The 72,089-nt window shown below is 46.1% G+C and overlaps 1 protein-coding gene, 1 long non-coding RNA gene and 1 pseudogene across 2 annotated transcripts; 1 reads left to right on the forward strand and 2 right to left on the reverse strand.

The window, feature by feature from the left end:
- The first annotated feature begins 27,813 nt into the window (after window positions 1-27,813).
- On the forward strand, window positions 27,814-28,749 carry LOC103307320 (olfactory receptor 5AR1-like). The gene has a single exon (XM_008178009.2). It carries the CDS (start codon window positions 27,814-27,816, stop codon window positions 28,747-28,749), a length of 936 nt encoding a protein of 311 aa, XP_008176231.2.
- Window positions 28,750-28,942: 193 nt separating this feature from the next.
- On the reverse strand, window positions 28,943-32,397 carry LOC135981080 (olfactory receptor 5AR1-like; annotated as a pseudogene).
- Window positions 32,398-52,627: 20,230 nt separating this feature from the next.
- On the reverse strand, window positions 52,628-57,529 carry LOC135981249 (uncharacterized). Its single transcript, XR_010598191.1, has 2 exons — window positions 56,922-57,529; window positions 52,628-56,844 (listed from the first exon to the last, which is right to left on the reverse strand). It is a non-coding gene; the product is annotated as an uncharacterized LOC135981249 (long non-coding RNA).
- Window positions 57,530-72,089: the final 14,560 nt, after the last annotated feature.

Genomic DNA, 72,089 nt, shown 5'->3' on the forward strand with positions numbered 1-72,089 from the left:
TGGGCTTGTCTTCACTACCGCCCGGATCGGTGGGTAGAAATCGATCTCTCGGGGATCGATTTATCGCGTCTTGTCGGGACGCGACAATCGATCCACGAATTGACACGCGTACTCCACCAGCCCAGGCAGGAGTAAGCGCCGTCGACGGGGGAGCCGCCGTCCTCACAGCGGGGTAAGTCAGATCAGATACATTGAATTCAGCGACACTATCCCCGTAGCTGAATTTGTGTATCTGAAATCGATCGCCCCCCTGTAGTGTAGCCGTAGTCAAATAAGAATGCCATTTTCTGGTTTAGTTTAATCCAGTAAATTAAGAGTGTCCATACCTGGATAGCTCTAGTGCCTTAAATTCACATATTATCTTGCTCAGGAATAACTTCCCAATGCAAACAAGCCCCTGTTCTCACCAACACTGATTTAGAGCTTTACTTTCACCCCTCCATGCAGAGGTGGGACACCAAACAGCAAGGTTTAGCAGTGGGGAAATGAATTTATTTGATGTTTTTCCATCCCGAAGAACCCAATACAATTGGGCAAACATTCTGGTGTAGCTGAATATGCACTTTTCTCTGAAAAAAAGTTTCAGCCAAAGAATTTTGGCCAGCAGTAGTTAGGATACTTTCTACCCTATGGAAATGCCTTACACTTAAACTCTGCTAGGTAGACTTGAGCCAAGGGATAATAGAGTTTAGCCCATTGTGATTAATGGTGAGAGGACATAAATCCACTGAAACACACTCAGACGCAACTTCCTCCGGGATTCAAGAGTTTACCCGCTACCCAACCCCATTCAAGGGGGTTCTTTTTATCTTGCATTAATAAAGTTTCAATGAAAAATATTAGAGCACAATATTGGATCAATCATAGAATCATAGGACTGGAAGGAACCTCAAAAGGTCAGAAGTCCAGTCCCCTGCACTCACGGCAGGACAAAGCACCATCTAGAACATCCCTGACAGGTGTTTGTCTAACCTGCTCTTAAAAATCTCCAATGATGGAGATTCCGCAACCTCCCTAAGCAATTTATTCCGGTGGTTAACCACCAGGACAGTTAGGAAATTTTTCCTAATGTCCAACCTAAACCTCCCTTGCTGCAATTGAAGCCCAGTGCTTTCTACACTGGAAAATACTGATTAGTAATAAATGACATATTGGAATATTGGAATGAAGCATTGGAGTAACAGAGACTTGGTGGGATAACTCACATGACTGGAGTACTGTCATGGATGGATATAAACTGTTCAGGAAGGACAGGCAGGGCAGAAAAGGTGGGGGAGTTGCATTGTATGTAAGAGAGGAGTATGAGGTATGAGAGAGCTCTGGTATGAGTCTGCAGAAAAACCTGAGAGTCTCTGGATTAAGTTTAGAAGTGTGAGCAACAAGGGTGATGTTGTGGTGGGAGTCTGCGATAGACCACCAGACCAGGGGGATGAAGTGGACCAGGCTTTCTTCCGGCAACTAGCAGAAGTTACTAGATCGCAGGCCCTGGTTTTCATGGGAGACTTTAATCACCCTGATATCTGCTAGGAGAGCAATACAGCGGTGCACAGACAATCCAGGAAGTTTTTGGATAGTGTAGGGGACAATTTCCTGGTGCAAGTGCTGGAGGAACCAACTAGGGGCACAGCTCTTCTAGACCTGCTGCTCACAAACAGGGAAGAATTAGTAGGGGAAGCAAAATTGGATGGGAACCTGGGAGGCAGTGACCATGAGATGGTCGAGTTCAGGATCCTGACACAAGGAAGAAACGAGTAGTAGATTTAAGCCTCACATTAGCACTCTATCACCTTTTCATAATTAAAACAGGAGCTATGCTATTTATAATAAGTCAATTAAAACTACAAATTAGGTATAAACTCTGATTAAGTTCAATAAACAGCATTCTTGTTGAAATCAATAAGATTATGTTCACAATGGTTCACTGTATATTAACTGAGGAGATATGAATGAAGAGCAAAGTTAATCAGTGGGAGCTGAATTAAAACTATGGGTGAGAGCCTCATGCCAGCTCTGGCTTCTTGCACAGCCTAAACCTGGAGTTCTTCAGTGGGGAAGCAGAGGCAGCAAGTGAGTTTGGAAAAGCTTCCACCTCAAAAGGAAAGGACCCTAATGAATACTAAGTTAAACATCTCTCTCTCTCTCCCGTGCTCACATGCTGTATCTTATCATCCTGTACAACTACGGCTACAAATGGCTATAATTTACCGTGAGTGAGTGGAGACAGTGGGAGGACCAGCCTGTCCTTCTCAGAAGATATTTCTTTCACAGAGTCATAAAGCAGCTTCATAGAGAATACCCACTGATCTCCACCTCAAGGGCCACAATGAATTGCAGGTCAAACAGCATCAAGAAAGATGGTTCCCTTGGAAGCTAGGTGGGTCCAGATGTTCCTGTTCCTTCTCCGACTTCAAACTAAGAAGAAAACTGAACTATGCAAGAGAGATTTCATTCCATTATCGGTGTGTATCCACCCCGAAACCATGAGACCTTCCATGGGGGCAGAGAATGGTGCACTGGGGAAGCCAGTGCTGCCCATTCCATACTGTACTGTCTTTTTTCTTCTCTCTCCAGGGCTGTTGACTGGGAATATTTCACCAGCACAAAACTTACTCTGGGAAATTTTAAATGAAAATGTTTAATATTCAAATAAATGAAGCACATGTTTAGAAAAAAAAAAAGAAAGAAAAAGCCCTCCATTAAACAAGATTCTCTGAAACCAAGGGGTAATTTTAAACAGACCATGTTCATTTGCACAGCATATGAAATCTTTTAACTCAGTACAGCACAATGGACCAGACACTCCGTTGGTATAAATCACCATAGCTCTGTTGATGCTGATGGATATGTGACAACTGACGCCAGGTGATGATCTATCCTGATATTCCCAAACCCTGGCATGCAGCGTTCAGGATAGTTTAGGCAGTTGGTCCCATTTCACTGCAAGTTATTTTGTGAGAGAAAATGAAAACAACATTTTGGGGTCAAAACCATCAGCACTTTGAGAACAGAAAAAACAATCTTTTCTCTTGGTAGACAGAATAGATTTTGGAGATCTCCCTCAGTATTAGAACTGAAAGAAAAATAGACCACTCACCTTAGTCTTTGCCCCGTCATGTTAAAACTTTTTGCAAGAGAGAGATCTCTCTTTCTTGAACTCAAATGGATTATGTAAGGGGTAATTGGAGGTGGGGTTTATTTGTTCTGCGAAGACAAAGGGACAGAATTCATAAATTCATAGATTCTAGGACTGGAAGGGACCTCGAGAGGTCATCGAGTCCAGTCCCCTGCCCGCATGGCAGGACCAAATACTGTCTAGACCATCCCTGATAGACATTTATCTAACCTACTCTTAAATATCTCCAGAGATGGAGATTCCACAACCTCCCTAGGCAATTTATTCCAGTGTTTAACTACCCTGACGGTTAGGAACTTTTTCCTAATGTCCAACCTAGACCTCCCTTGATGCAGTTTCAACCCATTGCTTCTTGTTCTATCCTTAGAGGCTAAGGTGAACAAATTTTCTCCCTCCTCCTTATGACACCCTTTTAAATACCTGAAAACTGCTATCATGTCCCCTCTCAGTCTTCTCTTTTCCAAACTAAACAAACCCAATTCTTTCAGCCTTCCTTCATAGGTCATGTTCTCAGAGCTCTGAATCTCAGGTCAGGCACAGGCCGCATATGTGTGTCATTAAAATACCAGTTGCGTCTCCCGGCATCAGGAGGTAGTTAGACACCAATAGATGGTCTTCAAATATTGTTCAAGTTCTTAGACATGTTGATGCTTCTCTTTGTCTTTCCCTCTATTTTATGCCGTTCATATATCTGAAAATCCCCCCTAGCAAGAAGCACGTCCAATCACAAATACACTTTGAGGAGCACGGCAAGATTCTGATCACTATGTGCCAGGATTAGAGCTGAGAATACGGTTTCTTTCCGAGCAGCAGGACTAGATGTCTGTCTGTCGCACAGCCAAAGGGCAATGAGCATTCTGCTGCTCAGCGCGGAGAGAGAAGGAAACATTTGAAGCAGCAGCATGAGAGGGTACAGGATTCCAGTAAAAAGTCAGGAAATGCACCTGCACGTGCTCATCCGATTCAGAACTCGATTGGGCGCTGTCAAGGGCCCTCAGCAAAGAGCCTGTCATGACATATGCCATTTAGCTGAGCCCTGGCGGGATCCTTATCAGGCAGGATAATGAGGGTGATGCTGCAGCTGGGAACAGTGAAGATCCTGCCAATGTCCCTAAAGGCCAGGATGTGACCTCAGATTATATCAGGAGGACCAGTCTGGAGAAGATATCAGTTAAAACTGTGGAGAGGGGGATGTGCCTGGCCAGAGACTGGAAATCCAGGTGGTTACTGCAACTCTCTAACCCCTCCCTCCCATTGTTTTCTAGATAAACTGTACTTTCAACACTGAGGATTTTGTAGGTTATGGCCAAATAATTTACTGTCCTGGCTAATATACTGTGCATTGCTATTTGAGAAGCAACAGAGGGTCCTGTGTGTGTGTGTCTGTGGGGTAGTGCAGATACCACAACATTTGCATGGCCTCCTCTACCTTCCCCTCCCCTCCACCAGCCTCTGCTGGGCACAATCCAAAGTGGATACAGAGCACTGGGGGGAAACGTTTCTAAAAAGCCAACTTTGCTGTTTATCCAAGAGTTCAGAGTATGGGCTATACGGCTCATGCTGAAGCCCGTGGTCTTTAGTAAGTTCACAAATAGAAATCAGTGCCCCTCTGTCCATTTCTCCGCAGGCAGGCAGGTGGGGGTGGAGGGGTTCAAACACCGCTTGGATCAATGCTCTCCATCCTAGCTCAGGCTTTGGTTGGTTTCTTTCAATTGCCCCCAGTCCTGGTAGCTTATTCTGGGAAGTTTCTCAGGCAGCATGAATTCTCAATGGCCTTTCAGGAGAACTGGGAGTGCAAACCTGCTAGGACTTCCATAATAGCCAGGTCCCTACCAAATCCGGGGCTCACTTTGTCCAATTTCAAGGCCAGAGGGTTTTAAATTAGTCAATGTCGCCATTTCAATGTTTCACTCTGAAATGTCATGGTATTATAACCATGGGGGTCCCGACCAAAATGGGAGAATGGGGGAGTTCAGAGATTGTTGTAGGGGGGGTCACAGCATTGTCACCCTCACTTCCGTGCTGCCTTCAGACCTGGGCTCCAAGGGCAGCAGCCAGCAACCTTTCTGAAGCAAGAGGAGGTTCCCAGATGTGCAGGTGGGTCCCTGCTCTTGGGAGCACCTCAGCTCCTACCTACTACTTGGGAGCACCTCGGCTCTTATCATTTTTGGGACATCCAGAAAAATGGACACCTGAGCCCCAGAAGGAACTGCAAGGGAATCCCTGAGCCCTAGCTGCAGATGCCGGGCAGAAGCCCCGAGCCGAGGTACCCTGAGAGCCGACAGGAGTGGGGAGGGGCATGAAAGTCCTGAGCCCAGTGCCCCAGCCCTGGCTACAGCCACAGGGGGGCCAGAAGCTCTGAGTCCGGGCACCCAGAGACGTGACTGGAGCAGAAGCTGCCAAGGCCAAAGCCCTGAGCCCAAGGCCGGGCTGATGCAGCGCACTCACTTCTGCATTGCCTCTGCAGGTGCATCTGATATCCCCACGGAGAGGAAATCCTGTCACCAGCCTGGCAGAGAAACAGCTACCGTAGGAGGCCCCTACTGGGTTCTCCTGGCTGGGGGGCTCCCAGCAGGACAAGGAGATCGGATTTCACGGGGCAGGGCTAATTCGATCTAGCCAAGAAAGGCACAACAAGAACCAAGGGCTGTCAGCTGAAGCCAGAGAAATTCAAAGGAGAAGTAAGACACACTTTTTTGACAGTGAGGGAGACTAAGCACTGGAACAAATTACCCAGGGAAAAGGTGGATTCTCTGTTTCCTGGTGTCCTCATATCACAACGTCTCCCGGCAGCAGCAAGTAGTTAGACACATATATATGGTTGTCATTCTGGAAGGTGCCTTTTAGTGAATTACAAGCAATTGGGCTTAATATGGTGCAAAGTGTGTGAAATTTCATGCCCCGTTAAATAGAGGCCACATTAGGAGATTGAATTGTTTCACAACCGATGCCTCTATGAAAAACTCAGTGTGGGGTGAGGAACAGAGGGTCCTGTGGCACCTTTAAGACTAACAGAAGTATTGGGAGCATAAGCTTTCGTGGGTAAGAACCTCACTTCTTCACATGAAAGTTTCATGTGAAGAAGTGAGGTTCTTACCCACGAAAGCTTATGCTCCCAATACTTCTGTTAGTCTTAAAGGTGCCACAGGACCCTCTGTTGCTCTTTACAGATTCAGACTAACACGGCTACCCCTCTGATACTTGACACCTGGTGAGGAACAGACTCTGCTGTTTTACTGGGTAGCCTGCTTGCTCCCCAGAATCAATAATGAGCAAGTGGGGTGATCCGGGGTGCAGCTCAAACATCCAACTGGGCTGGCCAGGGCCAGACATCAGGCCTGCAAGGGAAAGGTGGGTGTGGCAGTGACTTCACAAAGGCCTCCGGCAGGAACTCAGCCTATTGGGCAAAGATGATGAGGCGTCTGTGACCTCACAGATCTCCCTTGACAACAGCCAGGCAGGACAGGGATGCAGGGCAGGGGGAACCTCAGAGACGCCTTGTAGCCTTGCTGCAGCAAGTCTCCATCTCGTGGTCTCTCTCAGAGGACCAAGAGACAGTCGGTGTGGAGGACATTCTGTGCGTTTATTTTTTCATATCTGTGTGGATTTTTTTGAAAGAAATCGTCATCTGTGTAGAAGGTAAGAAAAAATATAGGCTCTAAGTACAAGATAAGGGACTCTATTGTAGCAGATTCAAAGGCGTCACCACCCTCCTAGTGAAAACCTTTTTCCTAATATCCAAGCCTTCCACACTGCAACTTGAGATCAATGATCCTTGTTCTGTCATCTGCCAGCTCTAAGAATTTCATGAGAATCAATCTTTCATTAGGAAAATAATTTAAAAATACAAATACAAAAAACTTTGAGTGAAATCAATCCATCCTGATCTTTAGTGTCTGGGGGGTGGGCCTCGGGGGTCAGACTGAGACCCTCATTGGCTAGTAACACCCAGGATGCCAATAAATAATTACAGTTCTCTTAGCAACCAAACCTCCATAATCCGAGGAACACCTGGGGGCTGTAGGAGACAGAGGGGTGCTGAGAATGTCTAACACATGATTTAAAATACAGAGATGTGTTATTGACTTTGGTTGGGGGACAAGTAGCAAATCCATTGGGATTCTTGCCCCAAACAACAATCACTGATTGTCTTTCAGAACACAAGGGCCCTAACACGCCTGATGTGCTCAAATCTCTCTCCTGCTAGGACTTAGAGAATTTTCTCCATCCCCATGGTACAGAGGGAAAGAAAAAAGAAGTGACCTCTCTTTGGTCACACATCAAGGTCATGCCAGAGCTAGAAAGAGAAGCATAAGAAAAAAGTTGTATCAAAATGTTTTGCATTTAAAACTAACTGATTTCTTAAACAAAGGAACTTTGATGTGTGGTTAGTGAACTGAAATGATACATTCTTGTATCCACGTGTTTCTAGATTGATGAACCAGTAGATCTATCCCCTCACACCTAGTTTTTATCCATAGATTGAGGGAGGAAAACAAGTTTGCCTGTTTTGTGAATTCCCAATGGCTTTCTTGAATTTCAACAAACTGGTCGATTGAACTGAACTATTTGAATAAACTGAAATGAAAACAATATTTTCTGCACCTTTCAAGGAAGCTCCTGCTGTCCAAAGTTGAATTAGCATTTCAGCTAACTTTGCTTCCAGGGCCTTAGCTATCACATCAGTGGTGCGACTGTCTGAGAAACTTGGCAGTGAACATATTCCACTTAATGTTATTTTTTCTCTTCTATTTAAATTATTTAAAAGATTGTCATGAATTTTGCCCTTATCAAAGGTTGTCAATTTCAGATTTAATTATGACAGTGAGAGAGTCTAGCTACTAGAACAAATTACCCAGGGGAGAAGTGGCGTTTCTGTTTCCTGGTGTCCTACCATCATAACTAGTTAGGAAGGGGCCTTTTAGAGAATTACAAGCAATTGGGCTCAGTAGGGTGCTAAGAGTATGAAATTTCATAGCCCGTAAAATAGAGGCCACCTTAGGAGATCTAATTGTTTCATAACTGATGCCTCTATGAAAAACTCAGTGTGGGGTGAGGAACAGACTCTGCTGTTTTACTGGGTAGCCTGCTTGCTCCCCAGAATCAATAATGACCAAGTGGGGTGATCCGGGGTGCAGCTCAAACATCCAACTGGGCTGGCTAGGGGCAGACATCAGGCCTGCAAGGGAAAGGTGGGTGTGGCAGTGACTTCACAAAGGCCTTTGGCAGGAACTCAGCCTATTGGGCAAAGATGATGAGGCGTCTGTGACCTCACAGAGCTGCCTTGACAACAGCCAGGCAGGACAGGAATGCAGGGCAGGGGGAACCTCGGAGACGTCCTGTAGCCTTGCTGCAGCAAGTCTCCATCTCGCGGTCTCTCTCAGAGGACCAAGAGACAGTCGGTGTGGAGGACATTCTGTGCGTTTTTTTTTCATATCTGTGTGGATTTTTTTGAAAGAAATCGTCATCTGTGTAGAAGGTAAGAAAAAATGTAGGCTCTAAGTACAAGATAAGGGACTCTATCGTAGCAGATTCAAAGGCGTCAGCACCCTCCTAGTGAAAAAGTGTTTCCTAATATCCAACTTAGACCTCCCCCATTGCAACTTGAGACCATTGCTCTGTGTTCTGTCATCGGCCACCACTAAGAATTTCATGAGAATCAATCTTTCATTAGGAAAATAACTCAAAAATACAAATACAAAACATTTGGAATGAAATCAATCCACCCTGATCTTCAGTGTCTGGGGGTGTGGGCGTCTGAGGATAGACTGAGACCCTCATTGGCTAGAAACACCCAGTGAGCCAGTAACAAATTCCAGTCCTGTCAGCATCCAAGCCTCCATAATTGAAGGAATACCTGACAGCTGCGGGAGACGGAGGGGTGCTGAGAAGGTCTAACTCATGATTGCCAACACAGAGATGTATTATTGGCTTGAATGGGGGACAAGTAGCAAATGCGTCAGTCACTACAACACGTCACACTGGGAGCCAGGGAGACTGGCACTTCCCAGCTCTGGAAGGGAGTGTTCCTCTAGCGGTTAGTGCGGGAGCCTGGACAAAGGACTCCTGGGCTCCATCCCCGGCTCTATCCCTGACTCCCAGTGCAACCCTGAGGCAGCGGCTTCTCCTGCCAAGGTCTCTGTTTCCATCAGTGGGGCTGGGGACACTCCCCTACAGCCCTTGGGCCATCACGCTTCAGGAATGTGCGTGAGGTACTAGGAGACCTTGAGATGGGAGGTGTCCTGCTAGCCGTCGGTCAGTGTTGTGAACCCCTGGCTGCTGGCCTGAGTTTATCCATCCCCTGGCAATAAAACATTGTCTTGTTTTCACAGTCAGTTTTGATCTCCCGACTTCTACCCCCTGCCCTACTGGCAGGGGATTCTGCAGCACCCCTTACAGGCCACCTGGGTGCAGGAGATCGAGGAGGAGGGTAAAGGAAGGACCAACACCGAGCATCTGCCATCCAGCTCCATCCCATCTAGAGTAAGTAAGTGGAGTTCTCCAGAGACATCCCCAGTGTGGTGGAAATATCCCAGCAATAGGGCTCCCAGCCCGTCCCTTGGCAGAGTTTGTTCCCCAGGTTGAGGGTTCCTGTGCCCTGGGGTGGGATGTGTGGGGAGGAGGAATTGCCTCAGCAGAGGGGAGGTGGGCCGGGGAGCAGGCAGGCCCCATTCATGAGCGGCTGCTTTGAAGCCAGACTCACGGTTGCTCCCCACTCAGTTCCAGGATGGAGCGGCTGAGGCAGATGCTCAGGAGGAAGGCCGGGCAGGTGGCTCCAGAGCCAGAGGGAAGGAGCATCCTGCTTTCCCAGGAAGAGAGCGGCCCCTCTGTCCCCACGGGCGGGGAAGAGGCTTGTGGACAGGCTAAAAAGAGGAGTTGCCTGGCATGCTTTAGGAGGAGGAAGACAGCTCCCCTAGCTGACCCTGAGGCACCTTCTGGGCCCAAATGGAGGTGGCCTCAGGTACAGCAATGGAGGAGGGAGCCAGGAGAGGGCAGGAGCCGGGCAAGGCAGCTCTGGGCCTTCCTTCAGAGGAAGCCAAGGAGCCAGGAGCTGCGCCCCAGGGCCCAGCAGGAGCCATCCAGCACCATGGCAACTGTGGAGCCCTGCGCCAGCCCTACCCTGGCAACTGAGGAGCCCTGCGCCAGCCCTACCTTGGCAACTGTGGAGCCCTGCGCCAGCCCTATCCTGGCAACTGAGGAGCCCTGCGCCAGCCCCAAACTGGCAACTGTGGAGCCCTGCGCCAGCCCTACCTTGGCAACTGTGGAGCCTTGCGCCAGCCCCAAACTGGCAACTGTGGAGCCCTGCGCCAGCCCCAACCTGGCAACTGTGGAGCCCTGCGCCAGCCCCAACCTGGCAAGTGTGGAGCTCTGCGCCAGCCCTACCTTGGCAACCGAGGAGCCCTGCACCAGCCCTACCTTGGCAACTGAGGAGTCTCCTGCCAGCCCAGAGCAGGAGATGAGCGACTGTGGGACATACACCATCAGCTCCGCCTACTCCCGAGGGGCCAGCAGCTCCTCCGTGGGGTCTGACTGGTCTGCAGATGAAGGCTCCCTCTTTGCAGGTGAGGGGAGACCCAGGGGAAAGGGAGGAGGACTGGGGCGGTGGGGGACTAGTAATACCCTGTTCACATTGGCTCACCAAGGTGCCGGGACTGACCCATGTGAGCCCCACTAACACCAGTGGGGGGGGGCACAGCCACGCCCCAGGACAGGGGATGCTGGGTGGAGTCGGGGGAGCTCCAGCCTCCACTGATCATGTGGGGGGGGGGCTGACTGCCCTGGGGCCCTGAGGCTCATGGGGCTGAGGGCATCTCTCGCAGGGGTAGGATGGGGCCCTCGCTGCCATGGGGCTCCTTACAGAGAAGGGGGAAACATGGAGCCTTCTCTGTCCACTGCATCCCCCCAGCAGCAGAAGGGATTATACTTTCTCCTTCTCTCCCTGCTGCAGAGTCCCCCAGTGCCCATGAGGAGGAGGAGGAGGAGGAGGAGGTGTCCCCTGAACACGACACCATCATGATGATCCAGAAGCACCTCCAGGGCAGAGATGAGGTACAAAAATCCCCCAATTGTTACTGCGCTGCCACCGGGTCTGTCCTGCTCCTTGTTCCATCCCCACCCAGGCAGGGGGGTCTTGTCCCAGACAATCCCTCACCCCCAATGGGGGGACATGTCTCCTCTGTTATCTGGCACCCCAAAGTGGGGACATTTGTCCCACACAGGCCAAGGTTTCCACTCCCCGCAGACACTGTCCAAGTTACAAACCCGGTCTGTGCCGGGCTACACAGGTTTCAGGAAGGGGCGGCTTTCCCTGTCCAACCCCATGGAGGTCCTGAGCCCTGGAGCTGGTTTGGGTTGGGCGGGGAGGTCCCTATGTAACAGGCTCTCTCTCTCTCCCCTCACCCCACTCCTAGCTGGTGAAGGACAGGGCCACTCAGCTCCGCTTCCTCCACGCTGTGCTGAGTCTGTGTTCCTCGGCACAGCGTCAGGGGCGGGACACCCTGGAGCCCCACGTATCCAAAGCAGCCCTTGTGGAGAGCATTGCGGTGAGTGGGACCCCATGCCCGGCCTCTGGGGCGAGGGAGCCAGACATGGGAGGAAGCGTTAGTGGGGCCGAAGGGGGAAGCAGAGGACAGGGGTTCCTGGGGCTGAGGGCTGGGGAGCAGGGAAGGGGATAATTGCGACACTGATCAGGAGCTGGCAGTGGGGGAATTGTAAGTCCAGGGGGGAGGGAAGGGAAGGGAAGGGGAGGGAGGAATTGGGTGGGAGACGGGGAAGGAAGTTTGATGGATGGGAGGAATGGGGGGGCCCAGCTGGTTGGGGGTGGGGGTGACACTGGCTGTTTCTGCAGAGCACTTTGGGCTCCTCCCTGGGAAGCGCCTGTGGGTCTGCGGGGCCAGAGTCTCACACGCGGTTTTGTTTCATTGGGGTCTCCCAGGAGCTGATTGAAAATCTCCCGGAGGTGTCAGAGCCGAGCTCCATTATTTCCAGCTCCATGGCCGCGGTTTACAATCTCAGGTACCAGGACCCTCCCATCCAGCTGCCCTAACCCTAGTGCTGATTGGGCCCAGAGCCGGGAGTCACAGATCCTCCTCCGGCTAGGTTACCCCCAGCTGAGACTGTTCCCATCCCCCAGCAGAGGAGGCAGGAACATCCCCTCTTTCCTGGCAGGGGGGTTGATTTCACTCCAGGAACGTTACAGTGGCCGTAGGGAGGGGATCACTGCGGGGCAGGGGGTCATGCCCATGGCAGTTCCAACGCCACGCTGGTGCTGCAAAGTGTATGACAGGTTCCTCTCTCCTGCCAGCAAACTGAAGCCGCCACTGGCCCTGGAGCTGGAATCTCGCCTCCTGCGGGCTCTTCTCCACAGGATCGTTACCATGGGCACTGGGAACGACACCCCCCAGTTCCGGGTAGGTCCTGATCCTACTTCTCTGTCCCAGGAGCAGAGGCAGCCTCTGGTCCCTGTCCCTTGCTTTGATAGAGCTGCTGAGAATAGGGGAGGGGTGAGCAGAGCTGGGAACAGGCCCGTGACAAACTGGCAGGGGGGCCCCCTTCCCTCCAGAGGAGATTGCATTACCCCTCCGTGGCTGATCCCAGACTTTCCTCCTCTCCTCATTCTGTGCTCTGCTGCATGGACTCTCCCGGGGATCCTGCCTCCCACCCATTGCAGTTTGCCTGTTCCATAGTCTGCTGGGTACCAGGCCCTGCGCAGAGAACTGCTAAGAGCAAGGATTGAAGAGGCAGCAGGCATCCGGCCATGAACTTTTGCTTAGTGTCCCTGGAGTGATGTGAATGGGAAGAGGCCAGGTTCTGCCTTTTGAGTCTTGCCAGGGTTCCTGGAGAATCCTCCTAATTGTCCCTTGACTGGTGTAGCCCCATGTCCCTTGACTGGCGGGTGCTCCCTCCTCTTGCAGGCTCTCCACAAGAGCTATTTACAGAGCCTGGACAGCATGCTCAGGGGCCTGCTGAGCGAGAACCCCACCTTGGAGAAGCTGCAGCACCTCTTGGAGGTGAGTAGAATGGGACGGTCTGGGGTGGAATTGCCCCTGAACCCTGGAGGAGGGCAGCGAAGGAGAGATTAGAAGAGCCACATTTCCATTGTGTCCTTCCAGCTTGGACCCAGGCGGCCACACTTTCCCAGAGCTGCCAGTGCAGGGGGAAGGAGCTGGGACTGTCAGCCAGAGCTCTGCCCGGTTGCATTAAGCACTAACAGTGAGCACCAGGCCTGGCCGGGGACTGAGAGACAAACCCCTGTGAGATGCAGGACATAGGCCTCTGAGAAAAGTCACAGGCTCCTCTCTAGGGAGACCCTGAGATGCAGGAGGAGCCTCAGGGAATCAGCTCTTCTGTCCTAGGGACACTGCAATTCCCGGAGGGATTGTTCTCACGGCCGTTCCATCCATCCTACCAAGGCCTGTGTGAATGGGGTCTGGGGTCCAGGGCATGTGCCTTGATCCTGTTGTGCTGTACATGGATCAGGGGTTCAGGGCAAATAGACCAGCCCCAAGACTGACCATTGTCCCAGCCTGGAAGGACAATGAGCTTGTGCGCAGCAAGACGTGGGCAGTGTCATGGACTGCCTTTTCAAGCTCTGTGACCAGGGCTCACCTATTCCACCCTGAGCACAAAGTCTCAGCCCCTTGGGGAGGGAGAGAGGGTCATTTGTAGATCATGTACCTCTGCCCGCTGACCCTCCCCTGCCTCCTTCTCCTGCAGCATGTCCATGTCTGGCTCCATTCAAAAAAGGCCCAGGAGAGAGCTAGGGCCATACAAAGCAGCGCTGCCCTGCTAGAATTTGCCAGCTGCCTGCCTGGATTTGACGTAAGTGACCTTTGACCCCAGCATCCTGCAGAGTCAGGGCTTGAGTCAAGTTCCTCATCCCCTGACTAATTGGTCCCCCCTGGGTCTGTAAGGGACTGCGTTCCATAGGCCAGTGGCTGGCAGATTTGTGCCTGGCCTCAGGGCCCTTGTTATTCTGGAGCAGCTAGGCAGCGAATGCTCATAGAGCGCCCTTCCCCTGGTCCCTTTGCTGCAAGCTCCCTTGGGGGCAGAGAGGAAGAGGGCTCTCGCTTCTCTCCCCCAGCGCCTCCTACAGAGGGGTGGGAGCAGAGCTCAGGCCCAGGGGCGCTGGAGAGCTGAAGGGAGAATGTTGATGGATTCCCCTCTTCTCCTCCTTCCACCAGACCTCCTCCGACTTCTCCAAGGCAGGCGACTTCGTGCTGCAGCTGGGTCTCCATATATCCCACCCAGCCAAGAACATCGGTCCGCAAGCCAGGGGTGGGATATATTGGCTGCACAGGCTCCTGGTGCAGAAGAGGGGTAAGAAAGCCAGCTGGACAATGGGACCACACGGAACCAAGCCTCTCGGAGACTAGTTCCAGCTGGCCATTGGGATGCCTATAGAACTAAGGCCTCTCTGTTTAGACCCACAGTAGTGGGGAAGCGGAACCCCAATAGAAACAAGGCCCCTCCTTAGAGACTCCCTCTGCTGGGCAATGGGACCCTCCAGAAAGAAGCCCCCTCCTCTGAGACCGATCCCACCTTAGATGATGATTCTTTCTCTTCCCCTCTCTCTGAATTAGGGAGATGAGTGTGAAAGTGCCAGGGAAATTGGCTGCTTTATTTCAGAGCCCGGCTCTCTCCCCCAGCCCAGAGAAATAGCCCACCCACAGGGCAGCCAGCTTGTGAGGGGACAGGAAGGGAGCTATTGAGACACATGGAGGGAAAGAGCCCATCATCAGGGCAGGGGCAGGAGCAGGGACCAAAGGGGAAGGACACAAAGCTTGTAGGATGTCACCAGTTGGGTAGTCAGGGCCATATCCTGACTTCAGTGGGTGTGGGGGGTTCTCAGTATTAGACACCACCATTGACAGGCACCCACTCCCAGAGCACAATGACCGTTAGGGTCAGAGGATTACTGTGATGACTGAAACGAATCCCCCTTCTGCTACTAAACCGCCTGGTATGGACCTTGCAATTCCATTGGGCCGTGGATGCCACCAGGACCCTGGCCAGCGTGCACCCAGAAGGAAACTGGCAGTGAAAGCGGAATGCCAAACCTCCCCAATGGGTGTGTCTTTCTCCCCCAGGGCTCAACATCACAGAGGGGAGAGAGCTGTGGTGCCGGGACGGGCTCCAAGACACCGAGCGCGTGGGGTACAAAAACCTGACCAGGGTGGGAGAGGTAAGGACTCTCTGCCGGTGCATTGCAGCAGCTCCGGGGTGGAGTTGTCTCCCCCTGCAGTGAATGTGTCCTGGACACAGGGCAAGAGCCTGCTACTTATTTCCATTGCAAGGGCTCTGGTTCTGTTGGTTTTAGGTCTTTGGACAGCTATTTACTGAAGATCAGAAAAGGACTTTCCTCCAGGCGTCGCTGCAGGCCATACACCACCCGCTGCTCCGTGTCAGCCAGGCTGGGCTGATGCTGACGTATTCCATTCTGGGGGAAGCCGGCCAGCTGCTAGGGGACGAGGTAACCAAAGAGGGATCAACTGGGGAGGGAACCCCAGGGCCTTTCACCTCCAGGCCATTGAAAATCACTCCCATCCCATCCCCATGCGCTGACCTGGGAGCAAGGAGAGGATGAACCCAGGCAGGTGCCATTGGTAGGTGCCAGCTTGTCCCCTGAGCAGCTCAAAGCAGGGCAGACCCAGCTCTCCAAAAGGGCTATTTCCTAACAGGCATCACATCAACACGACACGCTGCCACTGCTCATGCTAGGGGCTGCCAACTCCCCTAGCCACCTCTCGGAGCCTTTCATCCCCTCCGGGCCTCAGGCCGGTTCCTAGTGCTCTGGGATCATGTTATCTCAGCCACCACCTGCTCTGGAAGAACTGGATGAGTCAGTCAGCAGAGCCTGCTTAAGTGCCCCATTCCTCAGAGCTACTGTCCATGGCATCATGTTAAGGACTGGGGGATCCCTTGGGGAAAGATGTCCACTTCCTCTCACCCCCCGACACTACTGCCCAGAGGTTCCCAGCCCCTCAGCTGGAGGGGGCAAGGGCGGCTGAGGGGATTCTGGGGAGCGGAGCTTAATCCCCAGCTGGGTTGGGAGGTAGAACAGCTCTCAGTGGGGAACTGAGAGGAGTGGGGGCAGGAGTTCATTCCCCAATGGTGGGAGAGGGGATGGGAGTCACTAGAGAAGAGACAAGATTTCGGCTCGGGGGTTGGGTGGGGGAATCCGTCCCTCAGACATGGGGAGGGGCGGGGAGGAAATTTTGCTGACTCCCGGTGCGGTTAATCCCCTTCGTTCTCGTGGGTGTCCAAGTCTCTGATTGTTCCTTGTTCCCTTGCAACAGGGGGACATTACAGCAAAGGTGATGGCCGAGCTCTTTACTATCAGGAGCTTGCACCAGGTCCCCAAAGCGCTGCAGGGGCTGTGCTCTGCAGGGCAGCCTTGAAGACCCACCCCCTTTCACATGACCAGGTACTGCTCTGTCTCACTGTGCCTGGGGGGGAAGGGCTGGGGGAAGCGCCATAGAGCCCACAGCACTGAGAGAAACCAAGGCTGAGCACCTCACTCTCAACACCCTGCCCCACCCCGACCCCTGGAGCTGGGGCCAGGCCAGATACTGGTTCGGAAGAATCAGGCTGTGGGGCAACCCGGGGTTATGCTCAATAGCCATTGCAGTCTGGGAGGGGTGGCCTGACATGGAGCCCCTCCCCTGTCGTCACTGCTCAGACCTTCCCATGGGCCGTGTCACCCCTGCCGCAGCGAATGTCTGACCATCCCCCACCTGGGGCCCAATCCACCCACCTGGTATCTGAACCCTTCCCAACCAGGAATGAAACTCCCCCCTAACAGTCTGGGGCAGGGAAGGATCCTCCCCATCTGGCAGGTGGGAACTGAGACGTAGAGGAAGGGCTGTGGGCCTGGTCACACAATCCTGGGTGGAGATCTGGAAAGTGGACTGGGTCCCAGCCTACAGCTTTTCCCCCAGGGGCACTTTCACTTTCTGCCCTTTATTCTCCCCTCCGGCTAGGGGGTCTGTGAGTGTGAAATGAACAGGGGGGTGATGCGGTCCTGGCACACAGCCTGGATGGGAGCTCCCCTTGGCTTGGACCCCAGGGTCAGAGACATCTTGGTCATCCTGCTGTCCTTCTTTTATTGCTCAGAAGGGAGTCCACCGATGAGGGGTTTCTAGGGCTCCAGTAAGTCATCCTCATTCCCGTCCGCATGTACCCCCCTGCCCAGCCCTGCCCTCCGGTTTCCTTGCTGTTGACTCTGGCTTGACTCTTGACTCCGGTCTCTGGCTATGACTTTGGTATGACCCTTTTTGGCTCCAGATTTTGGTTATGAACCCCGGCTAAGTTTTCTCCTTGCCTTTCTCTAGCCTCGCTCCAGGCCCTCCACCCACCCGCTCCAGCATTACCTCCTCATCCTGATCTTCCCCAACCCCTCGGATTTTGACTACCCGGATTTGACCTTCGGCGTGTCTATGGACTTTGGCTTGGGCATGGACTTGGATGATCTTTGGTCTGACCACCCGGCTTCGACCTCTGGCCTGGACTTGGAGACTGGCTCTGGTTCTGCTTCTGCTTTGTTGATGGACTCTGATCTCAGTTTTGATCCTGGTGTGTCCCTGGCCCTTGATTCTAGCACCACTCTTAGCCTAGGTGCCATCCATAGGCAAAAGGGGACCCATCACACCAGGTGTGAACCATGGCCTCACTACATGAGCCTGGCCCGGTGCTGCCACTACTGCAGTTGGGCAATGGAAATGACTGAAAATGCAGGGGTTCCTTTAAACAACCTCCGGCACCATTCTTGACTTGGCCCCCGGCCGTAGTATAATGGCCCTACCATCAATCAAATCCTAACCTCCCCCCTTGATTCCTTAAGCCTAATCTCTTGACCCGTTAGTCCCTCCCACCTGTCACTGGAAGTCCCGCCCCATGGAGGTATTACTTCCGGGGTCAAGGTGGCCACATGACCAGATGCAAGGTGTGTCATCTGACCACTCTAAGAACTCCTCCCACCACCCTCTACCAATCAGGATGGGTTTTGTCCTGAAAGGACCGCCCCAAGAGGAGATTTGATCATTCAGGGTGCCTTCTGGGGTGGGGTGACCTGTCTGGAAGTGGGCCATGTGACCCCTCTAAGAACTCCTCCCACCACCCTCTACGAATCAGGATGGGTTTCGTCCTGAAAGGACCATCCCGAGACGAGATTTGACCAATCAGGGCGAGTTCCGGGGCAGGGTGACCCTTCTGGAAGTGGGCCCTATGACCCCACTAAGAACTCCTCCCAAGGCCCTCTACCAATCAGAGTGCAGCACCATTACCCCATCAGTCCCAGTGCTGGACAGAGGAGGCCATCTCTTACCAACGACACGTGTAATAGAAATTGTGGAAAGGCTGCTGAGAGGAAAGTTGGACTCCTTCACCACCCCCGTGAAAACTTCGGACTTTGTTTTAGCCCCAAGTGTCTTTGACCATCTGCAGAGAAAGTGCTACATCAGGAACAGTTCCGAGGAGGAGGAGGGAGCGACTGTGGGGAGCCCTTTGGCCCGGCCGTTGATGGATACGTCGGAACCCGAACCCCAAACCAAAACCAAAGTGCTTGTGAGACACCCCGATGAGCATGGTGGCCTCTCTTTGTCCACCCCCTTAGAGCTGGAATGCGATCACGGCTTGCGGGAGTCACCGGTGGACAAGGTGAACGGAAAAGACAGCGCTCAGGTAAATGAATGATTAAGAAGAAAGTTTTGAGGTCTTGCGGCCAACAGAGATCTTTTGGAACGCCTCATTGCCCATGACGGAAGAGGGTATGTTCAGTTCTGCCATGGCCTTCAGAAACACACCCCATCGTTTAGGTCCATGTCTGCTAGGAACAGAGCACGTCTGGGTGACGGCCCTGCCTAAGTCGAGCATGTTAGAACCATTAGCCACAGAGCCTTTGTACACAAAAGCCCCTTTATCATTCAATGAAGAGATAGTTGTATCCTGGCCCAGCTTATTTAGCAATTCTAATGCATTTTTCTTATAACGCTTATTCACGTTCTCCAACATCTCCTGAGCAACAGTGTCTGAGGTCTTTGGTGTTTCTGGGGGTTTGGCAGTTACACTCTGTTCCTGTTCTCGTAGAAACAGACCTATTTTCCCTGATCCGCATCGCTCTGCTTCACGTACATTAGGTAGCTTCGAAGCCCGGCACTGTAAAGTTGAGCCTTTTCGTATTCGGCTAAGTCAGTTCTTAGAAGAACAGACTTCATTTCAGCATCCAATAAGCGAGTTGCGGTCATTCTCCTATTTTCCTCTGCCAGAGGGGGAGCCCTTAATTGCTCCAACTGGCGGCTGGGCACCAGGTACGTTTTTTCTGCATACTCCATTATCAATTAGTTAAATCCCCATTATCAGAGGGATAGCAAAACTTAACAGAGGGCTGATCAACCCCCCAGACTGCTTCACCAGATGCTTCTTTCTTTGAAGTGAAGCCCTTTTATTACATAAAGTTTTTATAAGCATGCGTCTCTTTTTCTGCACACGCACTTGATTCTGTGTTAAAGGTCCGTTTCCTTTGAAGGTAATGAGCGCTGTTTCTGAGATGGCCACTACTAGATCGTCAGAGGCCTAACACAGTAGAGCCCTCCTTTGCTGCGGGGACGATTTGCTAAGTCATTTTAGCAGGCCCAGATTTCGCTTCACGCAGCTAGACATGTTATCGGTCAGCAGCCCCGGCTGTTAAAAAGGGGCCTGCCAATAATTCATCTCTTTCTATACCCGGCTGTTGTTCTTTTCAAAGTATAAACCGCTGGCCAGTCTGGAGGGAAAAGAGCAGTTCTTAGTCTATAAGCTTCTGGTGTGGAAGCACTGAAATCCACCACCAGGTAGCCATAAGGTCTTTAGGTAGCATCCTCAAAAGCTTCTAGAAAGAATTGAGCTTTGCCGGGGTACATTTGCCAAGCAAGCGTAGCGATTTGTAATTTATCCCTGGGGGTTTTTGAACAGAACCAGGTACTTTGTGTTTAGTTTAATCGTGCGACTCTTTTTTCCCTGACAAACTCCAGCATCTCAGGAGTTTTCAATCCTTCGTTTTTTATTCACACCCCCTAGAGAGCGTGCTCTGGGTTTGTGAATGTATGTGATTCTGCGCACATTCAGAGCCCCTAGAGTGTGTGCTCTGGGTTTGTGAATGTATGTGGTTCTGCACACATTCAGAGCCCCTAGAGTGCGTGCTCTGGGTTTGTGAATGTATGTGGTTCTGTGCACATTCAGAGCCCCTAGAGTGCGTGCTCTGGGTTTGTGAATGTGTGTGGTTCTGCGCACATTCAGAGCCCCTAGAGCGCATGCTCTGGGTTTGTGAATGTGGGTGGTTCTGCGCACATTCAGAGCCACTAGGGTGCATGCTCTGGGTTTGTGAATGTGGTCGTTTTCACTCTCAGTTTCCTCAGGGTTTGGTGTGGCGGTGGCCGCTAAGGAACTGGTGTTGTGATTGTGTTGTTGCAATACTTTGGGGAGGACAAAAAAAAAAAACATTTTACAAAACTGAACTTTACCATCTTTCTCACCCACATCTACGTATTTACTTAAAATACAAAATCTCACAGAACAACCAAACCAATAAGAAAAATGTATTTACTGGGCTTCATCCATCCATCAATCACTGATGCTGATGAATTTTCCTTTGCAGCTCTCTCTTTCCTTTTTCTTTTGAACTTGTTTTCCCTCTGGTGTAAGGATCTCTCATGTTTTGACCGTACTGCGGGGCAAACAACATTATTATAAAACTCATGAAACTGTCTTGTAAACTTAAAAAATAAAATATTCATTAAGGTGTTTTTCTATTTAAAAAGTCACAGCTTTAAAACAAATAATCCATTTCAGGCTGTACAACAAACACAGGTTTTGAGTTTATTTCTACCACTTAAAAAACAAAACAAAACAAAACAAAACAAACAAGCCACAAAAAAACCAAAACTATTTTTTTTTTTAAAATACATCTCATTTTGCAGAATAAAAAACTAAACTGCTTTTAAAATCCATTTAAAAACATATTTTACACAGTAAAAAACCTTGTTAGTTTGAAACAAGCGAAGTACTTTATAATAACCTACACCTATGCCTTGCACAGACCCCTCTCACACACAAAACAGCAGCTTTAGATAACACACCAAACCAAGTATGCAGCCATATACTTTTCAATAACCCCCGCATGCATTTAAAAGGCCCATGCTTGTTCTGTCCCCCAGCCATGTGTGCTTGGGCCTTTGGGTTAGTTAGTATTATTCCCCCAATTGCCTCAAACCCATTTTAAAAACACACCACATTATGCACAGTAAAAAAAACCTGTTAGTTTGAAACAAACCAAGTACTTTTAAAAAACCTACACCTATGCCTTGCACAGACCCCTCTCACACACAAACCAGCAGCTTTATAAACACACCAAACCAAGTTTACAGCCATATACTTTTCAATAACCCCCCTCCCCCCATGCATTTAAAAGCCAATTGCTAGGGTTACCATATTTAACAAATAAAAAAAGATGACCCTCCACGGGGCTTTTCCCTAAGGCAGTGTTTAAGGACAGCATAAACAGCAACGCGTACAATAGTTTGCATGACTTTTTTATGCTCACGGGGAGGCACTGGCTCAGTTAATTCTATGCCAAGCCTCCTCCTAAACTACTCATAGCCGTCATCCTCAGAGTCCTCTTCAACAATTTGTATCGACATTGAGCAAAGACAAGGTGGGCCCAGTTCATCTTCACTGCTTGATGCAACGCTGTTCCAGGGCCTCCAGGACCTCTAGAAAGGCATCATCGAGCTGTTGAGAGATTTTCAGAAAAGATTCAGTGTAAGCACCCCACTGCTTGTTTTTAGATTTACACAACCCCCAGTTCCTAACCCATTACACATCCTCCTCGACCGTCGCTTCTTAATCATTCATTTACCTGTGAGACGTCTTTTCCGTTCACCTTGTCCGCCGGTGATTCCCCAAGCCGTGATCGTATTCCACCTCTAAGGAGGTGGACAAAGAGAGACCTCGGGGCTAAAACAAAGTACAAAGTTCTCCCGGGGGTAGTGAAGGAGTCCACGTTTCCACTCATCAGCCTTTCCACGATTTCTAAAATACATGTCCTTGGTAAGAGATGGCCTTCTCTGTCTGGCACTGGGACTTATGGGGTAATGGTGCTGCACTTTGATTGGTAGAGGGCCTTGGGAGGAGTTCTTAGTGGGGTCACACGGCCCACTTCCGGAAGGGTGGCCCTGCCCCGGAACTCACCCTGATTGGTCAAATCTCCTCTCGGGATGGTCCTTTCGGGAAGAAACCCATCCTGATTGGTAGAGAGTGGTGGGAGGAGTTCTTAGAGGGGTTACACGGCCCACTTCCAGACAGGTCACCCCACCCCAGAAGGCACCCTGATTGGTCAAATCTCCCCTCGGGCAGTCCTTTTGGGACGAAACCCATCCTGATTGGTAGAGAGTGGTGGGAGCAGTTCTTAGAGGGGTCACATGACACACCTTGCTTCTGGTCATGTGGCCACCTTGACCCCAGAAGTAACACCCCCATGGGGCAAGACTTCCAGTGACAGGTGGGAGGGACTACGGGTCAAGGAGTGGGGCTTAAGGAGTCAAGGGGTGGTGGTTGGGGTTTGATTGGCGGTAGGGCCCTTATAGTACTGATGGGTGTCCGAGTCAAGAATGGTGGAGTAGGTCCAGGGACGGAGGTTGATTAAAGGAACCCCTACATTTTCTAATGGCTAAGAGTGGTGCTAGAATCTAGGTCCAGGGACACACCAGGATCAAAACCGAGATCAGAGTCCATCAACAATTTTTTTTTTTAAGCAACTAACAAAATCATCCAAAGCCCAAGATTTGGTGGTGATGGGGGACTTCAACGATCCGGATATATGTTGGGAAAATAACACAGCGGGGCACAGACTATCCAACAAATTCTTGGACTGCATTGCAGACAACTTTTTATTTCAGAAGGTTGAAAAAGCTACTGTGGGGAAGCTGTTCTAGACTTGATTTTAGCAAATAGGGAGGTATCTGAGCCGTTAGCTATTATCTTTGGAAAATCATGGGAGACGGGAGAGATTCCAGAAGACTGGAAAAGGGCAAATATAGTGCTCATCTATAAAAAGGGAAATAAAAACAACCCAGGAAACTACAGACCAGTTAGTTTAACTTCTGTGCCAGGGAAGATAATGGAGCAAGTAATTAAGGAAATCATCTGCAAACACTTGGAAGGTGGTAAGGTGATAGGGAACAGCCAGCATGGATTTGTGAAGAACAAATCATATCAAACCAATCTGATAGCTTTCTTTGATAGGATAATGAGCCTTGTGGATAAGGGTGAGGCTGTGGATGTGGTATACCTAGACTTTAGTAAGGCATTTGATACGGTCTCGCATGATGTTCTTATCGATAAACTAGGCAAATACAATTTAGATGGGGCTACTATAAGGTGGGTGCATAACTGGCTGGATAACCGTACTCAGAGAGTTGTTATTAATGGTTCCCAATCCTGCTGGAAAGGCATAACGAGTGGGGTACCGCAGGGGTCTGTTTTGGGACCGGCGCTGTTCAATATCTTCATCAACGACTTAGATATTGGCATAGAAAGTACGCTTATTTAGTTTGCGGATGATACCAAACTGGGAGGGATTGCAACTGCTTTGGAGTACAGGGTCATAATTCAAAATGATCTGGACAAATTGGAGAAATGGTCTGAATTAAACAGGATGAAGTTTAACAAAGACAAATGCAAAGTGCTCCACTTAGGAAGAAAAAATCAGTTTCACACATACAGAATGGGAAGAGACTGTCTAGGAAGGAGTACGGCAGAAAGGGATCTAGGGATTATAGTGGACCACAAGCTAAATATGAGTCAACAGTGTGATGCTGTTGCAAAAAAAGCAAACATGATTCTGGGATGTATTGCAAGACACGAGAAGTCATTCTTCCGCTCTACTCTGCTCTGGTTAGGCCTCTGCTGGAGTATTGTGTCCAGTTCTGGGCACCGCATTTTAAAAAAGATGTGGAGAAATTGGAAAGGGTCCAGAGAAGAGCAACAAGAATGATTAAAGGTCTTGAGAACATGACCTATGAAGGAAGGCTGAAAGAATTGGGTTTGTTTAGTTTGGAAAAGAGAAGACTGAGAGGGGACATGATAGCAGTTTTCAGGTATTTAAAAGGGTGTCATAAGGAGGAGGGAGAAAACTTGTTCACCTTAACCTCTAAGGATAGAACAAGAAGCAATGGGTTTAAACTGCAGCAAGGGAGGTCTAGGTTGGACATCAGGAAAAAGTTCCTAACTGTCAGGATGGTTAAACACTGGAATAAATTGCCTAGGGAGGTTGTGAAATCTTCATCTCTGGAGACATTTAAGAGTAGGTTAGATAAATGTCTATCAGGGATGGTCTAGACAGTATTTGGTCCTGCCATGCTGGCAGGGACTGGACTCGATGACCTCTCGAGGTCCCTTCCAGTCCTAGAATCTATGAATCTATGAATAAACAAAGCAGAAACAGAACCAGAGCCAGTGTCCAAGTCCAGGCCATTACCCCCTGCTGCGAATCTCACAATTGGTGGCTCATATGAAATCCGCAAAGCTTTTCATCCAACTTCGTCTGCGAGGATTTCCAATCTGACACTCATTTGGGCAAGGGACAAATGGAAGACAGATTTCAAAACACACTATGGACATTTTAACTGTCTGATATGCCATTGGAGCTAACTAACAGTCCACTGACCTTGCAACCCTTCATCAGTGATGTATTTGGGGACAGTGTCATCTATTCAGGTGACATACTCCTCTTTTTGGAAAACCCAGAGCAGTACACACACCTCATCCGAACTTGGAGATGTTTCGGCAGTGTGGTCTCAACACAGAATTGGAAAAGCGTACCTCCAGCCAACTCTCCACAGAGTTTTTGGGGTACATCCTCTCCCCAGAAGGTGTTACGATTGATGCAAATAAGGTGGAAGCCATACATAAATGGGACAAAGTTTGAAATCCTCAAGAAGAGCAGCGCTTCCTAGACTTCACCAGCTTTACTGCTGCGTCGGCCCAGGGTTCTCAGAGCCAGTAACCCCCACGAGAGCGCTCCTCCACAAAATGGTCGCATTCGTTTGGTCATCCAAGTTCCAACAAGCCCGCAAACAGCCCAGAATTGCCTTCACTGCATCTATTCTGACGCACAGCATTCATTGTGGAAGTAGACACATCTACTTTGAGTACCAGGGCCTGCTTTATTTGGTGTTGCCAGACGTGGGCTGAAATTCAGACTTAGCTTGACTCACGTGATTCTGCGCTTTCACCAAGGCACCACGCACCTAACTTCTTGGCATCTCAGGCCTCTGGAGACCCTGCTCCATCCATGGCAGACATTGCCAGGAATTTCACTCATTCAAATGGCCACATGATGGAACTGACTCTCATAGATCACCTTCATACTGTAATGACTACCACAGTGAAGATATATATCATTAGGGGACCAGTTCTGGAAATTCCTGGGTTCTGTATATTTAATTTAAATAATTTAACTTTTTAAACCCCTGACGCAGGTAACGTGACAGAAGGAACTGGCGGGATTGAGAGCAGTTTGTTTAATAATTAGGAATTACCCAAGCTATTTTCAGGTAACTTTCTATCTAGACTAAAAATCCAAAACAGGAATGAGATACTTCAGTGCCATCGGCATACAGCTCATATTAATTTCAGCAACGGTGCTGACCGCATACTGTTCTCATGCACACAGAGTAGTTCAGCTGAAGTCATTGGGCTAATGGGCTAAGCCCATTTCCTGTTTTCTTGGAGTAAATGGAGATCATAATGGAATGTATCAAACACCCATTTGCTGGGAGTCTGTCTGTATCATCGCTTTCAGAGAAAACGTTGTGATCAGAGCTGGTCAGGTATGTTCCCTCTAAACACTTTTTTCATCACCCATTCATCAAAGCTGGAACTGTTTGCAGGAAAGGACCGGTTTGGTCAATTTTTTCAACATGAACATTTTTTGGAAATAAAAAAGCTGATCAATTGTTGAAACATTTTGTTTAACCATTTTCAAAATAAAAAAAACATCTGTTTTCATGATTGAACACGCAAAATCATTTTGAAATTTCAGCTAATTGCAGCTAAAAAAATGTTTGCAACCCAACCAAAATGGTCTGGAATGTATCAAAATAAAATATTTCAATTGACCTGAATTTATTTCTTTTCCTGATTTCTGATTAATAAAAATGTTCAGTGTTTTGACTCCGTCCCAATTCAAGACAGGAAAAACTGACAGTCTCTCAGAAATTTTCATGGGATAGAAAACCATTTCCTGCCCTGGACTGCTTGTGTTCTGGGGGCAATGGCTGTCATGTATTAATGCATCAGAGTTACAGGGAGAGCTAAATCATAGAAGCATTTTATATCCAGTGTGCAGTCTCTGTCCACTCAGGCTGAGCAGTGCTATCAGACAAACAGGATGTGAGGTCAGGCTCTGGTTTATCTTCAAGCCAGTTGCTCATAAAGCTCTCTGCATACTCTAGCTAACCCACCCCATCACTCAGGGAACACTAGTGGTAGCATTCTGCCTGAATTCTGCCTATGTGCTTCCATTTTCTGTCAGTGCCTGAGACCTGCCTCTACACTCAGGTCTACACTCAGACAAGAATCTGTCAGTGCCTAGTGTTAGGTAATCCAAAACCAGCAGTTTGCAGATTAGGTTGCCTGATACCATAGCACTTCCCCTGCTGAATCTACACTGAAAAGGCTTTTAATCTATGCCAGCTAAAAGCATCACTGCCATGTAGAAAGATTTGCAATGTGTGGGAGAAAATAATTATAATGCACATCTGCAGAAAGTATGTTTTACCCCAGTGGGTTTATAACAGATCTCTGTTATAGAGGTCCACTATTAGGGGTCTAAATCCATATTTAGATTCTGCCTTTTAAATTAACCTGTGTTTTCAATAGAGCTGTGTGAATAACGGATATTTTGGTTTGTAGCAATTTCAAAAAGTCAGAAAAAAATCATTTCAAGTGATGCTGAAAAGGAATTTATGTATTTGAAATTTTCAGCAAACCTTAAAGTAAAAAAAATATAGATATCAGGGTCAAACAGAATGGGTTTTTCAACCTGAAACAAAATGTTTTGTTTTCCTTTTGAACGTTTTAAAATAATTGTTTAATAAAAAAATAACTAAAGGAAATGTTGGAACTACAAGTCATGTCAAACTAAAAAGATTTTGGTGTTGCTGAATCTGCATTTCTCCTGGGGAAAAAAATGCAATTGAAATTTTTTTCCAGTTCTTAGTTTTCAAAGGGGAGGAGTACCAGAGCTCCCAGTGATGTCCGTGGGATCAGGAACAGAAAAGCAGGGCTAGTGAATGAACTCTAGACCATTCACTGGTCTCTCTATATATTCATTGACTTCTCTTTTCATACGGAACACTACCTTTTTTTGTTGCCTCTGACTATATAGGCTATCAGGTTGGAAGCACTTTAATACACAGTATGCGCTAATTCTCAGCATAACAAAGCCTTAGCTATAGTGGACAGTGTGAGTGTAATGCAAACAGTGCATTCCCTACGATTGTCCCCTGATGTATTCCCACTGCCTCGGGTTGGTGCAATATTTCATGAGGGAAGTGTGAAGGATCCACTCTTGGTCCTTTCTTGGCTCCTGTTTAATTGTACATTTCACTTTTCCCCTGTAAAGGAAGTCATGGTTGGAAGAAATGGTGGAGGGAAATCACACCGTGGTTACAGACTTCATTTTCCAGGGATTCATGGATCATCCGGAGCCTCAGGTCCCCCTCTTTGTGTCGTTCCTAATGATCTATGTTATCACCCTGGCGGGGAATCTAGGGATGATCATGTTGATCAGGTTCAACTCCCGACTCCACACCCGCATGTACTATTTCCTCAGCAATTTGTCTCTTGCCGATGTTGGTAATTCCTCAGTTGTTGCTCTCCAGTTGCTGATGACTTTTGTGATTCAGGCCAAACCCATTTCTCTCGCTGCGTGCGCAGCACAGTTTTTCTTTCTCTGTAACTTTCTGATCAGTGAAGCTTGCCTGTTGGCGGTAATGGCATCTGATCGCTTCATAGCCATCTGTAACCCCTTGCTCTATAGCGTTGTCATGTCAAAGAGACTTTGTGTATTACTAGTGGTTGCCTCATACGTATGCGGCTTTGTGAATTCAGTTGTTCAGACTCCATTTATATTTACCCTGTCCTTCTGTGACTCCAATGTCATCAACCATTTCTTCTGTGACATCCCCCCAATCCTTAATCTGTCCTGCTCCGACACGCACAACGCTAACATGGTGCATTTCACCTTGTCCAGTATAGTGGTCATGACTACTATTCTCATTGTACTATTCTCCTACATATACAACCTCATTGCCATCCTGAAGATCCGCTCTGCCAAGGGCAGATGCAAAACCTTCTCCACCTGCGCCTCCCACCTGACAGCCGTCACAATTTTCTATGGGACTGTGATCTTCATGTATTTACGACCCAGTTCCGGCTACACCACAGATCCAGACAAGATCATCTCTGTGTTTTATATACTCATAATTCCCATGCTGAACCCCCTGATCTACAGCCTAAGGAACAAGGAGGTGAAGGACACCTTGAGAAGGACAATAAACAAGAAGGTTTGTTCATAGTTAATATAATTATTGGGATTTGTGCTTATCAATAAACAATTGGTGAATAAATAGTGAATTCTCTGTGTCATAGCTCTGATTTCCTTTGTTTTAACTGTATTCTGTGGCTTGTTCAAAAAAAAAAAAATGGAATCCAAGCCTGTTCATCTTGGAAATTCAGGTTTCAGAGTAGCAGCCGTGTTAGTCTGTATCCGTAAAAAGAACAGGAGTACTTGTGGCACCTTAGAGACTAACAAATTTATTAGCGCATAAGCTTTCATGGACTACAGCCCACTTCTTCGGATGCATACAGAGTGGAATAAATATTGAGGATATTCAATATTGGAAATTCAGTTTCCCAGGTTCAGGAATGACCGTGAGGCTGCAAAGAATACACTATCGAAAGGAAGCATTTGTCACAGACCCCCTTCAGCTCCCCTTGCTGGATACCCATCAGCTTATGTTGAGGGGAATCCCAGCTTGGATCCCCAGATGTTTTAAGCTGCCAGAGACTGAATGGAGCCAGTCACTGCTGCAGTCTCGGGGTTCCTAGGCACACAATCAGGGTGCAGGCCCTCTGCCTAGCGCCCTTTCTGGAGAGCTAGAACCTGCTATCTAGCTGCCTAGTCCCTGGGCTCAGGGGTGACTGTTCAGACTCTGCCGTAGCTTAAACACCCCTGTCCTAGAATGCCACCGAACAGCGTGAGCCTTCTGGGTTACAGCTGAACTCTCCCATAGGGCTACACAATATGTGTAAAGAATGTAACACAGAGAGAGACACTCTGAACCGGAATCTAACACTGTAGAGCTAATACTTCACCAATAAAGCACAAGCTTAAAGACACACATCCTAACTTCAATGGGCCTCACTAGCTCATCCTTTCCTTGGGAGTCCCCTGGGGTATCCATCTGTGTTCAGAAAGTCTGCTCCTCCCACTCCTCATCTAGCTCCTACATGCAGCTCCTCTCAGATCTAGCTGGTCAAACATGGCCAGGTAGAACCCAAATAGAGCAGCTTCTGCCCTTTTATAACCATCTTACTCTCTGTCAGGTGACCTCATGATCAGCCTCTTCCAATGACCAGATACCAGGCAACCACTCCTTTTCTTCCCCATCAATAGAAAGTTTAGATGGAAATTTTTCAACCACCCTAACAAGGAATAGATCCCAAGCACATTGAAGCCAATGAAAAGACTCCGATTGAGTTCAGTCAATAGTGGTTCAGACTGCAGGAGTTTAAGTGGGGATATTCAAAAGGCACCAAACTTCCATTCCAGGGAGTTGTCCAGGGAACTGGATGTCTAACTGCTCATTGAAAATGTGTATTTGCTCATGGGCAGTTGTAGATTGCACTATGGGGTTTCCAATCCTATATTAAAGTGTTGAAAGGAAAATAGCAGTGGAAGCAAAATGACTTTGGCCCACACACATATTCCCAGTTTAAGAACATCACGATGTTAATCAATAGAGTAACTTTGACGTCCTTGTATGTTATGGCACTATAGCGCCATTCCATTTTGCACATACATGGAAAAATCTTAAGCAGTATTCCTAGGAGCACAAGAAGAGGATTTAAGTGATCGATGATTCAGACAAAATTTCCCTGGACTAACCAGAGCATATCCAGTATGAATATTCAGATGTCACCATGTGTGAGCAAGCTTGCTAGTGCTCTGAATATTGATAGCCCCATCACACTAGTACTTCATAATGTGTACTAGTACATCACAATCATACAGCTTTATAAATTGATTGGACTACATTCGTTCTTGATCTATCCCCATATCATTCTCTCAACTCAAGGGAGTTACTCCAGGGATGAACTTGTCTCAATGTTTACAAAGTCCAAAGAAAGCCAAACAAAGCAGACCATTGATAGAATTTCAGGATTGCCAGAGAAACTCTTTCATAGGTGGGAGAGAAGATAAATAAATAAAAGCCCTACAGAAAACGGCAACAGTTTTCAATGAGCAAAACCAGTGGTTCTCAACATTCTCTGGCCTGTGACCCCATGTTAAACAGAAAAAAAGGTTTGAGATCCCTATTAAGTTTTGGGATGCTCCCTTTCCATCTAACCATGAAGACAGGGAGGCTGGTTGTGATGACTGGAAACAACCTCCTATGTTGAGAACTCAAGAGTAAAACAACATCCTCTGAATCTTGGCATGATGCACGGTGAGAGAAGATGCTCTGATTTGGTGCAGGCTAGCTCTGCATGATGAAGGTCAACTCCGCATTATTCAGACTAAGTCCCTAAGCTCACCAGAGAGGACTTTTCTGGGGAATTTATCATTACACATTCTGATAACATGACCTATCTACCTAAGCTGAGTTTTAATAATCATTACCTCAGTTCTGGTTGCTTTTATTCTGTATGTTTAACAGTGCCCTCCACTGGATGAAATCTCAGAACTGATGAAGGATACATTCAATCTTCTCATCCTCTCACCTGAACTCCAACCTGGCCTAAAACATAACAGGCAACAGCAATTGTCCTTTAAGCCAAATGTCAGAGCATCTTGCTGATTCTACGTAGTGTCACAGACCCTCATTCATGGATCTTAAAAACACCAATTTCTAATATTGTATTTGACTGGGTTCCATTATATGATTTTCTGTACATCACATGGAGTGGCTGAGTCATAGAAATAAGGATACTGATACAGACAGCTCACTCTTATTCCATCTACTGTTTATTGGTTAAAATGTCATGATTATAATGACCAAGAAAAAATCTTCCTGTATATCACCCTTTTAAAGGCATCATTTACCTCCTTGTTTCTCAGGCTGTAGATCAGGGGGTTCAACATGGGGATCACAAGGGCATAAACCACAGAGGTAACCTTGTCTTGGTCCATCAAGTAGCTAGAACTGGGTCTTAAATATATACATATCAGCGTCCCATAAAACATAGTGACGACTGTCAGGTGGGAGGCGCAGGTGGAAAAGGTTTTGCATCTCCCCTTGGCAGAACGGATCCCGAGAATGGCCACAAGGATGCACATGTACGAGATTAGGACACCCAGGAAAGTAGTCATGACAATTCCAGTAGAGAAAGTGAAAAGTACAAGGTCAGTGACATGGATGTCGGAGCAGGACAGCTTCAGCATGGGGGGCACATCACAGAAGAAATGGTTGACAACATTGGAGCTGCAGAAAGACTGGCTGAATATAAATAGAGTTTGCACAATTGAATTCACAGAGCCACATACATATGTACAACCACAAACAGGAGACAGTGTCTCTTGGACATAGTGGCTCTGTATAGCAGAGGATTACAGACAGCTTTGAAGCGGTCATACACAATCACAGCCAGGAGGCAACATTCATTGGTCACAAAGAAACAGACGAAGAATAGCTGTGCCACACACTCAATCAAAGGAATGGTTCTAGTCTCTGCTAGAAAGGTCATTAGCAACCTGGGAGCTATGGCAGTGGAATATCCAACATCTACAATGGACATCTGGCTTAGGGAAAAGTACATGGGGGTATGAAGTCGGCTTTCAACCATGATTAACGCTATCATCCCAAGATTCCCCATCAGGCTGACCACATACATCACTAGGAACAACATAAAGAGGGGGATCTGTAGATCTAGATGATCTGTGAATCCTACGAAAATGAACTCGGTCACCGTGGTGTGGTTTCTCTCTGCCATTTATTCCAGAAACGCTCTTCTCTGCTGGTGGGGAAAAAAAAGAAAAGATTACAATTAATCACGGGCCAATAAAGTAATGAGTACAGATCCCTCATAATCCCTGTGATTGTTCCTGTGAAACAGTGTATAAACATAATACAGCTGAAATACATCAAAGGACACTCCTAGGGAATGTTCTCTTTGTATTCCCCACATGCTTTCCATTAGAGATAGGACATGTTCCAGCTACAGAAATATTGTGTACTCTGTGTTAGGGTGACCAGATGTCCCGATTTTATAGGGACAGTCCCAATTTTGGGGGCCTTTTCTTATATAGGCACCTATTACCCCCCACCCCCATCCCAATTTTTCACACTTGCCCTCTGGTCACCCTACTCTGTGTTAATATGCATGAAACCATCCAGTGGGTCAAATCTTCTATAAAATAAGAGATATATAGATTGGGAGTGTTTAGTTTAGAAGGGAGGCAAATAATCTCCTATCAATGCATGCAAATAATCAATGCTATAGAGTTTATTCATTGTCATTTCTCTTCCTAATTCAAATGACCTCAAAGGGCTCAAGGGATGCACAGGGCCCCTTTTATATAGGTGCCTAAATATAGATTTAGGTGCCTAATATGAGGCAGCCCCGGTGGAAACATTTGGTATCACTGTCAGTGTAGCCTTAAAGTGTCACTGTTCTATTGGAGTCAGTGTATGTTTTACAGACATTCTTTGTAACCATGTGCATTATTTTTCCTCCCTGTTACAAATCCTCCTAGAGGTAATAACACTTGTAGGTGGTGTGGACTGTAACTAATTCTATGATTACTTTTGACTTATAGAGTCACAAAGCCTAGAAATGAGAAAATGTATTTCCTAGGGATAAATACTAAGTTAACCTGTGGAACTCCTTGCCAGAGGATGTTGTGAAGGCCAAGACTATAGTGGGGTTTACAAAAGAACTAGATTAATTAATGAAGGATAGGTCCATCAACAGCTATTAGCCAGGATGGGCAGGATGGTGTCCCTAGCCTTTGTTTTCCAGAAGCTGGGAATGGGTGACAGGGGATGGATCACTTGATGATTACCTGTTCTGTTCATTCCTTCTGGAGCACCTGGCTTTGGCCACTGTTAGAAGACAGGATACTGGGCTAGATGGACCTTTGGTCTGACTCAGTATGGCCATTATGTTTCTATGGAATTTCATTGCCACATGCACAAAGAGATGCTCAAAAGAGAATAATAATTGCATTTCTTACCAGTCATGGTGTAGGTGTACACTCAGTAAATTCCATTGTGGTTTGCATTTGTGGAAGAAGATATGGGCTGGTTTGACTCCTCATTAACCAATTGACTTCAACTGAGCCACTCTACATTCACACTAGTGTGACTGAGATCAGAATCTGGCCAGTGACACGGTAACACAATGTGAGATGTGTGCTGATGGGAGCAAAGCATCTCATGTCCGTTTGCAATCTTTAGTATAGAAAGAAAATGAGGCGGAGATAATTTAGGAGTTTCCTAGTTACTGGAAAAACACAGGTCTCTGGATTCTGCATATTCCCTCTGTCTTTACCCCTGTGCTAGACAAGTAAAAAGAAATGAAATTATTTTTAGTAAATATAGGGAACGTAGGAATTTCCATACCAGATCAGACAAATGATGCATCTAATTGAGTATTGTCTATGCATTGGCAGTCTTTGCAGTGTGCTTCAGATAAAGGGGCAAAGACCTCACAGTAAGAAGTTATTCAATAACATGCCGATAGGGGTATTTTCACCCTACATCCAGGCAATTAGTGGTTGCCTCGTGCTCTGAAGCATGAAGGTTTACATCCCTTGCAAATGTCTGTATCTGTACCTAATGTAACTGTTCTTAATATTTATACTATGAATCAACCTCTCCTCCCCCACCCCCTGAAATAAAACATACAAAAAAAAAAAAAAACCACCCTGCTCAAAAGACTTTATTTAGGTTGAAAAATTCCACCATTGAAAATTAGGAAATGCCAGATTTGTGGTTGCCATGCAACCTTAATTCCGCCCTCTTAGGTGTTTGCATTATGATAGTCTTTAATTACATTATCACAGGCTGTTTTTTCTTAGAACCACTGGATCCCTGCCTTGTTCAGTGTATAGAACAGACTAACTTTTGGGTGACTGAGTAGACAACCTAAATGATCAAAAAAAAACCAGGAGTACTTGTGGCACCTTAGAGACTAACAAATTTATTAGAGCATAAGCTTTCGTGGGCTACAACCCACTTCTTTGGATGCCCTGAAACCTAAATGATGTTCTGCTAATATAGTTTTGCATATGTAATTTCCTGGGTTTTTAAAAAGGCAAAACTCAATTCTGTTACAACACCTCCATTCTGCAACCTCTTGGTTTGCACCTGTAACCACCTGCAGTGCATTACAGACTTCTACCACTTGCGCTACAGGCCTTTGCAAGAACAGGTTGTTTTCCTATAGCTGAGCGGGGAGATGTGTAGGATCTGTGGGGAGCCTGGCCCAGTATTCTGCCTCTCTCGTCCTCTGGGGAAGCTAGGGTAGGACCTGCCCACATAAAATCCCCAGAGACGGGAATGAATCCCTGGGCCATGTAGGTAATACAGAGGTGGCTCTCTCCTGCCCAAATCAACTCTGGTTGAGCAGGTCCAGAAGCAGTCACTATTCCAGGTGCAACATTGTCAACATCTGCTGCTTTTTTTGGTGGTAACACAGGCCCATCTGTTTAGAATACAGGTATTATTCTGGCAGAAAGCTCAAATTTTGCTCACAACTGAAGCAAGAAAGGGGTGACAGTGGTTGTCAAAAGCTATAACTCAGCTAAACCTGAATAGAATTTCAAGGGGAAAAAACAAAAAACAACAAAAACAAAAAAATGCTCTTCTCAAGCCTGAGGGCTTTCTCCCAACTGAATTTCAAAAACCCATTCTGCAAACAATAGCGGTGTTTTAGCTTCTCAAAAACAAGAATGCAAGAAGCTGTTAGAATGGAAAGTGCTCAGTAACCTAATACAGGGAACACGACCGGCTTCTCCAGTAGTAAGTGCTGGATTATTTTTTTGATTATTAAATATACAGCTGATAAAGCTTGATTGTGTAACCTAAGCTCACACTTCATAGTTCTCTGTCCCCCTCCAGAGGCTGGACCACACACAGCTAACAAAAACAGACATTTTAAATCAGGTAGTTCATTTTCTTAGATCCCGAGGTCCTGGGCTTGATCCCCAGTGTCAATGACAGAACCAAGAGTATTGTGTTACAAGTGATATTAAGCTGAGGCAGAAATATCATGTTCCTCCCCAGAACAGGCACACAACCAGGTGTGTGATAGAAAGTTTTCTGAGGACTCTGTTTCTGGTCCTCTTACCTGCTGGTGTGCATCAGCCTTGCCCTGCAGACTGTCAGAAGGAGATGTACTATTGTAGACTGGAATCTTGAGTTGCCTTTAATTTATGCTGTACCCATTCTGTGTGTAAATAGAGAACTTCAGTTCTTCAAATTGTCACTCCAGGGCCAGATCCGCGCTAGAATTTTTGAGCTAGCACCACAATTCATCATGCAAAAGAACACATTTGAGACTAAATAAATGAGATGGCAAAATAAGACATAAGAAAAGAAGAGATTATATTTTATGGTTTTCCCTGTCTGCTATTTATCTTACACTATTTGATTTTTCTGCAAATAGATACTGTCAACATAAGCAATCCTGTAGCATTATGTACCTTTTTCCACTGTGTTTTATTCTGAAGCAGAAAAGCCAAAAATAAATATCAAGTCAAGATATCTGAAAAGCTGATGACAGGGAATCTAATTTAAAGTCCAAAAGCAAAAGATTGAGAGAATATTTATTCCTATTCTGTCAAAGATGAATGGATTAAGCCGACCTGTGGAGAAAGAGGTATGTTATCACTGATCCCAGTAGAATGGTGTGTGGCTGACACAAGTGATTCTTATTTGGTTCAGTGGCAACTAGGGACAATATCCCTGAAGCAGCATGAACCTCAGAAGAGATAGTTAAAATGTCTTATGTCTCCTGGAGGTTGGAGATAATAAATCACAGAGTCCAAAGTAGAACAAAGTCCAACAGGAGAGACTGAGGGAGAACTACACCAGAATAACCCATACTTTGGCGGCTAGAGTGCCCACAGGAGGGGTGGGAGACCCCTGGTCAAATCTCTTCTCCTGTGAGGTGGAAGGGCCAGGCATCTCGATGCTCAGAAAGAAGTAGCCGTTTGCATACTCAGAGGCTGAAACAGGCACAGAGGAGCTTTTACTGCAAAAATGTAGGTGCCAAGTGAGTTTAGGCACCTATAGGGTTTGGCCTCAGCTGAGTGGGGATTTCAGGAATAGCAATGGGGCCTGGTTCTGGATTGAGATGCCCAAAGTGGCAATTAGATTTAGGAGTACAGGTTTCATCTCTGCCACGTGCCAAAACTTAGATCTGGCATACAGCTGAAAGATGTAGAGGTATTGCTGGATCTGCTAGGAATGTGCTTGTCTACTGATATAGTTATACTGATATAAGCATCAGTGTGGATGAAGTTATATCAGTGTAAAGGTGCCATACACTGGAATAGGTCCATAGATTATAGGCCAGAGAGGACCATTGTAACCAGCTAGTCTGACATCCTTTGTAATACAGGCCATAAAGGAAATGTTGAAAGGCTTGATTCAGGTGAACCCCCAATCTTTGCATCACCATCCCCTTTAGCAGGGATCATGGACTAGCCATTGCACCCCAAAGCTCCCTATCACATCGCATGAGTGCTTTTGTCCTATTGCTACCCTAGAATAAAACACCTTTACCCTGCTGTAACTGAGGGTATGCTACAGGGTAGAGCAGTGTGAAATTCAGCATTTCAATGCCATGGGAAAAACGGACTTTTCGACATTTGTTTGCATCCCAAATCAAGGCAAAAACTTAAAATATTAACCTTTTGAATGGAATGGAAATTCTGAAAAATGTCCATTTGGAATTGTCAAACTGTTTTGTTTTGAAACTTTCAATCAACATGAAACACTTGGACATCCCAAAATTGAAATGTTTCATGTTGGTGTCTTGACCTGACTTAAAATGCTGCTGCTGAATTGATTGAAATGTATTTATTTGGAAAATTTCAGCCTGGATTGCCATTTCTGAGACTGAAGCTAGGGGGAAAAAGGGCTTTGTTTTGCCCACATTAAAATTTATATATATATATAGTTGATGCCTTTTCCCCTGAGAAGCTCTGATGACCCCCAGCTTTGCAGCAGTGACTTGAAATTTGATAGGGCCGTGCCTTATGCAATTGCCATGAAAACCAGCCCAAATTTGACTATTTGAAAAAATGGCTGTTCACACAGGATCAATAGAGATTTGCTAGAGCTTCCCAGTTTAATCCCTTCAAGATCCCATCTGCCCTGGGCAGGCAACATCCCAGGGGCTGAGCAGGATTGTCCCAGCAATTCCAGTTCTGGGCTGTTGCAGGGTCTCAAATTAGGCACCCAAAATTAGTGGCAAGTTTTGACTTCAATTTCTCTGTGCCTCAGTTCCCTACCTCACAGGGCTATTTGAAAATAAATTCAGACACTATAGCAATAGACACCATAGAAAAGCACCCAAGCAAATTATAAATTCTGTCTTCAGAGCAGGGTTGGAATAGTTTAAATAAGACCTGGTATAGCACAACCCTCTTGGGTCCTGCTGGGCTGACAGAGTCACTCAGAGACCCTGAGGTTCAGTAACCCCTGGTGTCATTCATTTACAGGGTCTGTTCCCACCACCTTTTTGCCATACACAGCTTGGGTTCTCATAGCTACACCCAGAAGAACTGCACTATCTCTGCCACCACTCCCCAACCTCCCCCACTTTTGCCTGCCTTCCTCACAGCCTTTTCTATAGCCCCAGGCTAATTGAGTGGGTAACTGTCTCCCACTCACCAATTAGGTGCAGGTTTTTCTAGCCAGCTCCCATTTGCTTCCCTTAATGGGAGCTGCCTTGACACAGGGCTGAGTCAGCAGCTCTTGCCCAGTCTCCTGTCACACCTGGGCCCACACATTGACTGATGAGGCTAAATCAAAATCCTGAACAGCTGCTCACAAAGTGGACCCTGTCCATTCTCTGCACTCAAGCTGGCTGGGAACTTTTTAATAAAATGGATTTTCCACCAAATGAAATGTTTTAGTTGGAATGTCTCAGTTTTAGTTGGAATGTCTCAGTTCAGGGTGGAATTTCTGGTTAATCTCCAGAGACATAGAGAGAGCGACCCAAGAATAGCCAAATCCCAGCTATCAGGGCACTCACCTGGGATGTGGGAGACCCCTATTCAAGTCCCTTCTCTGCCTAATTAAGAGCAGGGAAATAGATTTATATTTCCAATATCACAGGTGAGTGAGTGCCCTAACGTCTGACCTATTTTCCATTCTATGGTGCATCGCTGTCTCTCAGTCTCTCCTGTTGGAGCTGTTCCACTTTGTATGAATAATAAAGGATTCACTGGGACAAAGAGAGAGAAAGTCTATCTTGATAGCCCAGTGGTTGTAAGCCTGATCTGGGCTGTGAGACCCAGGTCCAAGTGCCTGATTTGGAACGGGGTTTTGAATCTGAGTCTCCTTCATGTGACAGTATGAACCACATGGGGGAACAACAACAACAACAAAATAGAAGCCAAGCAGCTGACTCTAATTATCTACTCCTTCCAGTGGCTGTTGTGAGTGGAGGAGTCTGGGGATTATATAAGCCAGACCTAACTCAGTCCAGAAGAGTTAGGAGTAGAGGCAATGCCTAAGTAGACTGAAGGAATGCTAAGGAGGGAAAAATAAAACAACTCTTGAAAGGGGAAGAAAGATTTGTGATCGCCTGAGGGGGGAAATATTGAGTTTGGGGAGTGTTGGGCATGGCCTCAGGACCAGTGTCCATAAGAATGCGTGGGTTTGCCTAGAGGGAAGAGAGCTACGGGGAATGGCACTGCAGATGATGGACATAGAATCATAGAAGATTGGAGTTGGAAGAGACCTCAGGAGATCAGTGAGTCCAACCCCCCTGCTTGAACCCCAACTAAATCATCCCAGCCAGGGCTTTATCAAGCCGGGCCTTAAAAACCTCTAAGGAAGGAGATTCCACCATCTCCCTAGGTAACCCATTCCAGTGCTTCACCCCCCTCCTAGTGAAATAGTGTTTCCTAATATCCAACCTAAACCTCCCCCACTGCAACTTGAGGCCATTGCTCCTTGTTCTGTCATCTGCCACCACTGAGAACAACCGAGCTCCATCCTCTTTGGACATGGATGGTGACAAACCGATGCACCTCTTTGTATAAGTGTTACTACATTCTCCCCAGTATCCTTTCTCCCCCAACCTTTTATAATAATAATAATAAATGGAGATATCCCATCTCCTAGAACTGGAAGGGACCCGGAAAGGTCATCGAGTCCAGCTCCCTGCCTTCACTAGCAGGACCAAGTACTGATTTTGCCCCAGATCCCTAAGTGGCCCCCTCAAGGATTGAACTCACAACCCTGGGTTTAGCAGGCCAATGCTCAAACCACTGAGCTATCCCTCCCCCCCTTCCTTAGAGGTTTTCTGTGGTGGTCAAGTCATCCTAACCCACCAGGCAATTGCTTGGTGGCATTTTGAGTGGTGGTATCTGAGGCTTAACTGGAGGGCCAAGTCACATAAGTGACGGTCAGCTGGTCTCCCTGAAGCTGTTGAAAATCCACCAGCTCATCCCTTATCCTAGATGAGTGCTGTAACCACTGGGCTCCTGGCTATTCATGTGTTGGGCTTCTCTATCTTTCATTTTCTGTGAAGTTTTTCCCAAAGACCAGGTTTCATCCCAATATAGAATGGGAAAATATTTTGAAATCTTGAAAATGTTCAGGGGATGGGAAAAGGTTTTCCCATCTATGTCTACCCTGTATCCACTGCCATAGGGATTGAGGAATATCCAAGCTGAAATCACACCTTGGAATGGCGCGTAGATATACCCAATCAGAGAAAAAAACTATTTTTAGAACCTGCTATGGTCCTTATGTTAGCTATCACTTATGGTCACCTAAATGTGTTATTGCCCTTTGATGCCAGTGACTCTCTAAAGTTGAGCAGATCTTTCCATTTAATATCTAGCCTTCAGGAAGAAAAAAGACATTCAGTGACATGAATGTCTCTACAGGTACATACTATCCCTGCAACATCTTTCCGCTGGGGATTCCCAGCGTTGGACACAGATCCTTCACAGGACCCTTTCTCTGAGTTTCAGTGGGGCAAAGTGCCATCAACTCCCACTGCCATTGTTGGAAGCCGGAAGAGAAAACCAGTGTAAATGAAAACATCCTATACCATTCATTATTGTCTATACATTTACAAGAGATGATTTCCCTCCTTTCCAAACTAATCTGACTTAACAACAGAGAGGGTGTGTGAAAGAGACAGGGATGGCAGAGCCCTGTGCCCTAAGGGACATTTCTGGCATGGGAAGGATTCAGATTTGGACAATCTCTCATATTCTGGCAGAATCTCTGCACGTATTTAATTGAATGCAAAACAATGCACAGTGTGCTGTGTTTCTGAGAGGAGACAGTGCACTAGCTCCGGGGGGAAGTGTGTGCATAACCCATAGTACATTCCCCAAGACATACTATTTCATGGGAGCAGTCAGAGTTGTTACAAGGAATCCACACATGGTCCCTTCATACCAATGTGACAGAGTTGATTTTCCTGGGATTCATGGACCACCCAGAGCTGCAGGTCCCCTTCTTCATGATGCTCCTTCTGAGCTACATTATCATCCTGGTAGGGAATCTTGGGATGATTCTTTTAATCAGGATTGACTCACAACTTCACACCCCCGTGTGCTTCTTCCTCTGTAATCTGTCCATTGTAGCTGTTGCTTATTCCTCTGTCATTGCGCCTAGGATGCGCATCAGTTCTGTAGCAGAGTAATAGAATAATTTCATTCACTGAGCGTGCTGTGCAATTTTTCTTTGTGACCAATGAATGATGCCTCCTGGCCACCATTGCCCCTGACCACTTCACAGTCCTCTGTAACCCATTGCTCTAGAGAGTCATCGTGTCCAGGAAACTCTCTGTGCTGCAGGTAGTTGTCTTTGTCAACTGCCCAAACAATTTGTATATTCAGCTTGTCTTTCTGTCACTACAGTGTCAGCAATTATTTCTTCTGTGACATCCCTCCCCATCCTTAACCTGTCCTGCTCGGACATACACAGCACAGATGTTATTCATTTCACCTGGTCGACTCTATTTGTCATTATTACTATCCTAGTTGTTCTAGTCTCTTATATGTACATCCTCATCCCCATCTCTGGTCAGATGTTGGCTGGTTGTGTGTTCTTTCAGTGTGCTGTCCCAGCTCTGTGCAGATAGTGGAAATAGCAGACCTCAATTAAACAGCCCAATAAATCCACAGACTCTATTTTCAGCGAAGGCACCCAGCCAGGTTTACTGTCAACAAAGCACGGTGGTAGTAGCATCAGGATGGAGAGTAAAACATGTATGCTCGTGACAATGGACACAGCTCAGTCAGTGGCAGGACTTTCCACTGCTCTCTAGGCTGGCCAAAGACACTCCCTCTGAGATACAACTTTATACTCCAATACAAACAAGTTACATATTGCCCCTGACGTATCAGAGTGACACCCTCTGTCGTATTAGGGCGCCACCCATTGACGGATCCAAGGGCTGCCCATTACCTTGTACATGTTGGTTTGATTAAAATGTCTCTATCCATCATGCTGCCATCCTGACCTTATCCTTACGATGGGTCAGCGTGCTCCTGTTATCTCTGGGGAAGGTGTTTGGTATCAAGGTGTTCTGCTGCCATCTTTCTGGGATGTGTTGGCGTATGTATTCCTGTGCCTAGCATAACTTAAGCATGTGTGTTTCTGCAATATCAGCCCTGTTCTTGCCAGATTCTGTGAAAGGGGCCTGCCTCTTGCACACAGCTTGGCTTTGCTTTATATCTGCAAAGTTTTGACTACTTTAGTTCAGGCCTCACACCAGGCCTGTGATACACAGCCTTATGTTTCAGGCCGTCTTCTTACTACATCATCCTAAAGATCCACTCTGTTAAGGGAGACTCAAACCCTTCTGTACCTGTGCTTCTCACCTGACAGCTGTCACTACCTTCTACGGTACTTTGATTTTATGTGTTTATAACCCAGTTCTGGCTACACCTTGGACCAAGACAACATCTTCTGTGTTCCCTATGTTGAACCCCCGATCTACAGCCTGAGAAACAAGGTGGTGAAGGACGCCGTTAGAAGCATGATATACAGGAAGATATTTTCTCAATAAATGTAATAAACAGCTGTGAGAGAGGGGCAAGTTCTCTGTGTCACCATCCTGATTTCTCTGATTGCACCATTTCTTTGATTTGCCCAAAATGATTGTGCATAACGAGGGCTCTTTAATATTGGCAATCCCAATAGGAACATAGGACCCCTCCCCAGGGTCACTGAGTCTAGTCTACTGCTGTTGCAGGCAGCAACATAACATCCCATTCATAAACTTATTCAGCTCCACTTTAAATCTAGTTAGGTTGTATAACTACATTGACTCTAGTGGGAGGTTGTTCCTGAATGTCACTCCTCTGATGGTTAGAAACCTTCTTCCACTTTCCAGACTAAATTTATTTATGGGTATAAAATGGCCATGAATAAGAAACAGGCCAGGGCTAGCTGACCCTGGTTTCAATCCACCGACCACTGGGTTATTATGGGAGTAGCACACTTCCAGCGTTCTACTTAGAGGTTGTCTGCAGTTTGTTGTAATCAGTAAAGCCAGACCTCAAGAAATTCTGTTTGTAAATCACAGGCCTCTTATACTTGATGTAAAGGTGAATTGCAGTTATCATCAGTGCTTTAGGTTGGGTGCCCTTTGTAGATTGAAACTCAGGTAAAAGGATGCTGACATAAAAGGGGTCTGAAGACCACCTGCATAGCTTTTCCATTCTGTAACCCCTATCCTCAAAAGCAGAAAAAGGCAACAAAAATGATTAGGGGTATAGAACAGATACCATATGAGGAGAGATTAATAAGACTGGGACTTTTCAGCTCGGAAAAGAGACGACTAATGGAGGATATGATAGATATCTATAAAATCATGATGTGTGGAGAAAATAAGTTAGTGTTATTTACTATTCATAACACAAGAATGAGGGGTCACTAAATGAAATTAATAGGCAGCAGATTTAAAAAAAACAAAAGTAAGCATTTTGTCACACAGTCAACCTGTGAAACTCTTTGCCAGAGGATGTTGTGAAGGCCAAAACGGTAACAGGGTTTTTAAAAGAACTTGATAAGTTCATAGAAGATAGGTCCATCAACAGCTAATAGCCAAGATGGGTGGGGATGGTGTCCCTAGCCTCTGTTTGCCAGAAGCTGGGAATGGGCAACAGGGGATGGATCACTTGATGATGATGGTCTGAATCATACAAATACCTGAGCTGTTCTGAAACTGCAACTCAATAGAGGACACTGTCAAATATACAGGCCCATACATTTTATATTCTCTCTCGTTAGACTATGCTCAGCTCCCAGTGTGCTAAGATCACAGAATCTCAATTCCAGCACAACTGTTACAGAATTTTAAGGCGGCCAGGACTGCAGAAAACAGTACATCTCAATCATGTGGGATCAGAGAGAGAACTCAGGGCCTGGTATGTGGAAAATATTTCCATAAACTCATAGATCATGTGAAATTCACTCTGATTCCAGTGCAGACTCAGATATGGACCTATAAAAAGTCGGGGGGGGGTTATGGAGAAAGTTGACAATGCAGGTGATTCTTAGGGAGAACTGATTAAACGACGTCAGAATAACCACTGATAAAATGCCTCTGATAAAATGCCAAGATGGAAACAGACCATCACCTACTATACCATTGTTTTCATTCTCCAACTGGTGGAGACTGAATTGTCTATAGAAGGTAGATCAAGAATGTCTCCTCTCCGGTCTCATAACACAAGAACAGGAGAAAAATCAATCAAATTAAAAGTTAGGAAATTCAAAATCAAGACAAGGAAGTCAATTTTCACAAAATGTATGGTTTTTCTAGGGAACTCATTGCCACAAGAAGTAATTGTGGTCAAGAATTTAGTGGGGTTCAAAGAGTGATAGGATATTTATATGCATATGCAGAATATTTTCACCGAAATGTCGGGTCTGCCTAGCTGAGAGCCAATAACAGCCAGACAGGGATAAGGAAAGGTTGCTTTATTCTGCCGAAGAAAGGAGAGCTTTGCACCTTGGTACAAAAAACTCTGTCTTACACACATTTTACAGATCCTTTATACACATTCAGACAAAGGCCCTTGCTGTGTTAACACTTGATTGGTGGTTGCCAGACCCATGCTTCTGCTATCTGGTCAGTGAAAACCAGTTTGGGACCAGCTCCAACTACCTCAAGGCCTTGAAAGGCAAAACAGTTGAAAAGTTCAGGCTACTGTGTACTAGAGGTGTCTGCTTCCCCCTAATGGCCGCTGGCTGCCATAACAGCTGCTAGCTATTGGGGGAGCGGTTGCTGCTGACTGTCACAGTTCCCTCGTCGGGCCTGACAAACCCAAATTGTCAGGCCCGTTACGCAATTTGTGGTCAAGCTAGAGGGAAAGATACTGTGTTTTCCCACGGGCGGCAGAGCCCTTAGTAACGGCACTACACAAACATCTTGCACATTGAAACATTACCCAAATAACACATAGAAAGAAAAGAAGAAAAATAATCCACTTGACAATTTTTCGGAAGAGCCCCGTGAACCATGACCCAAGGTCTGGGAGGAGGTCCTCAAAACTAAAGGTGTGATCAAGAGATACAGCACGGAAAACAACAGCAGCATTCTTAATGGCTTGTAAATCCTGCTCAATTAAGCCGGAATGATTAACATAGAAACAACATTTTTCCCCGATGCGAGCACAAGCCCCCCCTAATTCAGCATTCATGGCATCTAACACATGCCTATTTTGCAGCGTTATTTCTGCTATTTCATCGATTTCTCGTTGTAACTTCTGGAAAGCGTCTAAAGAGGCATTAGCTGCCTTTTCAAGTTCAGCCGAAATATTTACTAGCGCCCTTTTGAGCTCTGCTACTCCCTAAGTGCACGAACAAAGGAATGAAATCCCGTTTGCCTGACTACTAGGGGATTTTCGGCTCGTTTAATTCAAGCTCCTTTCAAGGGGGTGAAGAGCTTATGAGAATAGGTTCCCAGGTTGAGGATTTGGCGTGAGTCTAGCATGGTGTTTACAACAATTCTTAAGGGGTAAAAGGTTCCATTCCTAACACTAAACTGAAGGGTTTGATCACAGGCTTCTAGGGGGAGGTAACCCATTTCCCTCCCGTTTCCTTTAGCATTCTCCAAACAAAGGGGCAGGTTATACCCGATCCCAAGAACTTCAAAAAGAGGGACCCCCTTAGCTGCCCAGTAATAATGCCAAACTTCAGACCTCCTCCCATATTTGTCATATTGATATTCCCCAACCCATGCCCATTCAGTTTTCCGTACTACCTGTAAGGAGAGTACTTCAGAGAGATTTGCAGGTACAGCCCACAACCCTATTCCTTCCTCAGAGCAGGTTTTGTGACACAGCCAACAATCAGACAAGTGTCCCAAGGTGGCCATTCGCTGAAGAAGTTTAGCAGCTGGGTGTGGGTTAGCTTGTACGAGGGGCAGACCCAAAAGTCATAGCCACTGCAGCACCGTCTGAGAACCCATAGTTATAATGTCTTAGGACTTTGTTCGCCAGAACAGAAGCTTTAGTCCCTCGAGAGGTTCAGCTTTCCAGGTATCATCTGCTTCTGGCTCTTCCGGGTCGCGGTGGGAAGAGCTGGCGGTGCTCCCTCGAGGTCCGAAGTCGTCTGCTTCTGGCCCCGTCCTAAAGGCTAGCTTGACTCGGGTGTGGTGTATCCAAGTGTCTCGCTCTTTCACTCGAATGGCAGTGTGAGAGGGAAGAAGGACTTGGAAGGGGCCCGCCCACTGGGGCTGGAGAGGCTCATGTTTTCATTCTTTGACATAGACCCAGTCCTCTGGCTTGATCCGGTGAGCAGGTACCTCAGCAGGTAGGGTCTGAAACTGAGCCGCATACCTGTGGAGAGATTTGAGAGTGGTTTGGAGGGAAACAACATATCTGGTTAGCTCCTCGTCACCCCAAAATCAGTGGCTAAATCAGTTACAGATCCTGGATCAGCAAATCTGGTGTATGGCCTGCCAAATAAAAGTTCAAAGGGTGAGAGACGGAGCCAGTCCCTAGGGGCAGTTCGAACTGCCAAGAGGGCCGAAGGTAGAGCCTGAAGCCACTTTAACCCAGTCTGTGCACACAATTTGGAGAGCTTAAGCTTTAAAGTTTGGTTCATTCTTTCCACTTGTCCAGAGGATGGTGGTCTCCAAAGGGTATGTAGAAGCCAGGTAATACCTAGGGCCTTACCAATGTGTTGAATAACCTGGGCGGTGAAATGAGTCCCTTGATCAGAGTCAATAGACCTAGGAGGGCCAAACCTAGGGATGACATGGTTTAATAAGGTCTTTCCTACTTCCCAGGCAGTTGCTCGTCTAGTCGGGAATGCTTCGGTCCAGCCAGTCAGTTGGCATACAGTTACAAGAAGGTACTTGTAGCCTTGGTACTTAGGCATTTCTGAGTAGTCAATTTGAAGTCGCTTGAAGGGTGTGTATGCCCATAACCTGGCTCCGGGGGGGCCTTTAGGTTCCCCCCTTGGATTGAATTTTGCACAGATGTCACAAGTAGCAAGGACTTGTTTGGCTTTCTGGAATACTCCAGGGGCATACCAAAGTCTATTCACAGTAGCTGCCATGGCCTTTGCTCCACCATGTGTTTCCTGGTGTAGTTTAAAAAGGGCAGATCGCAGAGCAGCTCGGGTCAGGGCTCTTCTCTCATCAGGTAGTTGCCATTCCCGCTCTGGCATCTTGGAGGCCCCCATGCTTTCCCAACGCTCGACCTCTAATGGTTCAGGGGCAAAAGGGGCTGGGACGGGAGTTGGTGGGGTGGAGGATGCGAGTACCATCTGGTTGGTAACATAAGGCTGTAGGGAGGCTGCTTTTGAAGCTGAATCAGCCAACCGGTTCCCACAGACGGTGGGATCGTTTCCCTTCTGATGGGCCCGAACATGGATGATGGCAATCTCGGATGGCAGGTGTATGGCTTCCAATAATTCCAGGATCAAGGGCCCATGTGCTATTGTAGTGCCACTGGAGGTAATAAACCCATGGCAAACGCCAACGGCATATTTCGAGTCAGTATATATATTTACAGACTGACCTGCTGCCAGCTCACATGCTCGGGTGAGGGCTATCAATTCTGCCACCTGGGCTGAGGTGGAAGGTCCCAGGGGAGCAGACTGTAATACATCAAACTGAGTAGTTACTGCAAACCCAGATACCCGTTGGCCCTCCACAACCCGTGCCGAGCCATCAGTATACAGCTCCAGTTCAGCATTTGGAATGGGCACATCTGAAAGATCTGGTCGAGGTTTTTCTTGATGATGCACTACTTGAAGACAATTTAACAAGGGAATAGTGTCCGTTTCGCATGTTACATATCCTTGTGGTAGCCGAGTCCAGGTCAGTTGTTCTGCTCTCCCAGTTTCTGGGTCCGTTCATGTAAATGCAAAGATATTCCAGCTGTTCTTATTTAGAGGAATACTAAAAAAAAGCATTACACAAGTCTATTACCGAATAACAAGCAGTACCTGCTGGAATGGCAGTCAGGATTGTGTGGGGGTTAGGTACCACATTGTATCTAGCTTGAACAACCTTATTTACTGCACGTAAGTCCTGGACAAATCGGTATACCAGTTTTCCCTCTGAATCCATGTTAGGTTTTCTGATTGGCAGAATGGGAGTATTGAAAGGAGACTTGGTGTGAACCAGCACTCCCAACCGCAGGAATGTGGTGATAAGACTCCGGAGGCCAAACAGAGCTTCTCGGGGGACGGGATACTGACGAATTCAAGGAATGTCAATGCCTGGCTTCAGGGTTATTCGTACCCGCTCTGTCCGGAGAGTGCCCAAGTCCGCTTTTGAAGTACCCCATAGGGAGGCTTGTACCTCCTGTCTGACTCGCTCGGGTAGGATCAGGCCCGCAGGCAGGATCGAGTCCTCTGAATCCTGGGTCAATACAGCACACAGCTGGGGAAGTTGGTTTTGAGGTAACCGGAGGATGATCCTGTCATCTGAAAAGAAAATCTGAGCACGCAGTTTACACAACAGGTCTCTGCCCAAGAGATTAACTGGGGAATCAGGAGCTAGCAGAAAGGCATGGGAGGCGGAAACTCCAGAGATCTCTACAGTAGCTTCCTGTAACACAGAACAGTCAAATGGCTTTCCGCCTATACCCATTACCGAAATACTTTTAAACACCGGGTAAAGGCCATTTACTTAACATATAATTCAAAGAGCTATCCTTAGAGGGTTTTACCAGAGACCCACCCATCTGCCTGCTGACACTCTAACAGAGAATTACACAGAGAACAGAGGGAATTATGGCCTAATAGGATCCTATTACAGGAATTTCTACTAATACTGACCGCTACAGGGGACGGGACAGAAGGATCCCAATTCGACCTCAGAGCTTCATCGCACGCAATGGCTTCCACTCTGAGGAATTACGAATGAGAGGCTCAGTTCCGTTCACACACCTAATGCCCAAATGTATAAGACAGAAATTCATTAACCAGTTAACCAGAACAGAACCAGACCAGAACCAGATAGTGTCTCCTTATCCTATTAGGACTCACCTTATCGGAGCACGAACCACAGGGGCTGCGAAGTGAAGAAAAGGGGCTAAGCACCCGTTGGCGCCGTTCCCAGTTCGCCGCAGCCATCCGGAGTCCAATGTCCGAGCTAGGAGAGTCCCGGCGGAGTTGCCAGAAACTGTCACCGAAATATCGGGTCCGCCTAGCTGAGAGCCAATAACAGCCAGACAGGGATAAGGAAAGGTTGCTTTATTCTGCCGAAGAAAGGAGAGCTTTGCACCTTGGTACAAAAAACTCTGTCTTACACACATTTTACAGATTCTTTATACACATTCAGACAAAGGCCCTTGCCGTGTTAACACTTGATTGGTGGTTGCCAGACCCATGCTTCTGCGATCTGGTCAGTGAAAACCAGTTTGGGACCAGCTCCAACTACCTCAAGGCCTTGAAACAGAAGACAGTTGAAAAGTTCAGGCTACTGTGTACTAGAGGTGTCTGCTTCCCCCTAATGGCCACTGGCTGCCATAACGTCTGCTAGCTATTAAGGGTGGGGGGGGGTCGCTGCTGACTGTCACAATATCAAGAGTTATAATTAAAGAAAAAAATTGGTAGAGAGATTATCTCTCATGCTTGAAGGTTTAAACTAATCTCTAACTATTGGAGATTAGGAGGAGACCTAATGTTGGGGGAAGATTCTCCCACATCTGCCTACTGTGAGGTTCTTACACTTTCCTTAGAAGCATTCGGTATAAGCCACTATCATAGACAGGCTATTGGACTAGATAGACCTTGTGTCTGATCCTGTCTGGCAATCCCTATGTTTCTGTGACAAAGGGGAACTGGTAGCTTCTACAGGTTAGTTCAGTCATGGAACAAGAGTCTGCCCCAGAGCTTCCTCAAACTCTGCAGGGTTATGGTTATGGCTAAGGTTGGGCAGCTGTGAACACAAGACAGTTCACACTTGCCCCTGTGGATAGATAATTTGATGTGCATCTGTAACACTAACAGACCTCGGTAGGCAGGATTGAACCTAGGACTTCTGCAGCTTAGTGCATGAGCCTCTACCACATGATCTAAAAGCCACATGGCTCTAAACTAAGGCTGTAGGGCACACTCATTAATATCTCTCTCTAAGGGTACATCTACACTACAGCGGGGAGTCGATTTAAGATATGCAAATTCAGCTACGTGAATAGCGTAGCTGAATTCGACGTATTGCAGCCGACTTACCCCGTTGTGAGGACGGCGGAAAAATCGACTTCTGCCGCTTTTTGTCGGCGGCGCTTACTACCACCTCCGCTGGTGGAGTTAGAGCGCCGATTCGGGGATCGATTGTCGCGTCCCGTCGGGACGCGATAAATCGATCCCCGAGAGGTCGATTTCTACCCGCCGATTCAGGCGGGTAGTATAGACCAGACCTAAGTGGTCTCAGTGCCACCAGGTGGGACAGAGCACCACACCCAGGAGGTGTGTGGGTTATATATCTACACCAGGTTACAAGTTAAGGACATGATCTGCCAATTGGGTATAACGAGCCAGACCACTGCCCCAATAAGGGGCTTGTGCCCCTAAGTCATTTATGTGCTTTGGGAAATCCTATGAGCGTAAGGGCCAGATCCTCCTCTTGTATAAATGTATGAAGCCCCACTGACTTCAGTGGAATGACACCAATTTTGACCAGTTATGGTTCTGGTCCAATGACTTCAGTAGAGCTCCACCTATTTACTAAAGCTGGGGGTCTCACCCATTAGCACCAATGGAGCTAATGCTGATTTCCACCCGCTGGGGATCTGGTCCCGTTGACTGCAATGTAGTGATGCGAGCTTACACCAGCTGGAGTGCAATTGATTTCAGTGGAGCAAAGATGATTTACACCCGCTGGAGATACAGCCACATCGATTTAAGTGGCACTCCGAGTTACATTAGCTGGGGTTTCTGGCCCATTAACATCAGTGGAGCGATGCTGATTTATACTGGCCAATTGTGTTTCACTTAACCATCAGCTTCACACTCCTTTATATTAATGTTGCATTGATGTAAAACACTCAGGATTGCACTGTTTTTTCCAGATAAATAGGAGATTCTGGTTCTTTCCCTAACATAGTTTTTTGGCTTTTTAATGGCAGATTTTGATACCCCTACCCACACGTTTTCAGCAGCTAGTCCTGTAGAAGTCAAAAAGACCAATCTCAGAGTAAGAGGCTATTCAGTGTAAGGACATGAGAATCAAGCCTATAGGTTCGAGATGCCCTAACATATTGTTATGTATCCGATAAAGCCCCTTCTTGTCTTTCTTGTGTGCATTAAAATTCTTCTTAGTTTATTTGGAACCTAAGCCTATCTTGCTTTACTTGCTCTGAGTAGTACTTGATCTCAATGAGGCTACTGGTATGAGTCAGTACTAGTCAGTGTGAGCAAGGATCCTAGACCCATGCCCGCAGTGACCTGGTTTGATTTGTCATGACTTTGGACACAATGGGCCAAATGTAGCCCTGGCATAAAAGAATGATGCCAGAGATGAATTTGGCCAGAAAGTGAAGATATTGAAAGGAAAAAAGGGAAAGAGTAAATGCTATTGTCCAGCACTGGTTATGCCAGTAAAGTTAATCTTGACATAATTCCCCAAAGTTAGGAGAACTTTGTAGAAAGCATCCATTATTATGGATTATAATAAGCTGCTGTGGGCCTCATTAAAACATTGTTTTTTGAGCAATTCTGTCATTATCTAATTAGGCAAGAAAACATATTGGGAATAGTTAGGAAAACAACATATGACTCATTACACAGAAATAATGTCAGCATTAACACTTGCTCTGCCAGAGTAATGAATAAGTAAACATATTTGTAGTTTAACTGAAGTTAAGAAGTTAGCCGAGACAGTTTGTACAGGGGCACCTTCTCCCGTGTATAAAAAAATAGCTGCCCCTTCTCATTAAAATCAATCTGAAAAAACTACCAGCCCCCTTGTCATTCATTAAGGGCCCTATCATTGACCATTGGACTCAATGGAGTCTTTTCATGGACTCCAGGGCATATTAGTTCAGTACCATAGATCCCAGTCCTGGGCATTCTTATGTGAGTGCTTCAATTTACGCATGTGAGTAATCCCTTTGACGTCAATTGGACTACTTGCATGAGTAAAATTAAGCACATGCACATGTGTTTGCAGGATTAGGGAACTTGGAAAGCACAAGCAAGGTGGTCAACACAAATGCTTCAAAAACAACCTAAAACAGAATCTCAGCTCATGCAACATAAATATAGATAAGTTTGAAGACACAGCCAAGGAGAGACCTGAAAAGTCAACAACTATCAAACAGTTTGAGAAAGACGCACAAGAAAAACGGATTGAAAAAACAGTCAAGCATCATGCCAAGTCTTCATCGGGACCCTGCATATTTCTAAGTGACATCCATTAAAATCTTGCTCCTTGCAAATTGGGCTTTACAACCACGAGGGAGCATACGAGATGCCATGATGTCATTGCTGGATACAATGTGTTACCGAAATATCGGGTCCACCTAGCTGAGAGCCAATAACAGCCAGACAGGGATAAGGAAGAGTTGCTTTATTCTGCAGAAGAAAGGAGAGCTTTGCACCTTAGTACAAAAACTCTGTCTTACACACATTTTACAGATCCTTTATACACATTCAGACAAAGGTCCTTGCAGTGTTAACACTTGATTGGTGGTTGTCAGACCCGTGCTTTTGCTATCTGGTCAGTGAAAACCGGCTTGGGACCAGCTCCAACTACCGTAAGGCCTTGAAGGGAAGACAGTTGAAAAGTTCAGGCTACTGTGTACTTGAAGTGTCTGCTTCCCCCTTATGGCCCGGTTGACATAAAGGCTGCTCTGTTAAGGGGGGGTCACTAGTAACTTTCACAGTCCCCCCTTCGGGCCTGACAAATTCAAAAATTGTCAGGCCCGTTATGCAATTTGCGATCAAGCTGGAGGGACAGATACTGGGTTTTCTTATGGACAGCAGAGCTTTTGATCATAGCATTACACAGGCATTTGGCACATTGTATCATTGTCCAAATAACACATAGAAAGAAAAGAATCCATTTAACAATTGTTTGAAAGAGCCCCGTAAACCATGACCCAAGGTCTGGAAGGAGGTCCTCAAAACTAAAGGTGTGATCAAGAGATACAGCATGGAAAACAACAGCAGCATTCTGTTTATACATAGGTCATTCTGATATCTTGTTTTGCTCACTAATGTAGACTCTTAGTCTACATTCCATATTATCTACACAAGGTCGCAACAACTTCTCACACAGTTCTTTCCCACTCGCCTCACACATTCCTTGCTTCTACAAATCTCGCATTATTAGGGTTACAGTTAGCCTAACTCTTGCTAACGAACTGTCATGCATTGCATCCCCTTCCTGTCAGTTCTTTCTCTGCTTCCACAACCCCCCCTTTTGTATACTAGTACAACAAACATTTTCAAATCTCTATTTGCATTAAGTCTTGGAATTCAGATTTTACTTTAGATGCTTCAACCTAAAGGGTTTTGATTGGATGTAATGACAATGCATGATGAGCATGGACATGAAAGGTATTACTATTATTACGTCTTTTACAACAATAACATAATCCTAAGATAACTAATAACAATACAAGCAATAACATTCCCATAGCAATACTATAATGGGGTTGTTGTACAGCCTTAGTCATAAAGCACAATACATCATACTTAGTACATAAAATAGATACTCTATCAACAGTATGAAAGGAATACTTTTCAACTTGATATATATTTTGAAGCATGTGAATTTGCCCTTGTACTTCAGAGATTTTCTGAATCTCTGGTAACAGTGAAAACAAATTCTGAAATCTATCAGATACTAAACTAGTCCAATTAAAGGGTATCTGGAACTTAAGGGCTACTTGAAAAACTCTATCTGCAGGCCAGTAAATGATATGGTTGCCTGCAGTGGTAGTGAGATTAAAATGTATGTCTTGCGATATGGTGTCATTAACATAAACACAGCTATCATTAGCTTGAAAAAATAAGTGTCCTGTCAGGGTAGTTCCTTGTCCCCTACCCTCCCAGCAAACGTAGTCATGAAGAGTAACAACTTCTCCTGGCTTCAGTTTACGGATACACTGAAGCTGTGGGGGTTGTAACGGCCAAAATGTCCATTGACTCCCTAACCCCATCCAAATGTCAGATGTAATCCCAGGAGCACTGACTAAAAATCGATTGGGCATACCAGGAGATCTAATTTCCCAGATGTCTTGGTGAATTACCCAATCCCACATGCATCCTCCCCATGGACCCGGCAGGATTCGGTATGTGGGAGCCCACACCCCCCCCCAACCGGTCCATATGCTTGGAAGGAGCACTGAGAATGTCTGCACTTCCACCCAGAAAGTCTCCAAGTATGTCTCCATGGCCACAGATCAGATGGTACTCCTGATGTGTCTGTAAGGGCAGTGGGCCAAGCCTGATGCTCTAGATCATTCCGAATGGCCTTTAGCTGGTCATTCAGGAAATCCTGAATTTCTGAACATGCTAGATCCCACTGCAATGCCTTCCCAGCCTCAGTGATATTCAATACCATCTCTGTCAGCAACTTCTGGGTCATAGAACTAAGGGCGGAGATAACATGTAACTCACCAATTCCAGCCTGTACCTGGGTTAGCTGTGCCCCAATTTCTCATCATGTTCTTGGTTCTTAAAAATATTCCAAACTGCTGCTGCACTTTTGGCCCCATCCCATAGGGATCCGGTCAAGTCACTTTTCTTTCTAGAGGAAATAACCCAAACCCTCTGTTGTGCTAATCTAATGGCAGCCCCCTGTGAGCAATTTGGGTATGTAGTGGTGATCTGGAAACTGAATAAGGGTAATGAAAATTTAACAGTCCCTAGTGTAGTGTTAATCACAGTTCATTGATATCCTAATACATTTCTTTTTGGTGTAGTACTATACCACATTCCCAAGCATGGGTCCCACAAGTTTCTTCCTGCCAGTGTATAATTCTTTGTTTCTTCACCAGGGTCAGTTCTTAATGTCTCTTGTAGTCAGGAATCCCTGGACTTTGGTGGTTCCAATGAAGCAAGTGTTCCTTCTTCTCTTTTCCTGAAACAGTGTGATTTAGCATCATACAGGGGAGAGGTTACTAGCACATCACCCTGTAATGGTTTTGCTTCTTCTAGAAAAATCCAGAGGCACAGTAGGTCTGTCAGTGGACAAGGGAGAGGTTACTAGCACTTCACCTTGTCTTTTTTCCTTTTTCCTGCTGTCCAGAAGGCACAGCAGAGCTAGGAGGAGAAATAGGCTTATCAGTCGGAGAGTCCTCCCGAGGTGGAGGGGTCTTTTTACAGTGAGAAGCATGGGTCCAGGCAGGTAGTCCTTGGCACTTCACAGCGGTGTTGGTGGTTAACAGCACTTGGAAAGGGCCTTTCCAGTGGGGAGCCAAAGCAGTCTTTCGTTGATGAACTTTACATAGACTCAGTCTCCTTGTTTCAATCAATGGCAGGGCTGCTAGGGTCTTTGGGTAGCACTTCTTTTATCTGTGAGAAAAGAAACCTAACACATTTCATTAATGCCTGGCAGTGTTTTGCAGATCTCATAGTTGCTTGGGCACATTCAGCCCCCCCTTTTCTTGGCTATCAGCCAAGTCTTAGCTGTGGGCAGTGTCCTTGGATGGGCCAGCATCTTATCTTTGGACTGAGCTTGCTGGCTATTTTTTTTCCAGTTAACTCGTTCTGTTCTTTTTCCTGCTTCCCTTCTTGGCTTCTTTTAACCTACAAAGGAAACTTCCACTCTTCACTCATACACCTTCTCCCAAAAATGAACACATACACAATTGCCATTATACAGTACATTAGTCTTATTACTCAATGTATGCCATGTACACCCTTCCAGTAAAATAACTTTATTACAGAGCTTTGGAGCAACAAACCAGGACAAGCACACCCACCTTTGAGGAGTCCACTCGGTACAACTTCTGGTGTCCAATAGCTTTCCTCCCTCCCCAGCCCTCTGGCTAGAAATCTGAGGTAGCCAGAAGGATCCCATGGGCAATATGGGGAGTGGGTTAACCTTCCATGTCCTTGCTTCCAAAGACTGTTGGTATGCAAATTTTAACAACAATTTTGGCCATAGAACATAAAAATAATTCCTATTGTGCCAGCGAATGCATGGTACGTTGAATGCTATTCAGCTGGCATCCGTTTTCTCTGATGATCTGAAAGACAAAAGAACAGAGGTCTACCCCTTCTGGGCAGTCAGTCATTGCTTAAAATATTTCCTTTATATACACATACTCTTGTTGATTTTAGGCAAAACAGAGGAATTACCCCATATTTCCTTTATTTGTTTCATAGGCAGCCCAGGTTTCAGTGGCTTCTACCTTATTAGTTAGAAAATTGCATTAATACAGATGCTTTCTGGCTTGCTTCCAGATCCAAAGCTATCCACAGCTTAAAAATTCTTACGTAAAAAGGGACACAATTAACTTTCCCAGACTTTTGATTGCCTTTTACTTCTAACTCCTGCTTTCAAACACCCAGTGATCTGGAAGAGACAACACAACCTATATTGGTAGGTTTGCATTTCTTTTACCTCTGCTACAATATACACTGCACATGTTCTGGGGAAAATGCACATCCTATCCACAATTCAATTTCTACAACACTAGCCACATCAATTTCTACACAAGGTGTAACTATTTCTTTTTAAACACCGGGTAAAGACCATTTACTTAACATATAATCTAAAGGGCTATCCTCAGAGGGTTTTACCAGAGACCCACCCATCTGCCTGCTGACACTCTAACAGAGAATTACACAGAGAACAGAGGGAATTATGGCCTAATTACCAGAGACCCACCCACCTGCCTGCTGACACTCTAACAGAGAATTACACAGAGAACAGAGGGAATTATGGCCTAATAGGATCCTATTACAGGAATTTCTACTAATACTGACCGCTACAGGGGACGGGACAGAAGGATCCCAATTCGACCTCAGAGCTTCATCGCACGCGATGGCTTCCACTCTGAGGAATTACGAATGAGAGGCTCAGTTCCGTCCACACACCTAACGCCCAAATGTATAAGACAGAAATTCATTAACCGGTTAACCAGACCAGAACCAGATAGTGTCTCCTTATCCTATTAGGACTCACCTTATCGGAGCACGAACCCCAGGGGCTGCGGTGAAGCAGAGAAAAGGGGCGAAACACCCCGTTGGCGCCGTTCCCAATTCGCCGCAGCCGTCCGGAGTCCAATGTCCGAGCTAGGATAGTCCCGGCGGAGTCGCCAGAAACTGTTACCGAAATATCGGGTCCACCTAGCTGAGAGCCAATAACAGCCAGACAGGGATAAGGAAGAGTTGCTTTATTCTGCAGAAGAAAGGAGAGCTTTGCACCTTAGTACAAAAACTCTGTCTTACACACATTTTACAGATCCTTTATACACATTCAGACAAAGGTCCTTGCAGTGTTAACACTTGATTGGTGGTTGTCAGACCCGTGCTTTTGCTATCTGGTCAGTGAAAACCGGCTTGGGACCAGCTCCAACTACCGTAAGGCCTTGAAGGGAAGACAGTTGAAAAGTTCAGGCTACTGTGTACTTGAAGTGTCTGCTTCCCCCTTATGGCCCGGTTGACATAAAGGCTGCTCTGTTAAGGGGGGGTCACTAGTAACTTTCACAAATGGATGGCCATACATTCTCTCCCCAGACATGTTCAAAGCTAATGTCTGATGTTCAGAGAAATTTTTAGACGTTTCAGCTAGATCCACAAAGGCACTTTAGGTAACTAATTGCCATCTGAGACGTATAAGTCCAACATTTAGGTGCTACTGAGGCTCAGAGGCACAAAAGGGCTGTTAGATTCTTAGTTCCCACAGATGCTCATTGGGAGCTGAGTACTTATCTAACCTTTGTGCTTTTGGAATATCCCTCCTTTGGCTATGTCTACACTTGCATGCATACTTGGATAGTTGACTGTGTACATGTTCCTGCATATTCCTCAGACCTGCTTGTAGTGTCCACATATACTGTGCTGGAGAGAGGTAAAACCCTGTGTAGATGGATATACCTGCATCTACACTGCCACTTTTGTTATGCCAGAGCAGTGCTACCACTTCAGAGGCAGTATCTCAGGGTTCTGTGCCTCACAGGAGACACTCTATGAACTGCCTTTCTGAGTGCAGTTGCCACGGCCCACCCCTTTTACACATTTGCCCATGGCAGTACCAGCTCATCTCTCCTTCTGGCCACGGTGGGTGGAAGACATGGAAGGATGGTGGTTCTGCTCCTCGTTAGCAGGCTTTCCATTCACCCTCTCACTCCCCTGGTTCTCGTTATACAGACAGAAAGCTGACCAGAAGTCTGAAGTGCAGATAATGCAATGTTTATTGGGTTTAGTTTCCAGAAAACATGCCCCATAACTCGGAGGTCACAGAGCCTTGTTTCCCAGTGTCCTGTTCCCCACCTGAAATGCACACCCACAGTCCCACCCCTCACAACTTATGGTCACACTCCATTTCAGAGGGTCGTGGGTCTGGGATCTTCATCCCACCCCTTTTGTGCCCCATGGGAGGGGTAAAGAGTGAGGTTATGCTACATTCAGGGACAGGCATTTCTCTGGCCTTTTAGTGTTTTGCCTTCCCCCAAACCCCCTTTGCCCCTCCCGACTGGTTGCTTGACCTTGCTTTGAGATAGGAGTTGAGGCAGTCTTCAAGTGTGTGCTCATATATTACACTCCCACCATGCCCAGGAACACTTTTACTGCTCTTATCTGTTCCCATTATACTAACAAACCCATCTGGCTTAGGTAAAAGCAGCATACATGGTGTCTGCCTTTATCCTTAGTAAGGGTCCCTTTATTCACACATATTAGTAAGAATGTGTGTATAATATTTATCTATCTATTGTGACAAAGTTCCTCCTCTATCTTGGTGGGTCCTGCGCTTATTGGCGGATTTTCTTACCTCAGAGATTCACCATGTGGGTTGGGGAACAGCCCAGAGACCTTCCCCTCTGAGAGAACCCACAGTCCAGGTCAATTGGGAGGTTTGGGGGGAACCCGGGCCCGCCCTCTACTCCGGGTTCCAGCCCAGGGCCCTGTGGACTGCAGTTGTCTATAGTGCCTCCTGTAACAGCTGCATGACAGCTACAACTCCCTGGGCTACTTCCCCATGGCCTCCTCCAAACACCTTCCTTATTCTCACCACAGGACCTTCCTCCTGGTGTCTGATAACACTTGTGCTCCTCAGTCCTCCAGCAGTACACCCTCTCAGCTCCTTGCGCCTCTTGCTCCCAGCTCCTCACACACGCACCACAAACTGAAGTGAGCTCCTTTTTAAAGCCCAGGTGCCCTGATTAGCCTGCCTTAATTGATTCTAGAAGCTTCTTCTTAATTGGCTCCAGGTGTCCTAATTCGCCTGCCTGCCTTAACTGGTTTTAGCAGGTTCCTGATTACTCTAGTGCAGCCCCTGCTCTGGTCACTCAGGGAAGAGAAAACTACTCATCCAGTGACCAGTATATTTGCCCTCTACCAGACTCCTGTACCCCACTGGTCTGGGTCTGTCACAATATATATAAATCAAACAGGCAAGCAAAACTTAAAATACTATCTCAGGCGAAATTACAAGCCAGGATCCTACATTGGCACTCACACTCCTAATACCCTTTCTTGAGGGACAAGTGTTCATGCGGTGGGGTGGGCAATTAGCAAGATGCTGGGTGGAATCTGGACAGAACTTTCTGACATGACAAAGATGGCTGACCATGATGGGTGACTGACAAGCTCCTCTGGTCCCATGGAACAGATATGGTGACTGCCAGTATTGCCAAGGTATGCTCATGGATGGACTTCCACTTCTGGTCCAGGAGAACCAGCATGGTGTCGTGACATTGCATGATTTTGGAAAACTGGGATGACGAACGGTGGCTTCAGAACTTCAGAATGTGTGATGAGATCACCCCAACCCTTGAGTGCCACAAGCCTCAATTTAGGAAAGCCATGCCAATGCCAAAGCGAATAGTTATTGACCTGAGGAAGCTGGCGATACCTGACCAGTTCAGACAACTTTTTCAGTTCCGAGGAAGGACTGGAGGCTAATCATAGAATCATAGAATCATAGAATATCAGAGTTGGAAGGGACCTCAAGAGGTCATCTAGTCCAACCCCCTGCTCAAAGCAGGACCAATTCCCAGCTAAATCATCCCAGCCAGGGCTTTGTCAAGCCGGGCCTTAAAAACCTCCAAGGAAGGAGACTCCACCACCTCCCTAGGTAACGCATTCCAGTGTTTCACCACCCTCCTAGTGAAATAGTTTTTCCTGATATCCAACCTGGACCTCCCCCACTGCAACTTGAGACCATTACTCCTTGTTCTGTCATCTGCCACCACTGAGAACAGCCAAGCTCCATCCTCTTTGGAACCCCCCTTCAGGTAGTTGAAGGCTGCTATCAAATCCCCCCTCATTCTTCTCTTCTGGAGACTAAACAATCCCAGGTAAGATAATAATGGTAAGATCCAGGTAGTACTGGGTTTTTTAATATAAATATTTACATTGCCTCTTGGGGGTGGTGGGAAAGGGGTTTGGTTCCTTCCAGGGGCTGAGAAAGAGCTCTATGTACGCTCAAAAGCTGGTCTCTCTCTCACCAACAGAAGTTGGTCCAACAAAAGACATTACCTCACCCACCTTGTCTCTCTCTCAAGCTGAGAACTGGAAGCCTGCAAGGTGTACGAGTACTTTACATTCATAAGTGAAAAAACAGTTATTGGCTCGGCTCTACTTATATGGCCCCATCACCAGAGTATCTCAGAAGCTTTAATATATTTATCCTCATGACATGCTTATGAGGTAGGGAAGCATTAATATCCCCAATTTGCAGGAACAGAAAGACTAAGCGGTTTGCCCTATGTCACACAGGAAGACTGTGATAGAGAAAGGAAATGACCGTGTCTCCTGAGTATCAGGCTAGTGTTCTAGCCACTGGAGGGATTGTTCAGGTTTCCTGCCTGAGAAAAATATCTGAAAAAAGAGATAAAAGAATCACCAGGGAGTTTGCACAGGTTTTGTAGGCAACACAATTGTGTGCGGTTATTCCCAGGGGACATGAAAGATGTTCTAATAATCCCACCTGTGCCTGGCCTCATGTTCAGATTCGGCAGCACTCCAAGGATTCTGTCCCAATATGCCGCCAAAACAAATATAAACAAACCCTCCGACCTCCAAAAACAATCCTATTCGGGATCAAGAACATCAGACATCTCCCTCTTGTAGGTTTGTCATTTAAGCTCTGAAGGAGATGGTATAAATTTTCTCCTTTGGTTCTGTCAAGGCTACTTCCCCACTCTGAACTTTAGGGTACAGATGTGGGGGGCCTGCATGAAAACTTCTAAGCTTAACTACCAGCTTAGATCTGGTCCGCTGCCACCACTCCCAATGTGCTAATTCCCTTCCCTGGGTAGCCTTGAGAGACTCTTCACCAATTCCCTGGTGAATACAGATCCAAACCCCTTGGATCTTAAAACAAGGAGAAATTAACCATCCCCCCTCCTTTCTCCCACCAACTCCTGGTGGATCAAGATCCAACCCCCTTGGATCTAAAAACAAGGAAAAATCAATCAGGTTCTTAAAAAGAAGGCTTTTAATTAAAGAAAAAGGTAAAAATCATCTCTGTAAAATCAGGATGGGAAATAACTTTACAGGGTAATCAAATTTAAAGAGCCCAGAGAAACCCCCTCTAGCCTTAGGTTCAAAATTACAGCAAACAGAGGTAAACACCCTAGTAAAAGGTACATTTACAAGGTGAGAAAACAAAGATAAAACTAACATGCCTTGTCTGGCTGTTTACTTACAAGTTTGAAATATGAGAGACTTGTTCAGAAAGTTTTGGAGAGCCTGGATTGATGTCTGGTCCCTCTTAGTCCCAAGAGCGAACAACCACCAAAACAAAGAGCACAAACAAAAGCCTTTTCCTCCCCCCCCCCCAAGATTCGAAAGTATCTTGTCCCCTTATTGGTCCTTTGGGTCAGGTGTCAACCAGGTTACCTGAGCTTCTCAGGGCTGGCTCCAGGCACCAGCCCACCAAGCTTGTGCTTGGGGCGGCACCTGGAGGGGGGCGGCGCGGCGCTCCGGCCCCCGGGGAGAGCGGGGCCACGGCCGGGCTCGCCGCCCTCCCCCTGGCTCTCTGGCCGCCCTCCCCCCCGGCGCCCTCCCCCCAGCCGCCGGGGGGAGAGCGGCGAGCCCTGGCTGGGGATCGCCGCCCTCTCGCCGCCCTGTCCCCTGCGCTCTGGCCGCCGGGGGGAGAGCGAAGCCCCGGCCGGGGCTCGCCGCCCTCCTCCCAGGGCTCCGGCCGCCCTCCCCCCGGCCGCCGGGGGGAGAGCTTCTTAACCCTTTACAGGTAAAAGGATTTTTGAGGCTGGCCAGGAGGGATTTTATAGTATTGTACACAGGAGGGCCGTTACCCTTCCCTTTATAGTTATGACAGGTTCCGACATGTGGATACAATTGTCATTTAGAGCTAATTCATGTGGAGATCAGACTCACTGAAATCAGAGTCCCGATTGTCTGAACAGCACATTTATATTGTTTTTTCTGTTGCAGAATAAGCACAGTGACAAGGGAAATGATGCCCATGCCACTCGCATTCTGAGAAAGGGAAGCGATTACTTAGGTAAGAATAACATATTGCAAAATAGGCATCTCAGAGTATTAGAAGTTTTATTTCTATTTTTTTGAAAATGTATTTTGATTGTAAAGAAATGTGTCCAGTCGGCATATTTGCCACGTGTCTGGAGATCAAGGATGTGGATTGTTTCATTAATTTTGTACAGTGATGAGGTGCAGGTGATTCACTCTTCTGGAGGTAGATATTCTAAGAACACTAGATCCTTAGCTGGTGTCAGCTCCAATGTAGTTCCCATTCATGCTAGATAAAGATCTGGCTCCACACTCTTTATCCACAGCTGAGTCAGCAACCTCCCACTCTACCTTGTCCATTTCCTAGATTTATATTCTCTAGATGTGGGACTAGTCACTCTAGCAGACTGCTGAAAGAGAGGAGCAGTGTTTTAGGGAAACCTTCCATTGTCACAGCCAGTGCATTTTCTGGTGCATGGCGTAGGAGATGCACTTTCAAAAGACATCAACCTAACTTCTTCCCTGTTGTTTTTCAGGATGTATATCAATCTTTAGAAACATCAAAACTAGAGATGGTCCAAACAATTTTGATGGAGCAATTCTGTCAGAAAATGCAAATTTGACAAAAAAAATAACATTTTGCAGGAATAAGTTGATTTTGATTAAATTTTGGATGGGAACATGTCTAACCAAAATAGGTCTTACTTTCTCATTTTGGTTTGATAATGTCAAAAGGTTTTGCTATGATAAGGTAAAAATGTTTCATTTTGAGTTTATCGTATTGTTTTATTTCATATTTACTTTTATATTATATTAAAACTTTAATGTAATCGTCTATATTATATTAAACATCTTACATTACATTATTGTTTTAAAATTACTGAAAAAAATCAATATTATCAAAAATATCTTTTCAATGTTTCTGAACTGAAATTCTTGTTCGGAATTTCCATTCCCAAGTAAAGTTTGAAACCTCAACATTTCATTCTTATTTGGAATTTCAAAATTTGGATTTACCCATGGAACGGAAATTTCCTTTTCTAATGAGCTCTAATTTAAACCAATAAAGAAAATGTGTAAGGCCAGATTCACCAAGGGACTTAGGCTTTGGAATGCTCAGTGTTATACTGCCTAACTTTTAGGTCCCTAGAAAATTTTCAGGATTCACAAAACCTGAGTTAGGACCCTGGGTCCCCTATGCCATGAGGGGGGGAGAGAAAGCTGACTAGAAATGGGATCCACAAAAGCCAGCATACTGACTGGGGAGCTCGCCAATGGGAGAATGTCCTAAGTGCTGTCCCTCAGGAGTTCAGCACCTAAGTCCCGACTGCTTGTGATCGATGACCAGGAGGACGGTCCCATAGACCAGCACCTAAGCTGTTTCTTTTGAGATATGCTAGGGAAGGAAGCATTGGTGCTCATGCTTCTAACTTTTATTCTGGTGGTAAGAGCAGTCATCCAGGGTGTGGGAGACCCAAGTCCAATACCCCGCCCCCCGGCTTTGTGGGAGAAAACATTTAAACGTTGGTCTCTCATCTCTCTAGAGAGTGCCCTAACCACTGGGCTATGGGGTATTCTCATGAGGGCTCCTTCAGTCTCTCCTAATGAAGCTGTTCCACTGCGTACAAATACTTAAATAGACAATTAGCCAAAAGAGTGTGAGAATGATTCTATAGCTCGATAGGTTGGGCCCCCGGTATAAGGAGTGGAACAGGAGAAATAGGGTAAAATTTTAGGAGGGAGTTAATTGTGTGTGACATCAGAAACTCTGAAGTACAAACAAGGGGCCAGGCTACTTGTACACATACTCTAGAAGCTCATTGTGGCAACTCAGTATGGTGAATACGGATCCCTTTCCTACAATTCTGCTTGCCTGACACAGACCTTATTGTCTGAAACAACTAGCCTGGCCCCATAAAAGGAAGTGGACAAGCACCTATGTCCTATATCCTCACCTTAATAGCTTGCTGTACAAAGAGTACCACTGACCAGGGGTGGAATTAATCAACCTGGGTAACTGTATTTGAATCTAGTCATAATAAATTATATTGTAATGAGACAGCACTGGGTGAGCTCTTGGCAGTAAGCACTGAATTTGGGACTTCTATCTAGTAGAATGATTTCAAAGCTTTCAGTCTCTTGCGTAACTTTAAAACATACTGCAGTCTATTTTCAGCTCAGTATGCCTGGCTTTCCCAGGTTTCCCATATCAGGTCAAGTACACCACTTGGCTGTTGTCCCTATAGCAGTTTAAAGGGTGAAAACCCAGTTGAGGGTGTCTTCTTCAGGCTCCTGTGTTAGGGTCTGGAGACCTGCATATTGTTAGTTCTGTGGAGAGTTGTTAAGGCTGCTAAGTTGTTACTGCTGCCAATGTTGGTGATTTTGGAGCTTTGATGTTAGCTGTATGGGCAGACCGTGCAGCATGTTAATTAAGCAGACCTTGACGTTACTTATAAAGAAAGACCCCAGGGTCAGTCCGGTGGTGATGGCGCTTAGCCAAGTTTTATTGTTAGCAAAGCACAGTACTAGTGCCTTGTCTAATGCATCACAGGGACAGTAACACATGTATGCCCGTGACAAGGTAAATGCTTACATGACAAGGTGAAGGCATACAACCAGGACACCAGGTTGCTTTCCCCTCAACAAGTACAAAGATGCTTTTTTGATTATTTTTTTAAATACATTGACATAAACAAGTTACATACTACACTGCAGATGTTGTTAGTTACTATTTTTATTTCTGTATATGTTAGATTGAGTAAACTATTTTTATTATTTTGTTATTTTTTATTTTATGAACAGTCGGTGTGTTTCTAGACTATTTTTTAAGAATGTTTTTCTGTAGTTACTTGAGAGATTTGTTTTGGTTGGTTGGTTGGCTTTGGTCAGGAATGTGCTTACTTGGTTAGCCAATATGTGGTGTGTTACTGTTTTGCCAAGACCAGGCCTACTCTGGTTCACAGCCTTTGGTTTACACGGTTAGTTATGGCTAGGGCTCCAGCAAGGCTTACATTGCATACTCTCATGTGGTCTTGGTTCCCATCAACAGTCAGTCATATTGTCATGCTGGGATACCATAAAATATCTCCATGGATGCATTTAATAGGGATTTCCCCTTTCTCACATTTCCCTACTCTTCGAATGTCTGTTCGTGGACAAGTCTGGTCACATCCCAAGTCCACAAGGGCCAGTGTCTTCTGACTATGCACCTGAATTGTGAGTTTCCATGGGCTTTTTTTCTGGGCCCTATTCTCTCCTGTCCAGACCTGTCTGAAGTTACACTCCATGTAGGGGCAGTCCTGAAATCTATGCTCCTGTTGTCCACAAGAATAACAGTCTATCACATCTGTCCCTTGTTTTCCAGTGACTGGGTCACCCTCTTTCTGAGATTCACTGAGTCCTTGTTCCTGAGTAGACATGGGGCAAGAATCTTGTGGGGGCACTTAAAGTCGTGAACCTACTGTCTTGAGGAAATCTTACCCACGGACCATGCGGTGCTTGCCTACCCCCATCCTTCCCATCAACCAGTCAGCTGCTTGCGTTTGCTTGGGATTTACCCACGAGGGGCCACCACCCTTGTCTCCCTGGTCCATTTCCTTCTGCAGTGTATATGGAGCCATTACTTCCTCAGCAGAGGGTCACCCAATGGCTTGAGTGGCCATATTGTCCTCCATGAGGTGTGTGGCCTCAGCTAGGCTTAACGGTCGGTGTCTACAAACCCAGTACTAGTTCTGCCATGCAACAACTGCTGCCATCTGTTCAAACAACTGTTGTTGTTGTGCTTGCAAGCCAGCCAGTCATTGCAGCAGCTGATTCACCTCCATAGTTCTCTTGTATGTATAGGGGGGGGGAAAAGGAAGGAATGGGTTGTTTTGTTTGTTTGATCAGGCTTCTCTTTTCTGCCGGGATGGTTAAATGTAACCCCACTTCTGGTACCACGTAGTCATCACCTCTCAGTATATAGTCTTTCTATGGGTCTCAGCATCTGTCTCCTGATTGCTTTCTTGGCGACAGTCTGGTGTAGAGCTGCCACCCCTTTGATCTCTCCGGTCTTTCTGCCTCCCTTTTCCCTTTATAGCACGTCTTGTTTTCTCTAGTGGTCGCAGCTGTGGGTGCCTGTCTCAAGAACTGGCAATTTTGATAGGTGCATGGGGGTTGTGATCAAGCTGCTTGCCGGTAAGCAGGAGAAATTCTCCTCTCCTTTCTGCCTATGCTCAGTATGGGGTTTGTAAACCTCATTACAGGGCCCTTCTGGTCTTAAACTCAATGAAACTATTTCAATTAGCCTGAAAGAGCTGGACAATACTGCAGAACTTTCCCCACGAACGCTATTTGAAAGTTTTTTAATTCATTTGATTTAACTGTGCTCACTACCCCCTTTTGCATTTACTTTCCACAAATACATTTCCGGGGCGGGGGAGGAAGCAGGGAATTCACTGTTTTGACAAATGTTTCAAGTGATTCTTTCACAATATTCACAAATTTTGAATTCATAATGGCAAGTATCCACACCAGAAATTTATTAAAAGGAACCATGCTCGTCCAATCAGAGCATACAATGCTCATCCAATCAGAAGCATGCTATGTGACCTGTGTCCAATCTGAAGCTTTTGAATTTCAGATGCTTGCAATGGTTTGTTCATGAACAAGCTGCAGGTCAAAAATTATCCACCAGTGACTAATTCGAAATAATGAAGTAAAGTTATAAAAGAGTGATCTTGTCTCCATAGACAGCATTGGTAGGACCACTCCTAGGATACTGTGTCTTAGTCTGATGTCCAGTATTTTCATATCCTTCTTGAAGTGTGCAGTTCAAAAATGAGAGCTTGTGATAACTATAAAGGGAAAGGTAACAGCCCTCCTGTGTACAATACTATAAAATTCCTCCTGGCCAGAGACGCCAAAATCCTTTTACCTGTAAAGGGTTAAGAAGCTCAGGTAACCTGGCTGACACCTGACCCAAAGGACCAATAAGGGGACAAGATACTTTCAAATCTTGGTGGTGGGGGGGAAGGCTTTTGTTTGTGCTCTTTGTTTTGGGGGTTATTCGCTCTTCCAACTAAGAGGGACCAGACATGCTCTCCAAATCTTCTGAACAAGTCTCTCATATTTAAAACTTGTAAGTAACAGCCAGGCAAGGCGTGTTAGGTTTATCTTTGTTTTCTCAACTTGTAAATGTTCCTTTTGCTAGAGCGTTTACCTCTGTTTGCTGTAACTTTAAACTTAAGGCTAGAGGGGGTTTCTCTGGGCTCTTTGAAGCTGATTACCCTGTAAAGTTATTTTCCATCCTGATTTTACAGAGATGATTTTTAACTTTCTTTCTTTAATTAAAAGCCTTCTTTTTAAGAACCTGATTGATTTTTCCTTGTTTTAAGATCCAAGGGGGTTGGATCTGGACTCACCAGGAAATTGGTGGAGAAGTCTCTCAAGGCTACCCAGGGAAGGGAGTTAATACTTGGGAGTGGTGGCAGCAAAACCAGATCTAAGCTGGTAATTCAGTTTAGGGGTTCACATGCAGGTCCCCATATCTGTACTCTAAAGTTCAGAGTGGGAAAGGAACCTTGACAGAGCTACAAAAATGTTCCAGGGGCTGGAAAACAAGCCTTACAATATAAGTTTTAAGCAGCTCATTCTCTTCAGAATATCAAAGAGAAGGTTGTCAAGTATCAGGGAGTAGCCGTGTTAGTCTGTATCCACAAAAACAACAAGGAGTCTGGTGGCACCTTAAAGACTAACCAATTTATTTGGACATAAGCTTTCGTGGTTAAAAAAAACCTCACTTCTTCAGATGCATGAAGAAGTGAGGTTTTTTTTACCCATGAAAGCTTATTCCCAAATAAATCGGTTAGTCTTTAAGGTGCCACCGGACTCCTTGTTGTTTTAAAGAGAAGGTTGAGAGCTAACTTGATCACTGAGTATAGATACTTGCACATGAAAAAGTTACCCAATAGTGTGGCAAAGGTTTTTACATTTTGCAGGCAAGGCATAGCAAGATCCAATATTTGGAAGTTGGACAAATTCAACCTTGTAATAAGACTCAATTTCCTAGTAGTGATGGTAAATAAACATTGCAACAGCTTACCTGGAGAGATGATGGACTCATCATTGCTTGATGTCTTTAAGACATGATTAGACATTAGACATGCTTTCATCCAGCTTCTGGGGAAAATTCTACTGCCTGTGTATACCAGAGGTCAGACTAGATGATCCAGGTGGTCCTGTGACAGGGTGCTGACAGCGGCTACAAATACAGCCCTTGGGAGGTCAGCACCCTGGTCACTTAGATCATCCAGGACATCAGGTGTGTTTAGAGTGGGAGGAAGTCTGGTTGCTTGATTGGGTTTGGAAAGGTAAAAGGGATCACTTACACCTGTAGGGAGCCTGATAAGCTAATGAGGTAATTAGCTCACCAGCTGGGGAACCCAGGGAAGAAAGCAAGCAGTATAAAAGGAGCAGGAAGGGGCCTCCACCCACCTGTTCCTATACTGTGTTATACCTGGAGCTTAAGGAAGAAGCAATAATAAACACACTTGGTGAAAGAAACCGGGGGGTGATAAGTGAAGTATATTTCACCAGGAGGGTTTATTAGCCTGGGTTTGCTGGAGGTGAAGCAGGAACCTGTTCACAGGTTTCTTCTGGCCTGAGAGTTTGAATCTTTTAATCAGCTAAAGAAAATCATATGGACTATTTGCAAACAGGAAAAGAAGTTAAATTTACTGAATAAACTGGAAATTGTTCACCTAGCTCTAGTCTTTAATAATGTTCATTGTAGGTACAAACAGAATAACTCCAGTTCAAGCAACTTAATGGTATTTTTGGGCAACCTGACAGTTTTAAGTTCTTTAAACCAAATACTATAGGTCTGGACTTGTTTTCTGATTTTGATTGCATGTTTTTTAAGGGTTTATTATTTTTTAAAAAAGGGAAATGAAATGCAAATAAGTTTTCAAACTCTCCATTACATTAAAACCATTTAAGAGCTCCCAAGTCATGTAATTCCAAAATGTAAGACTTCTCAGCTACATCACATAATTGCATATATGTGATCCTTCATATTCCTGTTGTCCTCGTTATATATAAACTCCAGTGCATGCTTTTTATATAACGCAAATATTTGCATCTCACCAAGTTAATGTTGTGTGAGAAACCTTAATTTTCAGAATTTAATGTTGCATTAACACTTTTTTTTGCAGTTAATTGTAATAAACTTAAGGCTGGATTTGCACATACTTCCTAACAAGGAAGGAAAAGTGATTTAGGAATATTTTCCTCCCACAGTTGATTTGTTATATAGAATTATATCTAGTAACATAGTCTGAGTTATATAATTGAAGCATATGGGACTGTGCTTACACTGTTCCTTTTTTAATAAAACATATTGTGTAAGTATATTTAGCTCTCAGAATGGCACTAGCTTATGCTCCATATGTTGTACTGGAATGTTTCTGCAAATATTTTTAATAACAAAAATGTATAGCGGGCAGAACAATAAAATACATGATCTGATCTTGTGAAATGTACAAAAATAAGACAATGGGGTTACAATGATCTAGTCTGGGCAGTTTGGCCCAGTGTATCAATACTGCACCTATTGGTCCATTTTTGGAATACTGTCAAGTTTAAATCTTAAGATCTTGGTGGATACCCAAAGTTTTTGGGTATCAGGGGCTAGTAATGGAGCTGTGCCCATTAATCCTGAGCAAAGGGTTTGGTTTGTAATGATATGGTTGCCTACAGTTATATTATTCAACCACTATTGTATCAGCATGCTGTACAACATTCCAGACAGGGCATGGTCACTGGTAAACAAAGGACACAGAGCTGGAACTCAAGCTGTGTGGAACCCTTTTTTTGTGTGTCCTGAGTTTGTAGCTTTCTATTATAATAAATGCCTCCTCTTTAAGACTTTGATTCTATATATCGTGACAGAATTCAAAACCTACAAAACCTCTCTTGATTATAAAAGTCTGATCAGTTTTTCCCTGGTTGTCTTGCTCAGAGTGAGGACGTGGTGGATGACCCTCCAACTTGGAGGGTCCAGAGCATAGTGAAGAGTGGTCTCAATCATTAATGATCTGGAAGATGGCGTGGATTGCACAATCAGCAAGTTTGCAGATGACACTAAACTGGGAGGAGTGGTAGATATGCTGGAGGGTAGGGATAGGACACAGAAGGACCTAGACAAATTAGAGGACTGGGCCAGAAGAAATCTGATGAGGTTCAACAAGGACAAGTGCAGAGTCCTGCAATTAGGATGGAAGAATCTCATGCACTGCTACAGACTAGGGACCGAGTGGCTAGGCAGCAGTTCTGCAGAAAAGGACCTAGGGGTTACAGTGGATGAGAAGCTGGATATGATTCAACAGTGTGCCTTTGTTGCCAAGAAGGCTAATAGCATTTTGGGTTGTATAAGTAGGAGCTTTGCCAGCAGATCGAGGGACGTGATCATTCCCCTCTATTCAACATTGGTGAGGCCTCATCTGGAGTATTGCGTCCAGTTTTGGGCCCCACACTACAAGAAGGATGTGGAAAAATTGGAAAGAGTCCAGCAGAAGGCAACAAAAATGATTAGTTTGTAGAAGAGAAGAATGAGGGGGGATTTGATAGCTGCTTTCAAGTACTTGAAAGAGGGTTCCAAAGAGGATGGATCTAGACTGTTCTCAGTGGTACTAGATGACAGAACAAGGAGTAATGGTCTCAAGTTGCAGTGTGGGAGGTTTAGGTTGGATATTAGGAAAAACTTTTTTCACTAGGAGGGCGGTGAAGCACTGGAATGGGTTATCTAGGGAGGTGGTGGAATTTCCTTCCTTAGAGGTTTTTAAGGTCAGGCTTAACAACGCCCTGGCTGGGATGTTTTAGTTGGGAATTGGTCCTGCTTTGAGCAGGGGGTTGGACTAGATGACCTCCTGAGGTCCCTTCCAACCCTGATATTCTATGATTGAACTTCTCCAAGGTCCATTTCCTCAGCGAGGAAAGGTAATTATGCTTAGGGCTCTGAGAATCAGAGCATGATGAAGTCAGGATATCCCAGAAATGGAGGGATAAGAAACCTTGGGTGATATAAATGAACTTTGGTTCCCAGATGTTTCTTTTATTTTGAATTCGGACTGTATGGGAATTGCTTCATCCTAAAACAGCCCAGATATTGCTCTAATAGGGGATTTTGGAGGGGGGTTGCATTTTAAGTTTTTGTTAGTAAGTTGTTTAGCGCACGCACGCACGCACACACACACACACACATGGAAAGGATAAATTCCAGTATATTTGGCTTCCACAAAGTGGAGTCAAATGTAAATGAGACCATGCCCAGCTGTATACACATGCTCTTGCATGCATGCAAACAACTGGGAAAACATCATACCTAATGGCACAGTCATGCTCCCATTTAAGTCAATGGGAAA

The sequence above is a fragment of the Chrysemys picta genome, chromosome 2, assembly GCF_011386835.1.
Source record: "Chrysemys picta bellii isolate R12L10 chromosome 2, ASM1138683v2, whole genome shotgun sequence".
Classification (NCBI taxonomy): Eukaryota; Metazoa; Chordata; order Testudines; family Emydidae; genus Chrysemys; species Chrysemys picta.

Excerpts from the sequence above, each read along its gene's own strand:
- LOC103307320 (XM_008178009.2), top strand. The coding sequence starts at position 27,814 with ATGGTGGAGGGAAATCACACCGTGGTTACAGACTTCATTTTCCAGGGA.